This window comes from Triturus cristatus, chromosome 5_2, assembly GCF_964204655.1.
Source record: "Triturus cristatus chromosome 5_2, aTriCri1.1, whole genome shotgun sequence".
Taxonomy (NCBI): Eukaryota; Metazoa; Chordata; class Amphibia; order Caudata; family Salamandridae; genus Triturus; species Triturus cristatus.
This window is the reverse complement of record NC_140588.1, coordinates 437,628,030-437,700,118: the sequence shown is the minus strand read 5'-3', so window position 1 is coordinate 437,700,118 and position 72,089 is coordinate 437,628,030. Positions and strand designations below refer to the sequence as shown.

Genomic DNA, 72,089 nt, shown 5'->3' with positions numbered 1-72,089 from the left:
ATTTAAAACATTATGTTGTGGCAGAAATTATGTTATATCACCTAACTATAATGTTAATTTCATCTAAGATTTTTTCAATAAGTATATATATAATCGCAACTGTGATATTGTCTCAATGTACCCTATACCAAACTCGTTTACTTGCTAGCCAATAAGATGATATTTCAAGAAACAATGCCACATTTTGTTGCGGCAGGTTGGGGTAGGGCCACAACCCCCCAGCCTTCCCGTTCTGTCAGCCCTAGGCCTGTCACCTGCTATGGAGACAGCCTTTCAGCAGAATTCTTTTTAAAACAAAGCCCCCGGGCGATGCTGACTGCGAATAATTGTAATTGCTAGGTTGGAATGAGCTGTGTAAAGAACTCAAAGTCAACTGAATGCCACAGAAATGAGCCAGACTGCACTCCCTGACAACATGAGGCGCTCGAGAGATACTTTCTGCCAAGCAGGCGATTTACAAAGTGAGCATCTTCTGTCCTACGGGAGGTGGCAGTGACGGCCGTGTGTGATACCCTTTTTACTTTAAGTTGCTTACAACTTGCTGAAACGTTTTATACAATTAATTTGATCAGCAAGACCAGTACCATTGTAATGAAGAGCATTGAAACTCAGGGGTTTACGGTGTCACCCAGCTGTTCTGCTGGCTCTGCGATAGACAGGGAGGGCCTGTAATTCTTAAGACTGTTAGCGATATGTGTGTCTTGGTGCAAACTGACCCTGATGCTTTTCAGATCCCTCGCTGGACTTTTTTTTTCACGAATTACAGAAGGCTTTCCTGCAATAGTCTCTCGCAACAAAAACGTGTTCATTTCAGCGCAAGTGGATCAATGCCCTCATTGAAGGACCAGGCTAGAGTTTACTGGTGCAGAAGAGTCAAAGCTGGAACACTAGTGCCCTCTAGAGGCACCTTGTAAATATAGCCACATTATCCAAGAAAAAGAACTCAACTAAAAGTTTGTCTTTCACGCTGGACAAATTAATTTATTTGAATACATGGTTAAAATGATATAAAATCCCGTGTAATTGTTGCATTTGCTTTATCGAACAAATGCACATGCACACCTAGTGGTTCAACCAAACAATGTTAATTAAGATATCATTGAGCACCTGTCATAATTTAGGAAAAGGAAGGGGAAATTGCAAAAAACATTCATATTGCTTCTTTTTAGCCATCACTGGGAGAGAGGTACATACTGAGGAAACAATGCGTGGAAAGAATAAGCATTTAGAGCAGATATATACAACATACGAAAGGAATAGTATATGAGCTGAATTTTACTCGAGGCCACAATTCAAGGGTTGTATCCGCAGAAGTTCGTGTTCGCGACAGGGACAGTGATTGCACCAATGAGAAATGATTTAGATTGTTGCATGTATGCAAGCGTATTCACCCACCATCATATCTAAAAGTATTTACCCAGCATTACGGCTGCTATTATGTGGACAAAAGCATGAATGTAAACCTATTCACCGAGCATCATATTTATAGGTATTCACCCAGAATCACTGCTGTTTTTGTGTGGACATCTCTATGCATGATAGCGCATTAACTCACCACCCTCATTTCTAAAAGTATTCACCCAGCATCACAGCTGATATTGTGTGGACATCTGCATACATATAAAGGATATTAATAGCCCCACATATCTATAAGTATTTTCCCAGCATTGCATGCTGATATTGTGTAGACAACACTATGAACGTAAACCTGTTCGCCTTCCATCATACCTAAAAGCATTCACCCAGCATCGCTGCTGATATTGTGTACAAAAGCATGCATGTAAGCGTATTTACCCAGCATTACATCTAAAGGTATTCACCCAGCATCAGGCTGATATTGTGAGGACAACAGCGTGAATATAAACCTATTCGCCTTCCATCCTACCTAAAAGCAGTCACCCAGCATCAGGCAGATATCGTGTGAACAACAGCATGTATGTAAGCGTATTCACCCAGCATTATACCTGAAAGCATTCACCCAGCATCGCTGCTGATAATTTGTGGACAAAAGCATGCATGTAAGCGTTTACACCCATCTTTATATCTAAAGGTATTCACCCTGCATCAGGCTGATATTGTGTGGACAACAGCATGCATGTAAGCGTATTCACCCAGCATTATATCTAGAGGTATTCACCCTGCATCAGGCTGACATTGAGTGGACAACAGCATGCATGTAAGTGTATTCACCCAGCATTATATCTAAAGGGATTCACCCTGCATCAGGCTGATTCTGTGTGGACAACAGCATGCATGTAGGCGTATTCACCCAGCATTATATCTAAAGGGATTCACCCTGCATCAGGCTGATTCTGTGTGGACAACAGCATGCATGTAAGGGTTATCATCCAGCATTATATCTGAAGGTATTCACCCTGCATCAGGCTGATACTTTGTGGACAACAGCATGCATGTAAGCGTAATCACCCTGCATTATATCTAAAGGCATTCACCCTGCGTCAGGCGGATATTGTGTGTACAACAGCATGCATGTAAGTGTATTCACCCAGCATTATATCTAAGGGTATTCACCCAGCATCAGGCTGATATTGTGTGGACAACAGCGTGAATATAAACCTATTCGCCTTCCATCCTACCTAAAAGCAGTCACCCAGCATCAGGCAGATATTGTGTGGACAACAGCATGTATGTAAGCGTATTCACCCAGCATTATACCTAAAAGAATTCACCCAGCATGGCTGCTGATAATTTGTGGACAAAAGCATGCATGTAAGCGTTTTCACCCAGCTTTATATCTAAAGGTATTCACCCTGCATCAGGCTGATATTGTGTGGACAACAGCATGCATGTAAGCGTATTCACCCAGCATTATATCTAAAGGTATTCACTCTGCATTAGGCTGATATTGTGTGGACAACAGGATGCATGTAAGCGTATTCACCAAGCATTTTATCTAAAGGGATTCACCCTGCATCAGGCTGATTCTGTGTGGACAACAGCATGCATGTAAGCGTTATCATCCAGCATTATATCTGAAGGTATTCACCCTGCATCAGGCTGATACTGTGTGGACAACAGCATGCATGCAAGCGTTATCATCCAGCATTATATCTGAAGGTATTCACCCTGCATCAGGCTGATACTGTGTGGACAACAGCATGCATGTAAGCGTTATCATCCAGCATTATATCTGAAGGTATTCACCCTGCATCAGGCTGACATTGTGTGGACAACAGCATGCATGTAAGCGTAATCACCCAGCATTATATCTAAAGGCATTCACCCTGCGTCAGGCTAATATTGTGTGGACAACAGCATGCATGTAAGCGTATTCACCCAGCATCATATCTAAAGGGATTCACCCTGCATCAGGCTGATGCTGTATGGTCAACAGCATACATGTAAGCGTATTCACCCAGCATTATATCTAAAGGTATTCACCCAGCGTCATGCTGATATTGTGTGGACAACAGCATGCGTGTAAGCGTATTTACCCAGCATTATATCTAAAGGTATTCACCCTGCATCAGGCTGAAACTGTGTGGACAACAGCATGCATGTAAGCGTATTCACCCAGCATTATATCTAAAGGTATTCACCCTGCATCAGGCTGATACTGTGTGGACAACAGCATGCATGTAAGCGTTATCACCCAGCATTATATCTAAAGGGATTCACCCTGCATCAGGCTGATACTGTGTGGACAACGGCATGCTTGTAAACAGCAGGGAGACTGTCTCGAAGAACCATGGACATTAATGAACATTAGAGTAACAAGAACGCCTACCACCACCTTCTGTGGAGGTGGTGGCCCATTTCCTGCTGCACTCTGTCTGCCCCACCTTTTATTTCTCCGCCATTGGTGGAAAAGATGCTACCAGAGTCTGTCCTGGGTAATGAGTACAAAAGGGAGCTAGGAAGAATCAGTAAGTACTATCAGATCAAAAGGCGTCTCTCCATTGAGGACACAGTAGGCCATTTTCGGTTTTGGGACAAGGGATCTTAATTGTGCTTGCCTGTTTCGCAAACAGAGACAACTTTAACAGTCTCCCACTTTGGTATGAGGATGGTTGGGGTCACTTCTGGAGGAGCGCTCTTCAGATCCGCTTCCTTGGGGTTCTTTTGTTCATTTTCTCAAATGCGATCAGGCTATATGGCTGACCCAAAAAAGTGGGGGGGTCTCTAAGGGGCAAGGCCTATGTAATTATGGGTGTGGCTTAAACACAAACAATTTCTGTCATTCCCATTGCCTACCACTTGACTGGAATTTTGGTCTTGGACTTTGTTGAAAATTATATTTAAAATGTTTTAATTCTGAAACTGAGACTGTGAATTAAACATTACTGAGGCCTGTGGAAGTGGAAATGCTCCTCAGTGTCTAAATCGGTCCAGTTACGTTCACTCTATGTTAGCAATTCTGGCCCGTTATAAACACGTAGATACGACCTAGTTCAAAGTATTAACCGTGCAAGTCTAATATGTGGCACTAAAAAAAATACAGAAACACAGCATCCTGGAAATAGCTTACTTCATCTTACATTCCCTAACAGAGTTAAACATGTGATATATAATCAGAAATTAAATCACGGACATTGATTACCTTAAAGTTTTTTACATCAATTGTTCAGACATCCGTCAGCAGTAGATTACGACATGAATATAGGGCCTTACAAGAACCTGTTTCAATGTCCATTTTTAATTCCTACAGGGTCTGAGACCTGGAGGGGCCAGGCCCATGTAAAGCCCTGACTACCATCAATTTTCCAAGTTCTGCAGCACCACAGAAGTAGACATGCGAGCTTACTGAAACTGATTTTCCAGTTAGGAGTCATACATTTTGGTTCTCAGATGTATTATCTCGAAGCAGGGTGCTGGACTTGCCACAAGAAACGTATATTTATTAGTGTGATGGAAGCAATACTCAATATCCCTACTTATAGCATTTGATAACGACGTCCTTGTTTCTTCTAGGGTGCCTGTGTTTGTGCAATCCATCAGGATATTCATATGGTCAGCCACAGGCTGCTATGCCATAGATCCCGCCAAAAAGGCCAGGGTTTGGGTTTTTTGGGTGGTCACTGGAAACTAAAAGAACTTGCAAAATCACAATTCTCCTCCTACTGAAATGTATTGCCCTATAGCTCTTGTGATCATCATCTCAGTGTAAAGATTAGGAAGCTCCAAGCTCTATCTCTCCTTCTGAGTCATAAAAAATTGCCTTTAAAACTTTTACCCCTTTTTGTGAGCTCCTGTCATCTTCAGACTTAAATTAAGCAGTACAAATGCCAGCCTTTTCCCTACGCCTCTCCTTTCCCTACGCCTCTCCTTAAGCTCCGCCTCACTAGTGTCAAGAAAACTCAACATTATTTCAATATAAGATTTCCTTGGATTGTTGAAATGGAAAGAATTCAATAGTTGAACATGTATCTGTGTCTCTGGAGACGTATCTACAGGTGTGTGGATATAAGTAGGACACCCCAGGCTGATGCGGCTCAAGGCATCCAGGGCAGATGTGGAGAGTTTAGTATGCCATGCATTCATGAGTCACAGAGGCCTACATTTTTATAAAGAATGCATGCATGTTTCATCCGTTCTCAAGTCAACGAGGAATCTATGCGGGCAGGCAAAGAGTCAGCTGTTTATAATTTCTGTACATATTCCTATGCAGAAGTCCGTGATTTAGTTTAGGCTATCACCTGTCTTTTTCTAGGTGCCTAGCATGTAAATATATATATATATATATATATATATATTTTCCATCAAAGTGCTCTTGCGCTCGAGAGGGCACACACGGCATCCCAGCAGTTCAGCTTTTCTCGCCTCTCTCAGCTCTCATGCCCTTCCTCCAAACGTATAACCAAATCCCGACGCGTTTCGAGGCTGTTCCGCCTCTTCATCTGGGGACAAACACAGAAGCAGACAGGAAAACTCTCCTCTTGTTTCCATTACTTTTTATTGGAAATCACCGCCCTAAGTGGGCGTGGCTCGCCGTGTTCACCATCAAGCATGATGGTCTACGTAGTCCCTGAGGTGAGTTGTAAGTCTCCCTATAGTAGGTTGTGTGCTTCTATGTTCAATTTCAGTCCATTTTCAAGCCTTTAGTAGGAAGTGAAGAACGGGGCACTTGAGCTGTTAGTTAAAACGGAACGTCGTATCCGAGGGTGATGAGCAGTTCTCCACCACGGTCTCTCTGCTAGCAGTATCGTCTTCTGCAAACAGAGCAGTGCACCTCTCCACGACCAAGGGCAGCCGTGTATATATTTTCCATCAAAGTGCTCTTGCGCTCGAGAGGGCACACACGGCATCCCAGCAGTTCAGCTTTTCTCGCCTCTCTCAGCTCTCATGCCCTTCCTCCAAACGTATAACCAAATCCCGACGCGTTTCGAGGCTGTTCCGCCTCTTCATCTGGGGACAAACACAGAAGCAGACAGGAAAACTCTCCTCTTGTTTCCATTACTTTTTATTGGAAATCACCGCCCTAAGTGGGCGTGGCTCGCCGTGTTCACCATCAAGCATGATGGTCTACGTAGTCCCTGAGGTGAGTTGTAAGTCTCCCTATAGTAGGTTGTGTGCTTCTATGTTCAATTTCAGTCCATTTTCAAGCCTTTAGTAGGAAGTGAAGAACGGGGCACTTGAGCTGTTAGTTAAAACGGAACGTCGTATCCGAGGGTGATGAGCAGTTCTCCACCACGGTCTCTCTGCTAGCAGTATCGTCTTCTGCAAACAGAGCGGTGCACCTCTCCACGACCAAGGGCAGCCGTGTATATATTTTCCATCAAAGTGCTCTTGCGCTCGAGAGGGCACACACGGCATCCCAGCAGTTCAGCTTTTCTCGCCTCTCTCAGCTCTCATGCCCTTCCTCCAAACGTATAACCAAATCCCGACGCGTTTCGAGGCTGTTCCGCCTCTTCATCTGGGGACAAACACAGAAGCAGACAGGAAAACTCTCCTTTTGTTTCCATTACTTTTTATTGGAAATCACCGCCCTAAGTGGGCGTGGCTCGCCGTGTTCACCATCAAGCATGATGGTCTACGTAGTCCCTGAGGTGAGTTGTAAGTCTCCCTATAGTAGGTTGTGTGCTTCTATGTTCAATTTCAGTCCATTTTCAAGCCTTTAGTAGGAAGTGAAGAACGGGGCACTTGACCTGTTAGTTAAAACGGAACGTCGTATCCGAGGGTGATGAGCAGTTCTCCACCACGGTCTCTCTGCTAGCAGTATCGTCTTCTGCAAACAGAGCGGTGCACCTCTCCACGACCAAGGGCAGCCGTGTATATATTTTCCATCAAAGTGCTCTTGCGCTCGAGAGGGCACACACGGCATCCCAGCAGTTCAGCTTTTCTCGCCTCTCTCAGCTCTCATGCCCTTCCTCCAAACGTATAACCAAATCCCGACGCGTTTCGAGGCTGTTCCGCCTCTTCATCTGGGGACAAACACAGAAGCAGACAGGAAAACTCTCCTCTTGTTTCCATTACTTTTTATTGGAAATCACCGCCCTAAGTGGGCGTGGCTCGCCGTGTTCACCATCAAGCATGATGGTCTACGTAGTCCCTGAGGTGAGTTGTAAGTCTCCCTATAGTAGGTTGTGTGCTTCTATGTTCAATTTCAGTCCATTTTCAAGCCTTTAGTAGGAAGTGAAGAACGGGGCACTTGAGCTGTTAGTTAAAACGGAACGTCGTATCCGAGGGTGATGAGCAGTTCTCCACCACGGTCTCTCTGCTAGCAGTATCGTCTTCTGCAAACAGAGCGGTGCACCTCTCCACGACCAAGGGCAGCCGTGTATATATTTTCCATCAAAGTGCTCTTGCGCTCGAGAGGGCACACACGGCATCCCAGCAGTTCAGCTTTTCTCGCCTCTCTCAGCTCTCATGCCCTTCCTCCAAACGTATAACCAAATCCCGACGCGTTTCGAGGCTGTTCCGCCTCTTCATCTGGGGACAAACACAGAAGCAGACAGGAAAACTCTCCTCTTGTTTCCATTACTTTTTATTGGAAATCACCGCCCTAAGTGGGCGTGGCTCGCCGTGTTCACCATCAAGCATGATGGTCTACGTAGTCCCTGAGGTGAGTTGTAAGTCTCCCTATAGTAGGTTGTGTGCTTCTATGTTCAATTTCAGTCCATTTTCAAGCCTTTAGTAGGAAGTGAAGAACGGGGCACTTGAGCTGTTAGTTCGGATACGACGTTCCGTTTTAACTAACAGCTCAAGTGCCCCGTTCTTCACTTCCTACTAAAGGCTTGAAAATGGACTGAAATTGAACATAGAAGCACACAACCTACTATAGGGAGACTTACAACTCACCTCAGGGACTACGTAGACCATCATGCTTGATGGTGAACACGGCGAGCCACGCCCACTTAGGGCGGTGATTTCCAATAAAAAGTAATGGAAACAAGAGGAGAGTTTTCCTGTCTGCTTCTGTGTTTGTCCCCAGATGAAGAGGCGGAACAGCCTCGAAACGCGTCGGGATTTGGTTATACGTTTGGAGGAAGGGCATGAGAGCTGAGAGAGGCGAGAAAAGCTGAACTGCTGGGATGCCGTGTGTGCCCTCTCGAGCGCAAGAGCACTTTGATGGAAAATATATATATATATATATATATTATCTACTGGCGGTCGCCAGTAGATAGTTATAGTTAGGACCGTGTTTCCATAGGAAATCTCAAAATTCTATTTTGAATAACTTTGGCGCCGGTTGACGAATCCTCACAAAATTTTCAAAACTAATGGGGCGCTCCGCTCAGCTCCTACCCTGAAAGTCTCGGGGGGATTCGTCAAGCGGGGGCCGAGAAAAAAGGGGGGTCCCAAAACGCATTTTCCCCATGCATTTTCCCATAGGACCTTTAGTCGAAGGTACAGCCCGAACGGCTGAACAGAATTACTTAAAATTTGGCAAAGAGGTAGTCCTCAGGTCAGGGATGTGCCTTTTGCATATATGGAGTCAATCTGTTTAGTAGTTCCAGAGAAAATTGCAAAACCAATGAAATTCCCCCGTTATAGTTAGTTCAGATAACTATAACTCGCGCGACCGCCACACTATCAAAAGGATGATGTCATCAGTGATGCCACTGACCATGTCATGAAAGATGTAATATGTGACGTCATCAGCAGTGGATTGCGGTTGCGCGAGTTATAGTTATCTGAACTAACTATAACGGGGGAATTTCATTGGTTTTTTACGAGTGAAATGTCCACCTAACTATAACATGTGTGAAACCTATGGTTTTTTAAGTGAATTTGCAAGGTTTTTTAAATGCTAATTCCTAACTATAACGTGTGTGAAACCTATGGTTTTTTCAGTGAATATATATATATATATATATATATATATATATTACCTACTGGCGGTCGCCAGTAGGTAGTTATAGTTAGGACCCTGTTTCCATAGGAAAAACATTCTATTTTGAATAACTTTGGCGCCGGTCGACGAATCCTCGCGAAATTTTCAAAACTAATGGGGCGCTACGCTCCGCTCCTACCCTGAAAGTCTCGGGGGGATTCGTCAAGCGGGGGCTGAGAAAAAAGGGGGGTCCCAAAACACGTTTTCCCCATGCATTTTTCCATAGGACCTTTAGACACAGCTACAGCCCGAACGGCTGAACAGAGTTACTTGAAATTTGGCAGAGAGGTAGTCTACAGGTCAAGGAAGTGCCTTTTGTAGGTCTGGTTTAAATCTGTTCAGTAGTTCCTGAGAAAATAGCATTTAAATCAAATTATATATATCTGTGGCAGCTTACCGTGCGCTTACGGTAAGCTTACCGTACGCGTACGGTGCCGTGCGCGAGCGCGATTGTGATTGGCTGTTAGATCTTAGTAAACATTCGAATCGGTCGAAACCAGGAAGTGTCGGCCGCCATTTTGTCTCTCGCACTCTGAGGGGGGGGGAGGAAAAACAAAGTTGGATAACATGAAAAGGGGCAGGCAAGACAGCTCCTAACCACCTAACCATGGTTACGGTGTCCCAAAAGAACACCCAAGGCCAAAAATTCATTTTTTTTTTTTTTTTAAACGCCGATTGCGCTTACCGTACGCGTACGGTAATAAAAAATAAAGTTATCCACCTTTTGTGCATTGCATATATGTAATTTGATCATTTAATAGATAACCTTTTACAACGAAGCGCATAATATGTCCCCCGTGTGCGGACGATGCGCGAAGCGCATCGTGCGTACATGGCCCACGGCACTAACTGCGTAAAGTGGGCGCGCGGTGCGCGAAGCGCACCGCGTGCTCACTGTGCGCGCAGCGCACCGTGCGCACACGGAACGAACTGCGTGAAGTGGGCGCGCACGCCACGAACGGCGTAAAGTAACTTAGCATTTAAAAAACCATACAAATTCACTGAAAAAAACATAGGTTTCACACACGTTATAGTTAGGAAATAGCATTTAAAAAACCTTGCAAATTCACTGAAAAAACCATAGGTTTCACACATGTTATAGTTAGCTGGACATTTCACTCGTAAAAAACCATTGAAATTCCCCCGTTATAGTTAGTGCAGGCAACTATAACTCACGCGACCGCAATCCTCTGCTGATGACATATGTGTCTTTATGAAAAAAAAATATTTGCAATATATGTATAGCTAAAATTTAATGGAAGAAGACATGGGCAAATAAGTGTCTAAATACAGTATTAGCATCAGCAGAGGATTGCGGTCGCGTGAGTTATAGTTGCCTGCACTAACTATAACGGGGGAATTTCAATGGTTTTTTACGAGTGAAATGTCCAGCTAACTATAACATGTGTGAAACCTATGGTTTTTTCAGTGAATATATATATAGTCTAATCTCATTGATTTTATGACTATCAGTTTCTCCCTGCTGACTGAGAACAATATAGTGAGGGATATAAAAGAATGTGGGGTGACTCTGGTTTATTATTGTATTACTGTTTTTGTACTTTTTTTTTGGGGGGGGGCACCAGAATCTAAAGAACTAAAATACTTCAAAATGACAAGAGAGAGATCTTGCTAATCCTGTCAGATCACCAACAAACGAAAACGTAGTGCAGTGAAAACAAACATGAATGTGCCTTCACATAAATCGATTTCAAAACGACCAACACAAATATATACAACTAATATGTCAACTATTTTATAAAATAATTGCTTTGTAAATAATTATGAGACACTATTACAGGGAGGAAGTCACTCAAACATAATAACTTAGTGGAAAATGCAAAAGCAGAATAGGAACACCTGACATTAGTATATTTTTCAAATGAATTTCCAGTAATCAGATGACTATAAACCTCTATTTGTAAATGTTGCCTCCGCTGCCTGGACATGTTAAGTATCACTTTTTCATCACCATCCGACATATCTTGTACTTTCTCCACAATTGTATCTCCTAATTTGGCTGATGGCCATGGCCACTGGAATTATGCAATCCTGCAGTCGCAGCTATTTTTGCATAGTTATGGATTTGCCACATAATCCATCATCTGTTGCATAATCTGCAGATTTTAACAAAAAAATGTTTCTAGTTCGAACAAATTCAAAGTAACTAACAAGGTGGCAACGTGTTCGTGTGCAGTGGAATGCAATTTGCAGGGGTAAGTAGGTCAACATTTAGTTGCTTATTTCTGTATTTGATTATTAAACTGCTACTAATGTGAGGAAATCTTTGTCCAGACCATATGCGTACGAGTATAAATTTCAAAATAATGAAGTAATACTATTAAAAAATGTGCTGCATTATGCTGTATAAATTGCCTTTTCTTGCTGCATAATTTATTCAATCATGCTGCATATTTTGGTACTGCGTACTGCATAATCCAAGTGGCTGTGCTTAAGGGCAATTTATTCTAAAACTACAGAGCCTTTGTTGACCATATTCTTCCACACAGCTGTTAAGTGTTACTTTGAGGACTCTTGTTTAGATCTGCTGTTCTTAGTATAGCTACATCATATCACGACTCAACATTGGCAAAAGGTAAAGTTACCAACACATTTCGTATCTGGAAAGTAATCACGTTGTACAGAAACTGTACACAAATGCAATAAGACTAGCACTGTGGATGGGCTTGTACCGTGGTACCATTTGCCTGCTGCTTAAAAATTGAAATAGTTTACTGAAGATGTTTATGGCTCTTTGCATGTAGGCCTGGGTGTTAAATTCCGCTTGCGGAGTTTGTTGAGTTATTCTCACGCCACGCTCTGTTTAGTGTGCGGAGTTCTGAAAAACTCTGTTCCTTGGATCAGAGTTTTTTCCTTGCTCGCGCTCACCAACATTAAGTTGGCGAGCAAGGAAAATCTTATTCCAGACCACCTCCGGGCAAGATTTCTAAACGCGGGCGGTCATAGATGGCTGCTTCTGCTCACTTTGAGAAACATTCCGTTCGCGTTGAGGAAGCTGCCGCTCGAGCAGAACTTCTACTCGAGCAACAGAAAGAAGCAGCACACTCTTCCAGCGTGGGGCAAACATCTGGTTTTAAAAATCAGCATGAACGGCATGACCTAATGCACTCCGCTGCTTGCAGAACTTCACGTAGCGCTGCAGATTGGTCACTTCGCGGAGTTCAACACAGAGGAACTTCTTGATCTTTGCCCAGGCATACTTGCATGTCGACATCACTGTCTCAAAGATCTGCAGCAGAGTGTCCAGTATACACCAACGGTCCATGGGTCCATGCTTGATTTCACGATATCCACTGACTGAGTAAAGGAATCCCATATAGAATCACTGTGAGTGAGTGCATTTTATAGGGCTATCTTAAACTCTGTCACAGTTTGATACCCCAAAACTGTGTTGGATAACCCTAATCTGAAGGCTACATATATTAGAGTCACCATAATGGTGAGTTTGTTATGGTCTGACTTAACAGCACTGCTGTCGCCAAATAATTATGTTAGAACCACGAGGAGAGGATGTTTGACTCTGCCAACATGTTGGGAGCCAGAGTCAAGTGTTTTTATTGGGCAGAGGCTGTGAGCTTTCACAAAAAACACTGCTTTCCCTCCAAAAATGTGATCATTTTGTTTATCCAGCCGCCTAAACTTGAACTTTAAGGGGCACACACATGCCACTGCTATGCTATTAAAGTGTCTTAGATAACTAGATAAATGATGGTGTTTTTATCTGCCATCACAACAGATTGGAAGAGGCAGTCACTACCGTGCATGGAATTTTTGGTCTGGCTTAACAGTGCATTCATAAGCCAGATCTTTTTTGCATTGCCAACCCTTGTCTAATTTGGAAGCTATCCTAATTGCATCCATATATATATACTGCGACCCATAGAACGGTAATGTACATTTATACACGGTGCTATTAAAACGATGCTGGGTGTACCATCGCAAATGATGACCAGTATTAACCAGTGTCCAGAACGGGCCTACACCTTTTATTGAATCCTTTCTTCATTCCATCCACCCTTTATTTCATGACAACAGCATAAAGCATAGCACCTGCCGCTGCGTGAGGCTTTCTTGCCGGCGCTTTTCCTTTCCTGTCCTGCCTGCAGTGGGGAACCTGTGCTGCCCGTGGACTGAGGGCGTACTTCTGGGGGTCGAAAACGGGAAGAAAAGCCAACCTGTTCCCCGCCTCCCTCCGTGTACCTGGAAGAACACGGACTACCACTCCCAGCAGCCCAGCGCTAATCGGTGAGCCAGGAGCACCTGTGGCCAGTTAGCCTCGCAGTACATCACAACTTGCCGCACCCGCTGGCGCGGGTGCCGCTGCGTGAGGCTTTCTTGCCGGCGCTTTTCCTTTCCTGTCCTGCCTGCAGTGGGGAACCTGTGCTGCCCGTGGACTGAGGGCGTACTTCTGGGGGTCGAAAACGGGAAGAAAAGCCAACCTGTTCCCCGCCACCCTCCGTGTACCTGGAAGAACACGGACTACCACTCCCAGCAGCCCAGCGCTAATCGGTGAGCCAGGAGCACCTGTGGCCAGTTAGCCTCGCAGTACATCACAACTTGCCGCACCCGCTGGCGCGGGTGCCGCTGCGTGAGGCTTTCTTGCCGGCGCTTTTCCTTTCCTGTCCTGCCTGCAGTGGGGAACCTGTGCTGCCCGTGGACTGAGGGCGTACTTCTGGGGGTCGAAAACGGGAAGAAAAGCCAACCTGTTCCCCGCCACCCTCCGTGTACCTGGAAGAACACGGACTACCACTCCCAGCAGCCCAGCGCTAATCGGTGAGCCAGGAGCACCTGTGGCCAGTTAGCCCCTCCTCCTCCTAATAATAAACTCCCAACACTGTGCGCGACGCGGGACGCGCGCGGGCAGCGCCGGGAGAAGCCCGGGACAAGGGCGGGCCCTCTGAGGCCCTCAGAGGCACGAGGAGGACGGGACGGGGCCACCTCCTTTTATTCACCTATTCGTTACAACTTGAAGGTACTGTTCATTGGTTCACTGGCCATTCCTCATTTGGGAACTGTGGGTACTGCTATCATTTCCGGGACTATCTGCCTTATAACTATAATGTTGCTATGTGTCATTGATACTTGTATCTGTAGTCCTGCGTAACAACCCAAATCGCAGAACAGGGGTTATTATTTGTCAGCATGGCCCCAAGAGGCACCCGCAGCAAAACTGCTGCCGCTGTGACTGGCCCCATTGACCTTTTTATTTCTAAGGCCAATGATGCCATCAACCAGGGCATAAACCTACTAGAACGCAGGGTATCACAAGACTTGGCGCATGCCAAACGTTCTTCGCTTGGCCTCATTGCTACCGCCACTACACCTGCACAAATTATGCCTAATAACATCAGACCCCTACTTGATGTTTGTGCTGACATACACACCATTCCTAGCGAGGTTAACCTCTCAGCCTCAATTCCCCTGTTAGACACAGATACCGACACTAGCACAGACCTGGAAAAAACGCCTGACTTACTAATTAACCCCTCTCCCAAAGTACAATCTGCTGATAACACCAGGCATGCTAGAGGTAGGCGTGAGGGGGCAGTTCAAAAACTGAAGTTACACGTACCCAAGCCCCGGGTAACTACGATCAGGAAATATGGCCGGGCACAAAGGAAACCTGGGAAAAATACCAACTTTGTCCCTGACAATAATCATAACGCGACTAAGGTTACGGTAATACCCCAGAGGGATGATAGTGAAACTGTTCAGCAGGGCAGAACAACGAACACTAACGGAAATATAGACAAGGCATATGACCCCCTGTTGGAAAGACTGGGGGATTTCTTAAGCATTTATCTATCCCCAATCGAAAATAGGCTTGCTCGATTAGAAAAACAGCTAGATGAATTGAGCAACCCTCTTAAGATTTTCCTAAAGGGAGGTCCTGCAACCAGTACAAAAAATAGTAACCCCACCAATATAGTAGGCCCCAAAACAACTATCCTACAAGTACCCCCAGCCGCCCCAAATAATGCAGATAAAGTTGTACCTGTTGCGCTGGCCAATGGCCCAATTACTAAACAAAAAACAGCAACACCACACACTAATAGCAAATCCACAGATAAAAGAAAGGATCCTGGCATCAATACCACCGCGAATACCACACTCTCAACTGCGAGCACCACAGGTCACCCTTCAATTTCTACAAGCAATCCTATCTTGACCCAACCCATCCCAAAACCGCCCAGACAAGTTCCGGCCCGTATCAATCTTCCTCCGGAATGCGGTGCATATGTATTAGTGTTAGTAAATGTTACTAAACTAAGAGAGGATCAGGATGAAAATCCCATATCACTCAAAAATAAAACCCTGCACTGGCTAATTACTAACTGCAATTACCCGATTGATGGTGCAAGGGAGATTATTAACACACAGCGGGTGGGTTGGATTGGACCCCTTAGGAAAAAATTTGAGGGCGACTGTGTCATTATTAGTTTTAGAAAACCACATTGGGCAGAGAAAACACTAGCCAACGCCCCTTTACCATCGCCATGGGAATTTAACACCACGCTCCTTCCCTTAGGATATTTTTATCGACACCTGATACCTCCAGAACAAGCCACGGTTAACCCTCCCAACAATTTCCCCATTAACTCATACCAAGAGATGAATTTTGGTGCAAGGGTCAAATCACCCTTTTTTGCCCAAAACCAGAACCTAAATGCCGCCTTTTCCAACAACCCCAATTGGCATCCACAACCTCTAATGCCAATTCTTACCCCCAACCATCCACAACATTTTCAAGCCCCAACTATGCGTCAGAGCAATCACAGGGATAGGTCTTACCCAATCCCTAACCCATTCCAGTTTGCACAGACGACACAAGTCAGGCCAATGTACAATATCCCAACTTTCAATCGGTTCGACTATCTATCATCATTAGACGAACAGGATTGACTGAGCATACCCCTTAATAATGAATCATGCAAGAATGCAAAAACTTGTAACCAAGAGGATGCCACAATCATAAATTCACTTGCATCACTCCATGCTAAAACAGTAGTTCCAGAAATCATATTGTCGGATAGCACTCCGGCCATTTCACACGAATCAACTATCTATGATAATGGGAATACTAGGTGCACATTTATCAACCAGGGGTTCAAACACGGCCTATCAATCCTAAGCTGGAATGTCGCAGGTTTAGAATCCAAGCTCTCTGACCCTGCCTGGACCGAACTAATTAAGGACATAGACATACTCATGTTCCAAGAGACTTGGGCTGTTGATAACCTGTATATCGAAGGCTACCACTGTTTCAGCCTGACATCTCTAAAACCTAGTTTTGGCCGAGCGGTGGGTGGACTCTTTACGGGGATTAGAATTTTGGCAGGCGGTACAATTAATGTTTTGAAGTCAGATAACCTTGCTAATTCCAACATTCAAATTCTGGAATATAAATTGAAATCTAAGACCACAATTTATTTAATTAATTTTTACAATAATGATTTTAATGGCGTACCGAACAAAAATTTTGTTGCTTTATCTAAGGTTTTAAATATAATTGATTGTTCCATGTCAGTAGATATTAAGACTAGTATTCTGATCGGGGGAGATTTTAATGTGAAACTTATAGATAACTATGGATCCACTAACTTTGATCACTGTAATGACCGCAGGGGTTTGGAACTGATTAGCATACTCTCGGATTTTAATCTTGTTGATGTAATGAGTGTAGGGTATGATATGAATTTTCCCTATGCCCCTACGTTTAAGGGCAGGGATAACGGTTCAATTATCGATTACATTTTTACATCACCTGTGTTAACGGACTGTTTAATCAAATCTTCTGTGGTGCAAACGTCCTTCAGCGATCATAATCCTTTGTTTGCTATTTTTAACCTCGCACCCAGTCCGATTTTTATGAATTTAAATGGAGCTAGGGATATCACACCCTCAATTGATGGCCTTCGCCTTAAATGGAGAGGAATTGATTGTGGGGCCATTATAGATATGATTCAGGAGGAATATCCGGATCTATTGAAATGTCTCTCCTCCCCCAGTACAAATAATGAAGAACTGATTACTGATTTTGAAGCTTTATGCACCAATATAAAAACTCTCCTGTCAGTCCCACTCTCTACTGACCATAAAGAGCCACGGTGGTTTGATACATCTTGCTCCGTGGCCAATAGAGAGTTAAGAAAGGCCCTCTCTGCCAATCCCAGGTGTAAGGACGCTGTTCGAGCCGCCAGGAAAAACTACAAAGATAAAACATCGAAAAGGAAGGCAAATTTGCTCTCCGATCACTGGGATAAGCTGGTTATCAGCGCCAATCTGGGTGGCAGCGGCCCATTTTGGACGGCAGTTAGGAGAACAAGGGAAATGGGCAAAGAGCTTACTAAAATTAGTTGCAACATAACCAGTACAGCCTGGGAGACCCATTTTTCTAATATTTATGCTGCCCCCTCTGATGAGCAACCTCTCCCTAACCTGAACCAAACAGCAGGCTTAGAGATTTCGGACTTAGAAGTCAGGAAAGCTATCAAAGAGAGCCTAGGCAACAAGGCGCCCGGGCCAGACGGCCTCCCTATAGATATCCTTAAATTTAACGTTGATCTTTGGACACCAATACTTTTAAATATTTTTAATAGTCTTCCACATGTAGCCATGCCTGCCACCTGGGCTACTAGTATTATTGTCCCCATTTACAAAAAGGGAGACAGATCTGACCCAGTAAATTATCGTCCCATCTCCCTCCTGGACAATACTTTAAAAATACTAGGACGAATAATTTATAATAGGGTACTGGTATGGGCGTCTGATTCTGACTTTTTAGACCCCTGCCAGATGGGGTTTAGGAGTGGGGTAGGAACAGTCGAGCAATGCCTAAACTTAAAATTGATAATAGATAAATACTGCATTGCTCGCTCATCCCCCGTTTACCTAGCTTTTATGGATCTTTCATCCGCATTCGATCTTGTGAATAGATCCAAGCTATGGTTAACTCTCCTGTCAAATGGTCTCGATGCCACTCTTGTTAGATTCTTAGCCTATCTCCATACTGACTTGAAAGCTCGGGTACGTATTGGTATGGGCGGAGAGGTATCGGGAGCCATTAAGATAGGGAGGGGGGTGAGACAGGGGTGCGTTTTAGCACCCCTGCTGTTTATCATTTATATTAATGGCCTGTCCAACTGTTTAAAGAAAGCTACCCCCGATGTCCCAACCATTTTAGGAAATCCCTTGCCCGTACTTTTATATGCAGACGACGCTGTCCTTTTGGCACGTACACCAAACGCCTTACGTCTGCTTGTACATAGTTTTGTAAATTTTATGGAGGGACTGGATTTAAAAGTTAATTTTAAAAAGTCTTTTATTATGCCTTGTGGGCCGGGCAAAAGGAAACTCGGCACTATTCAAATTGGAACAGATAAACTCGAATCTGTCCATAAGTTCCCTTATCTGGGGTTGGTTTTCGCTGCGAACGGCTCCTGGAGTGGGCATGTGGCCCACGCCACGAGCAAGTTCTCGAAAGCCAACAACTCCGTCCTGAGTCTCCCACGCCCTAAGAAAATCGGCGCCACTAAAGCTATTGTTCAAATTTTTAAATTACAGTGTTCCCCTGTTGCTACGTATGGAGCCGAAGTTTGGGGATCGGCCAGCAGCATTGGTATTCAAAGAGAGGAAAACCGTTTTTGCAGGAAACTGCTGGGAGCACCAATTTCCTCTTCCAATTTCATCTGTCATAACGAACTTAACCTCCCATTCATAAACGACTTTATTAAAGCAAGACCAGCACTCTTCTGGATCAGAATCTGGAGGAATGAGGCTGCTGCCCTTACGCAAAACATCATTAGGGACTGCCTCAATAGTGATAATGGCATACAGATTCCCTGGTTTAAAGAAGTTTTTAAAATATTTAATGAAATAGGAAGAGGTATTTTGTTTACTGAGCCAACGGCTATTGAACCAAAGGACAAACATGAGGTTCAAAAGGCACTTTATGCACTTTATCGTAATGAACGGCTTGGAATTGAACTACAGAAATCAGGGGTCAAAAAATACATTGGTAATGGTCTCTGTATGCAAATCATGCCACCCTACCTATCACTGCCTATGTCAAATTGGGAACGATCTCTACTGTTTCGTCTAAGGGCAGGAACTGTTAAATTTCTGCTCTCTTTTCCTCTGGGGTATCAACACCATACTGTCCTTACCCCCTGCCCCTGTGACGGTACAAGTACTCAAGATGATTTGCACTTTCTGTTTTTCTGTAAATATTATGTGAGATATACCAAATGGCTTTTAACCCCATATTTTAGAAAGCTCAGACCTCTTACACTTCAGGAATCCTACATGCTGCTGCTCACCCTGGACAATGATGAACTGACATTTCGCACTAGCACTTTTCTAAGACTAGCCATACGTGCACGCAAGACTATGGAAAGTCCTTGTAATCAGATTCAGTCAAAAAATACTACTGCTAAAACCTTATAAGTTAATGGAATTTACTGTCTATCCTCTGTATGAATTGCTTTGTTACTATGAAATGTAAATTATTTAACTGTTTTGTATTATGTGTATGTATATGTTCTTTGATGTGTCGGTACTTTTATGAATTTTAACAAATTCGAATAAAGGTCTTTTGAAACTGAAACTGAGCATAGCACCTGCCAAATAGAGCTGAAAGGGGGCAAGCGTGTGCCAAAGAGGGGTTTCTAAGACATGGCGAAGCATGACCATGCATAAACTGAGGTGGCTGTCCAAGAAAGGTTGTGGTACTATATGACATGAAGACACTGGCCAGCAATTAAATATACACCCTCTTTTGTAAAAGGCAGAGTGTGGTAACTTAAGTGGGCCCGCTTTGAAGGATTACAGAGAATGCCAGTGTCTGATGAAATGCTTTGAAACATGCACCACGCATCAGGAAAGGCTGCTGGTCCAGAAATAGTGAGCCAATAGTGAGCTACACCCGTTTAGTGTAGTTTCCCCTCCACGTGAATTTGCTGCCAATACACTGCGCCACATGTCAACATTTGAAAATGCTGGCTGTGGCGCTTTAAAAAGGGAAGGGGATAGGGGGGAGTCTGTAAATATAAACGTGAGGAGATAGTGAAGAAGAGCGCGGCAGAGTGGAGAGAATGATCGAGAAAAGGGGAATTAGGGAGAGAAGGAGAGCTGAGCTTCAGAAAGAGGAGAATTCGACAGAGGGAGGAGCGAGCAGCAGGGAGAGGAAAAGAGAAAGAAAGAATGAGAGAGTGGGTGAGGGAAGGGAGTGACATGGTCGGGTGGAGTGCGTGAAGCAGAGAGGGTGAGAGACATGCTGGGGAGAGACGGAGATTATGATCACAAGAGAGGCTGAGAGAAAAGTGTGCGAAATTCAGGGGTGAACAAGTGGAGAGCTGGGGAGAAAAAGTTAAATAGAAAATAGAACGACAGATAAGAGGACGACAGGGGAAGTGAGAGGGCAGAGAAAGAGACGTAGAGGCGGTGGGGGAAGCAGAGTAAGGAAGTGAAAGAGAAGAGAAAGAGAGAGGAAGAAGAGAGGGATCGTGGCAAAAAGCAAATTCGAAAGCATAGCGACAGAGTGTGCGCGGTGTTTCTTTACACGTAGACGCCCATATGGACACATATTATACCTATGGAGAGACAGCTCCTAGGATAACAGTTAGTGGCATTTACGATCTGAACTAGGTCCAAGGGCTGGCCCCTTAAACCTGACCGTAACAGACACGCCCCGCAGGTTGGATCTGCTTTCACTCAACTGCAGCGGGCACCCGGGATTTCAACCCGAGTCCAGCGAGGCACTCCCGGCAGCTTCCGCGTGAGCCGACTGACTCCTTGTGCCAGCGCCAAAGGCTTCTCCCTCCCTGGAACAAAAGCGGGCGGAATGTCGTCTCTTTTTATGACTCCACCGCCTCTTCTTAAATTGGTGTTCTTGGAGGTGCGCGCGAGAGCAAATCAGGAACAAGGCAGCCCCCAGCCCTCCTCTCCCATTAAACCGAAACTTGGCTTTGACACACTCCCCCCGCGGTGGCTGCCCGTGTTCTGCATTATTCATGTTCCGGGGCGTGCCTTCCGCAGAGCTCTATATTAAACAGCACTTGTACTGAGCGAGCGAACAGATGGAGAAAGGGGTTACAGAGAGTAGAGGCAACAGAGAGAACCAAAGGGGAACTCTAAGAGCGAGATTTTTTCCTTGTTAGCTATTTATTTATTTTTTAAATTGCACATCTCCTTTCTTGAGAACATTTTAAGCTATTTCCTCACTTCTGCAAAGGCGTCTGCTTGCAACTCGGGGTTTCTAATTCTGTCCCTTTCTTGTTTGACGCCTGTTGAGAGTGACTTGCACTTTGGAGTGTGTGTAAGCTGCACGACTCCCTTTTTTTCCTGGACTGTATGTTAGTTGTGTTTTTGTTTGTGTTACTTCGCTATTTGTACTTTGCACGTTTTTGACGGCGACCAGAAGCTTGTGTGGAGCTTTTTGAGCGTATGCACCCCTTCTCTCTGGCCCCCGGTTTCTCCCTCTGTTCTGTGTTTGTGGTACGCTCCCACTCTCGAGTTTATCAGGTCAGTGTCTTGAGACTGAAGCGCTTGCAGGCTGTGTGGAGCTTTATTTAAGTTTGACCTGTCAGTTATTTATTTTACCTATTTTGCTACTTACTCTTGCCTGCCGAGTTTTTCCTGGCAGCCTCCGTGTGGATGGATCTGTGACTGTGAGTGTCTTGTGAGAGCTGACAAACTGTAGCGTGCCAGTTTCTGCTGTGTGGCCCTCCATGGACACGTCTGCTACTGTGTCCGCTTTTCATCCTCGTTCATCCCTTCAAGTCTGTCGCGCTTTCTTCTGACTCTTCTATTTCTGTGGGAGGACTCCCTCTTTTCCCCTCTACCACTTTCTTTGCACGTTCCTTACGCTGTTGTTCACACATGCCCCATTCCTCTCAGTGGCGTTTGTGAAATCTCACCGCCCCCTTCTTTGGCTTCCTCCACAGAGTTCTTCCTGCATGTCTATTCTATGCTTTGCATACTAGCTTAGCTTTGGTTCAAGTGAGCTTGAACCTGCCCCGCTTTGGTGGGCACTGCTTGTCTGTCATCCCAGTGAGGTGTTTGCCTCTTCCTGCTGGTTGAAAGGTTTGTTTCTTCTGCACCTTTGATTCAACCTTTTGACGCAATCCCATACCTATCTTGGCCTCTCTGTCCATTTACTCTTTCCTGTTCTATTAATTGTCTATGCCCGTCTTCTCTCTACCTCTGCCTCTCCACTCTGTCCTTCACTGCGCGTCACTCTGCTCCTGTCGCTTGTCTGGGGCCCTTGGTGTAATCTCTCTCCCCACTCAGGTGAGGTCCCCTTTCTCCACGCTCCTGTGCCCTCACTGTTCCCCGGTTTGCCATGGAGCAGCGGCAGTGTGTGTGGCTGGGCGCTGCGCTGCCCCTGTGGGTGCCACTGCTGCTCGCTCTGCCAGCTCTAGCGGTGGGGCCAGTGGTACGCTGCGATCCCTGTGACTCCCGGGCGCTGGAGCAGTGCCGGCCTCTGGCGGCGGAGTGTGCTGAGCTGGTGCGGGAGCCAGGCTGTGGCTGTTGCCTGACGTGCGCCCTGACAGAGGGGCGGCCCTGCGGCATTTACAGCGAGCGCTGTGGCGCCGGTCTCAGCTGCGAGCCTGCCCCCGGTGAGCTCCGGCCCCTGCATGCCATGCTGGAGGGTCGTGGCGTCTGTGCTAACATCTCACATCCCGGGAGAAAGCTGCTGCCATCTACAGGAGCGCCCTCTGCAGGTGAGAGCAACAAGACTGCACTGTGCTGAAATGTATTGGGAGTCCACGAGCGATACAGAGAAGAGGAGGAGAACAATATAAAGGGGGAGGGGGGGAGGACTGTTTGTGTGACTGACATCCTCCTCAAGGGTGGGTTTGCACGTGAGGTGTCCACGAGTTTTGTACCATGGGCACGGTAACACGTCTTTAGTGCATGGTGTAAAGTTGTCACTGTCAGTGAACTATCATGGCAACAGGAGGTCAGAAATGTTAAATTGGGGACAAAGGGGTGGCCATCGAGAAAACGACACAAGGTTGGATGTCTAAGGGTTAATTGTAAAATAAATGTTCTGCCCAGGGCACAACTTTCATGAGTTAGGTCTCCGTGGACAGGAAATGTCACAATGATTGCATGCTCAGGGAGTGCAAAACACTGGGCTGAGCCAGAGCTTGTATGAAGGACTGAGGTGTGCAAGAGAGAACTGCTAGAACAGATACATGTGTGGGAAAGAAATGTCACAATTAGTCGGGTGCTCAGAGGGGAAATGACGTAGCCACTTAAAACTGATCTAAAATCCCTGTAACCTCAGGAACACAAATGACCTTCAGCATCTCTAGGAACCCCCATAACAGTGACCATCGTCTCAGAAGACTAAAGTGGTAGTTTTGAATCTTAACATGGAAAACCAGCCCAAAGGGAGCCACCAAATCTTTCTCGCCATTATACCCTCTTAATACACCCTCCCCCCCCGCAAAGTATTCTGGGGTAGTTTAAATGTGCAGAATTAGTAAGCCAATGAAGAAGCAGTTGGGTAGAAATGTCTTATGTGAGCCCAAATGCCGTAGTCGGTTTAGCAAATGAAACCTCATCGAACCTCATCGAATGAAACCTCATGATGTTGTGCTGTCCTCGAAAGGCGTGGGCTCTTGCAGGGAGTAATGAGGAGGCAAACTCAGAGAGCAGAGTGTTCAAGAGACAGTGGCACTTGATTTGGGCTCCCAGATAAATACTCACAAGGATCTTATGCTGCCATCGTTGAGCGTGAGAACTTGGGGATAGATGCTGGCCGCAGTCGGATTCTTGGAAGATGTGCCTTCAGGATTGAGACACTAGAGGTAGACATGCATGCGTAATCGGCTGCAGGAGACCATATGACTACGAACATGGGGTGCTAGAGGAGATTCAGCTTCTGATCTTAGGAGCTCAGGGATATGTGTGGAATTTGGTGAGATAATCCAGCTGAAACCAGATGTTTGTCAATTTATGCCGCTTTGAATCAAATGCTTGGGAACTTAGAAGGTCTGGTTACAATCTTAGCCGAGATTAGTGAATTCGTTAGATGGCTTTGAGAGGACTAGGACTCAGAAGGTCATTTGCTTGTGAAAAAGTGATTGTGATATGTTTCTGCACTGCTTGCTTCAGAAATCCTGGGACTCAGAAGCTCTAAAGCCCCGAAGGTTGGCTAAGTCGCTTGTTTGGGTGAATACTGTGTAAGTTTTAATAGGACTGCTTAAGGTGACCCCAATCCTTCTAGGTTATTATGGACAACATTTTCTGTCCTGAAATGTTTGTGCGGTATCCTAATGCATTCTGGGTGCTGTAGAAATCTTGTATTGCTCACATCGAATTAATTAAATTAACTCATCTAAAATCGCTGATTTGTAGGTGAAAAGTTCAGGACTGGAGGTAGTGACTGGGATAGAGTTGATCAATCGCCCTACTCTTGCTGAATTGCATGTTGCTAATAACATAACAATATGAGCTCAAGAACAAAATTTAAAGCACATTTTAGGCTTTAGCATCACATCAATCGATAGTACAAATGTGGCCACATGGCATTAAGAAAAAGCATCATGGTATGAGCATTTCGAGGGCATGTATGTAACTTAGCCACTTTGAAGCTGCTGACTTCTACACAGAACTTGAAGGGTTAAAACATGCTTACTCCCATCTATCCCTCAAGGACACCAAGCAAAGACATTTCAGTGTTCACAGTGACAAGCTTGAGAGAGGTGAGAAGGCAGAAATGGTAGTGTGTGTTTTGGGAGGATAGTGGTAATGGCACAGCAGTTTACATTGTATGTTTTTAATGTGCCGCTGGGCCACTGTCATAGCACCACACACGTGAACAAGGAGCCAAAAGCTCTGAAATGCATTAAGTAGCGTTGTTGCAGAGATCTAATAAACACGCTGGGATTAGCAGCAGAGCCGCAGTGTGCTTTCTCTTTGGAGGACTGAGCACATTGGGTGGATTTCTAGGGGTTAGCTACCCCGCCGCGGGCTCACCGTGACAAAGAGGCTCAGGAGACAGTGATCAGCATATTTGGAATATATATGTATAGTGGTTCCTCCTGGTGTTTCTCTTGTTTCTAAGCACACTCTATATTTATGTGTGCCATTAGTATAGGTTAATGGGTTAACATCCCCTTTCTAGTTGTATATGTGCTACCCGCAAGCCACAGATTTATATTCTGTCAGATTGTCTAAGCTTTTCATTCTTCTAAAGTTGATAAGAATTTTTGTATTAGGCCCCCACCGACACACTTTGCCCCAGGACACCCCAAAGCTTATGATGGCAGCAGATGAAGTAATGCCCCTAGAGCCTCCCTAAATTTAAAGTGATCTAAACTTTTGTGAAAATTGATAGCAAGTGAATTCCAGAGCTTACATGCCAGCACTGAGAATGCTTGCCCTCTCAGGCACTCCTTTGTTGAGGTTTGTACTTTCAGGGTAGCAGAGGAGGGATGGTGGCAGGCAGGACGACTGAATTGAAATCACTGCACTAACCAAGAAATGCCACATACATTGGGTGACCTAGCAGACAAAAACTGCCTGGCTTCCTTAAGCTAGTAGCGTGCAATGCATCAACTACATTCCCTGCCAAAGTGACAACCTTTGCTCCAGTTTCTGTGCTAAGCATTTCTGTAAAACGGGTGTTAAAAGCACAGACTGATCATGCCTGGTAGGCAATTGCCAGGACATGGGAAAGCCTGTGTACAAATAATAGGATTATGTTTGCAAAGCAGTGATGGAAGGCTGTTGGGAAGCACTGGTGCGTGCTCTCTGAAATGCAGCAAGTATTTCCTGAGCTAAAGTTGCTGAGCTTAGAACAAGGATCGGGGAGTCACTCTCAAAGTGCCTTTGCAGTCTGCGTCTGGCTGTGCTGAACAAACATCCCTTTCTCTGGCAGCAGCAGCAGCAGACGCCGCGGCACACACAGGCGTTCAGTTTCTCTCAGGATGACTTCAGTGCGCAGTACCTCTCTCCTACTGGTTCCCCATTGAAGCAGAGTTCCCCGAAACGGGCCACACAGGCCATTAGAGTCCCTGTGGTTCAGGGGAGAGGGGTCATACTTAAGGGGCCCCATACAGCATCAGGCTTAATAAACTGCAACATGCGAGGGTCTCAGGGGTCCCTTCTTCACATTCTGCAGAGGGCCCCATCACATTTTGTTACGCCCACTCTGTTCAGTAAGGGCCTTACAGGCAAATTGTGCTTGTACTCTCACAGGGCTCGTAAACTGGTAACCACAGCATTTGTGGGAATAAAGGTACTAATAACTCTATATATTGAGAGCAATTAGAATTAAGTGGTCCTTGGTTTCGCCTGATCAACAAGTGTGTATTCAAGAGCCAGCCTACTTGGTAAAGAGAAATGTAGCGGCCACCTACGGTTCCCCCAGGGAATGGGTAGCTGGTCCCATCAAGATACCATGTTCTCAATGCTGATTGGTGTTTTCTGTGGGAGGAGGACCAATAGAGAAGCATCTTGTGAATCAAGCACTTCTTCAAACTTATGGGTCTTTTTAGTATGCATGGCGGGATTTTTAAGTAGATTGTAAAATGGAAGGAACAGATTAAAATAAAACATTTGAGCATATCTATATAGAATTAGGAAGCTGGAAAACCTCCTAAGTTCTGTGTGCTGGCTAAAGTTCCCAAGCGGCTAACGCTTTCCCTACTGCGACAAAGAGCGACTAGAGAAACACAACACCAGCAATATTAGCGAAGGCGTGTAAAAGGCCCATTGCTGCCAAGAGTAACCACAAGGGAGATGTGGTTTTCGAAGCAAGAGACGGAATTATAAGAAATGTCACTGCGAATGAGCGAGCCTTGCGTTGATGTGTAATGAGTGCAGCGGTGTGGGATAGGAGGAGGGGCGGATTAAAAAGTGCCCTAGTCAAGATCGAGTTGGAGTTTTGTCAATGTAGGATTTGCATTTTTTTCAAGTAGGAAATGAACAAATGTAGCCTCTCTGCTGTGTGTACATGTACTTTAATATTTTTAGTGTGTTGACTCACTGTGTTTATAATGTAATTGGAATTAATAGAAGTACATGACTAGTACAAGAACACAGATCTCAAGTGGGATCTCTCTTTGCAGATACAGCCTTGCAGTCTACATAATTCAGTGCACTCCTATGCATGGTTATCTGTGCTTGTAAGTGGAGCTTGAGCAAACGCACTGATCAGTTGGCAAAAATTCTTACGTTCATATTTCACATTTTTATGATCAGCAGATATTTCTATCCACAGGTCAAATTTGTTGTTGCAGAGAATAGACCAGCTTTATTAATTTTGAATTCAAGAATAAATATCTTGATATAGGCAAGAAAGGGATAACACAGGTTTGGACTAACGTGCACGAGATCCGGTCAAGTCGGCACTAGGATGAGCTAAGCCGATGAAGCACTTGTGTGGAGATCTACCTTCAGTTCTTAGTTGCCCTGTGATGCTGCTTTCTGAAGCTTCAACTTGCTTCTTGATCCACAAAATTGGGGATCCTATTTCTGACAGTGCAATATCACAATGCCCTTTGTTGGTCAAATGTCCCGCAGCAATATGGAACACTATTGGATTTTCCCAAAGTCTTCAATGGAGACTCTCATGCCTTGTATCTCCATTTTGTAACTGTTGCAATGGATTCTTTACTGCCCCCTTCGCCTTAAGATCACCCGGTAACTCTTCCTTCCAGAGGTGGTCCTGAACCATGAGAATTAAGAGTAAGTTGCTCCCCACTCCCTAACGTTCCCTACTTGCTCTTCATGTCTTTACTAAAACACTTACATTTCAAGATATATTTACGAAGTAATAACTACGTTGCGATTGAGGAGCGAATGCATTACTCCTAAGAGCACTTTCCGACCATCCAGCTCTTTGCAAATGGAGTTTGCACTGCTGGGAGAAAGAAACGAGAATGGTATCCATATAGAGTAAACTACAAATGTAACCACATCAAGGCATTTCTATGGATGGCTGTGGATTAGCAAAACGAATCTGAAAATGTCATTTGGCTGTGATGAACCTAACACTCTTGGCAAGATATTCACAACTCTGAGTCCACTGTATTATGGTATCCGCTACCTCCAATGTACCCTTGTTTCTCTCAATAAATTGGGCCCAGTTGCCGAATTTCATGCGGGTATGTATTTCCGAATCACAGAAATATTTTGCAATGGTAAAGTTTAAGGGCCTTATTATGAGTTTGGCCGTAACAATAGTTATGATCATAATCTATTTTGGTGTTCATTATCTTGTTTGGTAGAACTTACTTACTTATGCCTGCTACACCTCCCTGGGTATGGGCAATTACACAGGACTTTCCAGCAATCTCTTTCCTTGGCTTTTCTTTCAATCTAACCCATCTCCTTCCAGTCAGCCTCGAGGCAATGGCACCAGGTGTTTCTTGGACACTCTATTTTCCTTTTCTGTTGAGGGCTCCAGGTCAGGGCTTGTCCTGCTTTTTTAGAAGTGTGAGTAAATTCCTGTACTTAGTGAATGATGGTCCTTCATCCTCCTGTCTCGAAGGGGACTTCTGGTGATGTTGCCTTGAAGCCCCAGCATATGACATGCAGGCAAGTGTAGTTTTGTCTATCTTCAGTCAGCGACAATAGAAATTAAGTATTCCACTTGCCCCTGGTTGAATGTCCATTTTGTTTCCGTTTGCCAGCTCCCATCCCGGAGGGGCCCTGTTCCACATACAGCATTGATATGGTACGGTAGGTTTTTCATAGACTATCTAGCTGTGATGGAAGATAGCAGCACAAGAATACCAGAAATATTTTTTTCTTAAATTAATTACATTTCCAAGGAACCCTACAATATGTTCAAATGTCATCTTGTAGCTACTGAAAAGCTGATACATTTAGAGTGCTTTAAACCTTCTTTTCCTCTGTCATTGGTACCTTGCGCTTTCAATGAAATTGCAAATCTATTGACAAATGTGTTATAGAATCTTAAAGCATACCTAGTTTATCAACCCTGCCTATCTATGTATCATCCCTACATTGGGAGGCCATCTTCTTTTCCCATAACTTATTTCCAAGATTTATGAATTTCTGGAGACCCCACACCGTGATGGTTTGAGTTCTATATACAAGATCTCATCCTCTGACATCATTCTGAATATGCTCGCATTACAGTCCTAAAGAAAGAATTGTGTGCAGATTTAGAGCCATTGGTTTCTAGTGAGAGGCTCTTGATCTTTAAAGGAAGGGAAGATCCACTCAGGTAGGTTTGCATCCCTACAGTGATTGTTTCTCTGTAGGTATGCATTACTACTCCAGGAGTCATATGTTATATATTGATGTATTGGTTCATTGTCAATGTGTGGTGCAAATGTGATCATTCTGCAACTTAGAATATTATCAATATTAGGGAACTGCAGTTTGCTTGAGCTGTGACCTGTCCTGGCAAGAGCCAGCATCTAGACTTCTATGTCTGTGATGTGCAAAAGCCGGATCTACATATTGAACAAGTAGATAATATTTAAAAATATTTGTCAGTTTTTGAGTCAAAATAGGTACTAACTCAAGGGTGCTTGCTGCGGTCACTATGGGTCAGGGCAAAAGGAAAAGACTTCTGCCTTGGTATCACCTTACAGACCTGTCCATGCTATCCCTAGAGATTCCACATGGAATTTGGTACTTCCATTAGAAATTATATAGTGTCTTCTCTTTATGTCACCAGACAGAATGCAAAGTAAGTCAGCCTTGAGTGGCCATTGGTGCAAATTGATGCATGGATGGTTGCAGCCAGGAAAGAAATTGTCATTTATGTATTCTTTGATTTTGCTTACTATACAATTGTTTGCCCACAACTTATCCCATAATGTTAAATTGTTTCTGTATTTCTCTGTTAAAGGAAACTCGAGTGAGTCGGACGAAGATAGGAACGCGAGCAGTACAGAGAATAAAGCTAATTCCGGTGCACAGAGAGTGTCAAGTCACATTCCACACCACACCAAAATAGACATCATCAGGAAAGATCAAGCCAAAAATACTCACCGCTTTAAGCTGACATATGATCCACAGAGCACAGACACTCAGAACTTCTCTTCCGAGTCCAAACAAGAGACTGACTATGTAAGTATACACGATTGTACTTTACCTGCAGAGGCATTTCTGTCTTTAGTGTTTGGCAGGGGTGTAATACAGATTGATGCCCCCCCTGCAGAATGTGAAGTGGGGCTCCCGAGTCTCCAAACTCTCATAGATTTTCATTGGCCTTAGGCTGCATGAGCCACCTTAGAGGGTTGGGGGTGGGGGGCTGAAGGCTTTGACCCCCCCTCCCACACAAGGGCTGCAGACGCCTGTGTTACGCTCCTGGTGTTTGGTTCTATTAACCTCATGCTGAAGAATTTGCTGATCAGTTTGTAATTTACTGTGTATATAAGTTGCATAGGCAATGAGTTATGGGGGGCTTGGTTATTTTACATTTAGAGCAAAGGTATATGACTGTGTTCCAAGAGGCGCATTCTGTAAGGCACTCCTAGACTGTGGGACGCAGTATGAGCTTTTTTGGCTGACTATCAAATCCTTCGGCCTGCACATGTGAAAACTATGCGTGGGAGCGACGCTGAGTGCCCTGGCGCACCGTGAGGCTGGACCCACGCTTGGATGTGAGTTGCCACTGTTCTGCATTCCTTGGACAGCATCCGCACGCCTCTCAGCTCTGCGGAGAGGGAACTTGAATAGGCAATATTGTGGTCCATGGACTGCGCCTTGCAGGCAAACCTGGTTATTCTCAAGCCAGCACAGAAAAGGAGCACAGATTGGTGCCCAGTGTTGCTTCGCGGAAGTCTCTCAGGTGACACAGATGCAGCATTTATTTCAAGGTACTTTTTTCGGGAGAGGAATTTTAAAACATACAAAAGCCCGAGTGTTCTACCGGCAGAGTTGTAACAAGCCAGGGTGGCTACCATAATAAAGCAACTTGTGAGAGGCACTTTAACATAGACTTTAATCTGCTGCAGAAATTTTTAAATGTGATTTGCGCTGTACACTGAAAGGTATGGTATTTTATAAAAAAAATAGCCACACACTAGGCCTTCCCTTTCCCGTTTCGGTTTTCAACGTCCAATAGCCTGCCTCTGTCCGTCCGTCCATCTATCCATCCATCCGTCATCTTTCTACTTTCTGTCTGTCTATGTCTGTCTGTCATCGTTGTACCTAACTTTCTATCTGTCTATGTATCCATCTACATGGTGGTGTTTCCCAACTGAGGGTCCAAAGCACGCCATGGACAACCACAGCCTAGTGCAGTAGAGTGGGCTCAGCTATATCCGACATGCTGAGCATTTCATTGGAGAAACAAAACGTAGTATCCACTCGAAGTGAATATAGTACCAGGCCTCGCCTAATCCATTTCCAATTTTCACTAAAACCTCTTCCTCAAAACACCACATATATATTCCTCCCAACCCCCCTTTCATAAGGCTCTTGATATTTTCTCCAAAACTCTCTTGTCTTTAAGCTTCTGTAATACAACCTCAGAAACTTTCCACCTCATAGCATTTCAAGAGCACACCTTTAGCCTCCCACTAGCCAAGTATCCATTTTTGACTCCCTAATTGTCTGTAGTCAGGGCCACTGGAATTATGTGGCAAGGAGGGATCTAAATTATGTGGCAGGGTTGAGTAAATTATGCGACACCCAAATATATCAATAAGCAACCAAAAGGTGACCAGTCAACCTACGAAAATGGCCTTCTACTAAGCTGTAACTCGTTTTAGTAACTTCTGACCCGTTTGACCTAGAAACTACTTTTTGGGTAGAATCTGCAGACTAATCAGCAGATGATGGATTATTTGGCAGATGTGTCAAATCCACAGTTATGTAAAATGCAAGGTGCTGCGCAATCGCGTAATTCCACTGGCCCTGTATGTAGTGACTTTAGTTATTGCACGCCTTTGTCTCATTTGGCAAAACACTTATTTTGCACGTGTTCTATTACCGCACACCCTTAAACATAAAGCTGCAAGGTCCAATTTTTGCTAAAAATATCAAATTATTTTTACGGGGTCATAAGCATCCGTGAACCATGTTTTTTTCAGAGCAAGTAAACAAAACCTTAATGATCTAATCACGTTGAACAAGACTAAGCCTGAGGGATGTGACAGGACTCTGTTCAGCTGACAGGGCGGGCCTGTGCCAGAGCGATGCAAGGACCTAGGGAGTCCTTGACAGCCGGTCCCGTGCAGCGACCACAAGACCACACCTTCAGTCACACACATAGAAAGCGCGGGGATCAGCTCGGCCGCAGTAAGAATACAACGCTGTGGATCCCGGCAGGCCTTGTGTACTCAACCATTCCAGAAACATTCCAGGCCGCTCTGGTTCTATTCTGGACCCCGTGGTTTTAGGTACTCCTGACAACCGTGACCGCTGCCTTCAGAATAGACCTACAGTGTCGGCGCTGAACTTGCTGTTGGGAAATGACATTTGCAGTCATGTGGTATTCACACCTCATTAAGAGTTAAACCGCCAGCTCCAGGCTCTGAGTGACCACTGTAAAAGGCTGTTATGGCATCTGCAGGCTTCTGCCCGAGCACGGCAAACCATCTTGGAAGCCCTTTCGCTCCAAACACGAATAAGGAACAGTTAAAGCAGAAATGACGTGACTTTGGTGAGAAAAGTCCAAAATAAATCAGTATTTTTGATTGCCCTGTGTATCCCAGTTGTATGTTAGACTAAAACTATAGTCTGACATACATATTGAGGCTACAGAACGATATTTTTTTAAACGATATTTAGGACACAATAGTTGTGTCAGGCGATATTTAGAATGTTCTGGTACAATAGAGTGAGTGTCATGTCCTCATTCTTAGGGAATATTGTCAATAGAACATAGTTTTATTAAAAGGTTTCCAGTTACAGCTGCATTACCATAGCGATTGTCACACAAATCATGAATACAAATAAAATGTATTTAAGTTTATGTGTTTATGTCTTTTGTAATGTGCAAACTAATATCCTATAGGGGTATCTTAGTGCTCCGGTCTTGAAGACATAAACGGAAGCATATGAGGTCAGAAATAGAAAACCACACTACCCTAATTTAGGGTTGATAGCCATATCTACATTAAACTTCCCATAGTCTCCACTGAAATTGTATGGAATTGATAGCCATGCCTTATAATGAACTTCCCATAGTCTCTAGTGAAAATGACAAAGACCATAATGCTGCAGAAATCGGCTTTAATCTACATGGAAAGGACAAAATGGTGGAAAACTGATTGAAAAACGAATGTCGAAACATATCGACAAAAATAAAAAATAAAATTAATGTAATTGCGAACTGGAATGGAATAGACATGAAAAATCCCATTCATCATATGAATGAACTACCTGAAGAACTCTACTGTGCAGCCTTGTATGTTCTTTGAAGTTCACCTAGAATATTGTTCACACGCTTACATTGATTCCAACTTGCATTACATTTTTTGTTTTTTTCTGGTTGTTATTACAAATGGTTTTGCCAGTGACTTGGCGGTCTGACAGAACGGTTTATCGTACATTTCTGGCATCAGACACTGTGCGTTAACATTCCATTTCCCGGTGAACCTGTCACATACAGAAAACTTTCAACAGAGTTGTCACTTTTATGTGTAGCCACAGCAGAGAGTACAGGGTTTGGAATGGCCTGGTTTCAAAATTAGCATTGTTCCCTCAAAGTTTTTCTCTCAGAACAAAGTGTAAGACAATAGGCCAGGTCCAGTGGCTTAGTGGAATAATGCATCCACTTTCTGGGGCCTGTGTTTGACCTCATGGTTACAGGCTCTAATCTCAAAGTGTCCACTCAGCCTTCCGAGGTCTATAAAATGAGTACCATTGAATTGGAAAACAATAAACCGGATATTTAGTGCCAAGATACCCATGCGTGAACATGCATGTAACAAACATGTTTTGTTATATTACAAAGAAAAAAAGCCTACACCATGACTTGGTTCATAGTGCGAGGAGGTTACCCTATGATGAAGCATGCCACCTTTGGGTGGGTGAGGGACACTGTCCTGTAAAGGGAATGCTCCATTAGCATTCATCTGATTCCTAGACCCATGTTTTCTTTTGTGATTTTGGTTCTGAATTGGGAGATATCACCTGCTGGTATTTAAACCTCCTCTGGCCCTCCTTGTGTTTTGTGTGTTGTGTTATGGTATTTGACATACATTTCCTTGTACTCGTTGCAGAATAGGCCATCATTCCATATTCTATAGACCTCATGTTGGGCAGCAGACAGATGCTCACTGTTTTGCACGTGTGACTCTGTCCCCTGAGCCTTTGCACCCGGAAAGAGAGCAGCCATCTCACTTGTCACTTATTCAGGTTGTCTGTACTTGAGGGAGACCTCAGATTATCACAAAGGTTGCAGTGACAGACTTCCCCAACCAAAAAAATCGAAAAATTGTGTGCCACTTTTTTACTAATGGTCACTATCTAGTCATCAATACTAAGGAGAATATGAAGGAGGATTTTTTACCCCTTGAATCATTGATTCTTTTGTTAAATCTTACAGAATGATACCCCTGAAGAAGGGCTTTGACCTAAAATGCATCGGGATTATGGGAATATTTCAAACAAAATGAATTGAGAATGTTTCACAACAAAAATTGCAGTGTTTGAAGCTAATTTCATGATTATATCAGTCCACATGTGTGGCGCAACATTGTGGTAAATAAAAAGAAGACTTTTTTCAATAAAATCTCTCCCAAAAATTTCTTTTGAAGGATTGATTTAAATCTGGAACTTTAAATTAAGGGTCGCCAACCCCCAGGAGTGCAAAGTGGGGACGCTGTTTATTGTTTACACAGTGCTTTCTACAATTAGACTTCCCCAACCCTCATGAATCTCCCCAAATAAATGATCCGGGCCAGGGTTCTCTGTCAGGCTTGGGTGTGCTGTCTGGCTCTGCTCCAAGATACCCTACTGTTTCTTTAGGATGGGATGAGGCCTCACCGCAGGCCTCTCCCAGACAGACAGATTTATACCTGGATCCTTCTGAAGTGGCCCAGGAGGGTGCCTGGATCTTTCATTGTCTTCTCTCATTGCCCCTGTATTGGATGGATAAACAGGCTGCCACTCATGCAGCAGAAGAACTTACTTGTGCACTCCTTGCGGGATGTGATTTGAATGCAAAATTTAGGAATAGGAAAAACGTGATTGAAGATACCATCTTCTCCCCTTTACATGGATAAATTGGCCATGCAGATGATTGAATGTCCACTTTTGAATTTGCGGACACTTTAGCAGGACCTCTTCTTGCAGTACTAGGGTAACGACAGGGTGAGGATACCGTAGGGTAAAGTACTGCTGTTGCCTGCATGACCCACAGTGTGGTGGTGCCACTTTACTGAAAGATGGGCATGAGGCAGCCCTTTTCGGTCTTTGGGGAGTGCTCCTCGTGGCAAAATTTTATTTTGCCAATTGTATTGAAAATCTTTGCATTGTTCTTGACTATTAATGAGGTCTCATGATACCTTCTGTAACAAAGTAGCTGTGACAACGCATAGTCCGACTGCTCAGTTTACGGAACCATTGAGGTTGCTGTCGGTTTAGCTGAAAAAGTTACACTGCCGCACTCCGTTATGTGAAACTAATTTTTCCTGGTATATCAGTCTGTCACTTGCCACAAATAGTACATGTTTCACCAAACTGTAGAATGAATCTAAATCTATTTGATCTGTTTTAATTGCTGTAAATTATCGTGAATCCCTCTCTGTCAGTTTCTCAGCAATGAACAGAGGAATTGTGGCTAAACGTCTGGGGCTGGACCTTAGAACTGGGGAACCGGGTTCGAGTCGCAGCATTGGCTCAACATTGTGTGATTTTAGGCCAATCACTCAATCTCCTTGTGGCTAAACAAAAAAACAAATAAACCATGTGACCTTGTGTACTGTATTCTGCAGCTCACGTAGAACGTTCTTATATGACAAGTACCAACTATATAAAAACTGTAAATAAAAGCCTTCGCACTTAGAGGATGATGTTTATGTGTATCAACTATCAAATTAAACAAAGCTGGAGTGTGTACCACAAATTCTTTCAAGTGCAGACTAGTAAATGAACGTCCAGGGTTGGAGGAGGGCAGACCAAGGCGTGATTTGCTTCGATAGTTTGTAAACACCTGCAGGCTCACGAGTTTGTGGATATTCACAAACTCCTCTCAGACCCTTTCCCACCCTGGAAATGTTCAGAGAGTTGCCCGAACAAAGGGCTCATTAAATATTTTCAGGGGAGCAGAAAACCCTCAGACGCGTGGGAGTGCAGGGGATTAGGTTTCTCTATGGGGTAAATACAACATGAAAAAATGGCACATGACATGGAAACTTGTGATAGGCCCAGGTTTGCACTGTGCAGACGTAGTACAGGCACCTCTGTGAGTTGCAAAAATTCAGTAAACTAATGTTAGTTTCTTTGTGGTTCCGGTCCAGCCCACACAATTGATGTGCACAGTCACAACAGCAACGTGGCAGGTGTTCATTCAGCACATTTTGCTAGTGCACTTTATAACTTCTCGTAGGTATTAGGGGTGCGTGAAATGCGACACTAGGCCGGCAAAGTCATAGAAGTGTGAAGTTCTCCGACTTTGTCCAGTGTGTAGTTTCCTATTAGCATTCTCTTCAACCGGATGTCCCGCCCAACATGTACAGGGAGTGCCGCGTGGTGCACGTAAAGCTCTGCAGCATAGACGCCACTCGTCTTCCATTTTTTTAGACTTCACCAGTTTAAGTTAAAGAAAACATTTGAGAAGTAGGAAGAGTTGCACACCCTTGTTACCTAGTTTGTGCATCCTCTCCTTTCCAAGCACATTACTTTGCACACAGTGGCTGCACTGTGCACATGTTGCATTGCCTTGAAACTGAATAGTTAATGAAGTACTTTACACATATTAAGTGAACAGTAATTATTTTTTTGCCCAGGAGCCAAAAACATTTAGATTACACCTGTGCTGGTGCAAATTGTCACAAAAAAATCCGAAATTATATAAACAGCTGTGATGCAGGTGCAATAATTCATCAACTTTTATATTAACAACTTGACCAAATGTCTATTGTAGAATGTTGATTTTGCCTTGGTCATTCAATGCACATGGCTGTTTTTTTTAACCTTTCATGCATTGCAAATGTTGTTATTGAAGGAGCGGGGCAATGCAAATCTGCCTGACCCAGGAATGATGTTTTTTCTTACACATTTTATGACACAGCTGGGCAGAAAAATCAGTTTGAGGCTTTGGCACAGAGAATTGATGTCATTCACTCATGGCTGGGCAGGAGTCTCCCGCCAGACTTTGTAGGCCGCAGGACGTTTCAGGTTCTGGCCTGTAGTCGAATGCATGGGGATGGAGGTATACAAAGCATGGGGCTTACCAACCATTGTGCCCTTGTAAAGACATTTCATGGGAAAAGCAGTTCGTGGGATCTAACACTATCGCTTTCAGCGAAGGAGGAGCCATAGCCAGAAAGGACGCTTCCTGGTAGCTCAAATGACCAAATGAGCTGAGATTTATTATAACAATAACGTAATGACTTGGAGGCTATCCTGACTTATAGTCTGTTGTTGTAAAAAAAAAAAAAGTCTTTTAATTTCCATCGTCTTCAGTTCCTGCTTTTGCAAAAACATGCCACTTTGCTAATCACTCTTGAAGTGTACTGCTCAGGTAAGAGCTTTAAGACTCATTTTACCCATTGTCTTCTCTTTCCAATTGCTTTGACAGGGCCCTTGTAGAAGGGAAATGGAAAGCATATTAAACCAGATAAAGATCATGAATAGTTTAAGCCCGAGGGGGTTTCATCTTCCAAACTGTGACAAGAAGGGATTCTACAAGAAAAAGCAGGTGAGCAGAATGTACTGACAGATCATCAAATGATTATTTTGAGTTATTTTTTGGCGATAGATGTAAAAACAAACTGCATAGTCTCAAATGTTAAATTATCGATTAGATCAAAATAGCAACTTTTCATTTAATGTGAATGTGTGCCGTGTATCAGCTGCTGCAAGTAAACCTAATGCTGCTTTGCAATTAAGGGACAAAACTTTAGTTTGCAAGCTAGGCAAGGGGGCATGATCACCCTAAAAAACACACTTCGGGCCCAATAACCAAAGCTTTCCCCCGATTTACTGTCATTATAATACTTCTAATTTACTACTGTATTTTGGGAGTAGGCAAGGAGTACTGCAAGCATAAGTCACACCTACCCATATCTAAATATTTGTTGATTGGGCCCTTTGATAAAGGCCACTTCCATGTTAGTTCAGAGGTATTTCAGTCTCAGAATCGTGACAAATTCCATTCATCAGGGTTACTTTATCATATTAAAATGTCTGCCGTCATATCATGTATTATTGGTTTCAAGTATGACAAGCTTTAGGAAAGCAAATAGTTCTGGCATTGGCAAGCTGGTGTTATGTAAAAAAGAATAAAGAATGCATTGTTAATGTATTAGCTCTTCAGCCCTGGCACATAAGTGCATATTTTTTATACAAGGATGTGTTCATTTGTTCAGGCAAACATCCTAAGAGCGCCAGAGAGCCAATAGCTGAACTTGGCTGGTGCATTGCCAGATCCTGGATTCCCTGGTGGGCAAAAGCAAAACACTAATGACAGTTCAACAGATCAGTTGCGGAAGAAGGCAGACTAACCTGGGATGTAGAGCTTATATGGCAGCACCTGACATCTATGGGGTGCATTGAACGCTACCTGCTGGCAAAAGTCTGGTTATGTGATGTTATGAATATTTGTTTAGTGCACTAATCACCCGTGAGGATATCCAGGTGCATTGGAGGTGGGTTAGGCAGCTTTCTCCTTGTAGAAGTTACTCGAAGAGCCAGGGCTTCAGCTTCTTGCAGAACATGAGAAGTGATAAGGAGGCTCTGATGTGTTGAGGGAGGTTGTTCCAAGATTTGTATAGATATAGGAGAAGGCACGGCCTCCAACTGTGGCTTTGCAGATATGGTGTGTGCGTGCCAGCGAAAGTATGACTGAACTGAGGAGCTTGGGAGATGGGAAGTGGATGTGGCTGTTACGGGATGCAGGGCCAGCATTGTTTAGTGTTTTGTATGTGTGGGTGAGTAGTTTGAACTGGGTGCTTTTGTGGATTGGGAGCCAGTGCAGTTCTCTGAGATGTGGAGTGATGAGAGTGCGATGAGATAGGTTGAGGACGAGTCTTGCTGTGGCATTTGGAATGGTCTGGAGCCTGCGCATCTTAGTGATTCCTGCATGGAGTGTGTTGCTTTAGTCAAGTCTGCTGGTGATCCGGGTCTATGTAACCATTTACCTGGTGTTCTCTGGCAGCCATTTAAATATATTTTGCTGCATCCAAAGAATGTGGAAGCAAATGGGGGTCACTGCATTTACTTGGGCTGTCATGTTGAGCTTGTCAATCAGAATGATTCCAAGATTTCTTGCTTGGGCAGTATGGGTGGGTAAAGGGCTGAGGTCCGTTGGCCACTAGGTGGAGTCCCAAGGGGAGGCTTTCCTTCTGAAGATCACCATTTCAGTTTTGTCAGCGTTTAGTTTGAGATAGTTGGGGATTTCATCCATGTGGTTACTGCAGTGATGCATGTGGCAAAGTTGTTTTTTCTAGTGGGGGTCTTCTATGTCAGGGAGAGTAACAATTGAGTGTCACCCTCGTAGGAGCATATGTTGATGTTATATGATCTGATCAGGTCCACCAGTGAAGTCATGTATACGTTTAATAATGTTAGACTGAGAAATGATCCTTGGGGGACTCTGCGTATGAGGTTCTTGGCTTCTGCAGTAAAGTGTGGCAGGTTGACTCTTTGTTTTCTTCCTGTGAGGGAGGAGCAGATTCAGTTGAGGACGGGCACTTGTATGCCTGCTTTGTATAGTCTTCTGATCAGGGTGGAGTGAGAGACTGTGCCACAAGCTACAGAGAGATCAAGTGCTATAAGGGCTGCTGTGTCTCCATGGTCAAGGATCCGCCAGATGTAGTAAGTTGCTTCAATGAGGGCAGTCGCTGTGTTCCGGTTGGCCAAAAACCTAATTCCTAGGTGTCTAAGATATGGTGTGCATTGAGGCAGTGAGAGAGTTTATGGCTTTTTCAATTACCTTGCCCTGGTAGGGTAGAAGGAAGATCTGGTGGTAGTTTGCTACTTCTGTGGGGTCTGCTGAGGGTTTCTTTAGCAATGTGTTGACCATCATGTGTTTCCAGGCATCCAGGAGGTGATGGAGCTGTTCAGAATGCTGTCTGAGGTCTTAGCTGATAGGAGCAGCGCCCATATTGTAGATGCAGTGGGGGTAGGGGTGCGTTGGTGCCCTCCTGATGTTGGCTGTTACTTTCGCAGTGAGTGTTCCCAGACAGTCAGGATTTTTCTGTGGGTGTTTGTGGTAAGGGTGCAGAGGTTTGCTTGGGTGTTGACATTGTTGTAGGTGGCTTTGATTTTGTTGAAGAATTCTTAGAGCTTGTCACATAGTTCTTGTGAGGGGGTGATGTAGTTGCTGCTGTTGAAGCTGTTGTCTATGTGCTCTGCTAGGGCCTTCTCGATTTTGTTCATTTGTTGGTGGTATCATCTCAGTGGTGTCCTGTATGTTTTTATTTTTTTATAGTTTTCTATGGTTCATTCTCCATCTTCTATCTATTTGTTTTCATTGTTGTTTTGTTGCACAGAGTTTATCAGTGTACCAGCTGGCCTGCTTCCATATTCCTTTATGTGCAATGTGTTTACAAGGTGTCAGAGAGCTGGCACATTTTGTGATCCACTCATCCAGACATTTGATGTCACTGTTGAGGTAGCCGGTAGAAGGTTGTTGATTACATAGCTTCATACTGTCACTGGCTAGCTCATAATTGCAGCGTAGTTGCTGACAGATCAAGAGGTGGGTTGTGCGGTAGGGACTGAGCCATCCAGTTGCATCACTAGTGCCATCAGTGCTTTGGTGACAACTCCCAACTGCCTCTTCCTTGCAAGACCTGAGATGCTGGTCTGCCCCTTCATGCAAAACTTTACACATTTATAGTGCCTCCTGGTGATAATGAGAAATATAGATACCTTTCTCCAGATGTCTGCAAGCGGTGGTCCCACCATTGTGAGGTGAGATGTATGTCACAATATTATAGTCAAAAAAATATTATACAAAAAATATTGTCATGAACATTTTTCACAAAAATATCATCTATTTGGGTTCAGATATTCTAATATTAACTGAAATAGGGAAATATTTTTACAAACAATAGTTAGGACTCTATATTTATTATAGACATTAGTCTGCCTGGATATTCTGGGAAAATACCAGTGGGGCGCATAGGCTTGTGGTTGCATTTTACTACTGTGAGCCTCGAAACTGGACCTGCTGATACCATACTTTAGTAGCCAGGACAGTTCAAGTGATTAGGGTCATTTTTCTCATGACCATTGCAGTTCCATTTTTCTCTGAGTCCTGTTTGGGGAGGCAGGATTTAGTCTGAATGCAGACATTTATGAGCATGTGGCATGATAACATCATTAACAGTAGCTACGATCAGTAATTTATTGGCTTTGCTACATTCAGTACTTTCACTTCTCACTGACTCTTCTATTGTACAAGGAGTATCAGGCAAGTATACTTGTTTAACACGTAGGTCCTATAAATGTTTACGGGATTTCTAACCATCAATTCCATGGAAGTAAATTATTCTTCAGCATGTTCAAGGATTCCTAATATTTTTACATTGTTAAGCCCCTAAGCTTGAAAAATATGCTATTGTATCTTTTTGTGACTGGTGTATGTACTGCAAACATGCATAGCATGTTCAGTACTTAGAAAGACCTATGAGGCCTGATTGGCAAAATACCCTCTTGAAATGTTTGCCTTCTTTTTTGCATCCTTCAGTTCGCGTCCTTATTGCAAAAGGAGTAGAAAATGCATATAGGTCCCCTTCTTTTACAGTCAAATTTTAGCTGTACATTTTATGCCTGCTCAATATTAAAAGGACTTTCACTTGAATGTGTCATGGCCTATGCAAACGAGGGAACAATTTTAGCTATTCATATGAACACTTTTACTAGGCCTGAGCGTAATGTAAATTATGCCAGCATTGCTTTCGTAATTTTTTTAACCTTTGCGTTACTTTTGTTATGCAAAATTCTCAAAATTAGGCCATTATACCACTTTGCATAATTACACACAATTCACTCTAAATATTTACAGTGAAACATGTTGTTTTTTACTGTAAACTTAACCCCTTGTGTGCCACGCCCTTTCCCCGCCCTGTGCCGGCCGTTACATTAGCGGGCGGGGTTTATGACGAGCTGGACTCGTCATGGGCACAGCGCAACCGCGGCCCATGACGAGTCCAGCTCGTCATGGGCACACAAGGGGTTAAAGGAGCAGCAGAATGCGAGGGGCTGTTATGATGCTTATTAAAAATGGATCTTTGCGCCAGAAATCGACACATGGATGCATTTCCCGCTAAAATATAGAGGAAAAATACTAATTTTCATTTTTAATAACTGCAAGTAATTTCCTTTAATTTTTCAAAACTTTTGCATAATTATGTGAAAGCAAACTATGTAAATTTCGCACACTCCTAAACATTACCGATGCAGTGACAAAGAGGGTCGGTCAAGGCTCCCTAACTATGTACCATCTAGAAAGTGTGCATAGTTAGGGCATCACTATGGAGTCAATGGCTTCATGTGGATGGGAACTTAGAGGGTGACAGAAATGCCCTGGCAGCTGCCAACATAGAGAAGTATCTTAGACCTGTCATCCTTAGGGTGGTCTTGCCCCAATCTTTTTGCCTGCTTACCCCCTCTTTTTGATGATTCTTTTTCTTGGCCTTAAAAGTAAGCACTTTACTACTGTACTACTGTTGACCAGTGCTAAAGTGCATGGGCTTCTCCCATAAACATGGTAACATTAGTGTATACACAATAGACCTATCTAGTTTACTTGTACGTTCCTTGTAAAGTTGTATACCACGTACTCGGGGTCTGTCACCTAAATGCTACTAGTGGGCCTGCAGCACTGGTTGAGCCACCCACACAAGTAGCCTTTCAAACCTGTCTCAGGCCTGCCATTGCAGGGCTTCTGCGTGCAGTTTATTGCCACTTTGACTTGGCATTTAAAACGTCTTGACAAGCCTTACACTCCACCTTCATTACACATGTCACCCCTAAGGTGACATGTAGCCCATAAGGCAGAGTGCTGTGTAAATAAAAGGTAGAACATGTACTTTTACATTTTATCCTGATAGTCACAAACACCCAAATTCGTTTTTTTTACTACTGAGTGGCCTACTCATCTCATAGGTTAACATTGGGAATTCCTTCATACACTTTTAAGCTGTATTTCCTGATTAGAAAAGAGTAGCTGCATCATCTTTTATATCTTTGGAATGGTATTGATAAATCCTCTTTACTGGTAAAGTTGGATTTAACATTACTTTGCTGGAAATGCCACTTTTAGAAAAGTGGGAATTTCTCTGCTCCTACTGGTCTGTCTGACTGCAGCCTGTCTCCAATACACGTCTGGGGTGAGTGACAGCTACACATTGTGCATTCCCTCCAGACAGCTGCAAACACAGGAAGGTTAGGTGTGTCTGCATACTCATCTGCATTCTGATGGCTGTTTCGGAGCAGGAAGGGAGGGGGAGCTGACACTTACACCTGAATAGGCCTGTTTCCCACACAATGGGCTGATCACCCCCTACAGATAGTCTGGAGTCAAGACTGGGAAGAAAGGACCCATGTGCATTGCAAAGACTCTTCTTTGAAGTCACCAGCCCTTCAAGGTCACAACTGGGTAAGAGTACTGGGTGTCTGACCCTACTAAGGCAGACACTTCTGGACCTACAACTGAAATCTGTCAGAAGAACTGCTGTGCTTCATCAAGGACTGACACTCTGCTGGACTGTTGATCTGGAAGGGCTGCTTTTCTCTTGTGCTACATTGCTGCCTGCTGCTCTCTGACTCTGCTGAGGAGAGCTGGACTCTACTTTTGCACCAAAGTAATCTCCAAAGACTTGTTGGCTTGCCTCCTGTTGCTTGAGACTCAGGAATATCAAAGTCTCTATCCCTGCTCCTGTGCCTGGTTCACTGAAAGTGGGCCCAGATACTTGCATCATGGAGATCGATGCATCTTCAGTCTGCATGTAGCAGAACCCGTGCATCAACCCGATTGCGGGAGTAGAATTGGCGCATCACTCTTGGAACCAATGCATCGCCTTGAGAACCTGATGCATTGGAACCATATATCGCTGATGCACAAGTGTGGAGAGATCGACACAACTTTCAGCTGAGTGAGAAACATGGTGTATTGCACTTCAGAATCAAAACATCTTGGCTCAGCACTTCATCTCTAGAACCGATGCATCGCCACAACAACGGGATCAACATCGACGTATCGACTACGCCCCACATCTCACTGCTGTGACCAGGATATGGTACTTTGTTAACTGGGAGCTGCATAGGTCCTGTAGCAAGCCTGCGCTCAATCACAGTTAGCCTGAGCTATTGACTTTGCCTTGTTCCAGCATGAACAGAAAACCCCCATTGGCACGTATTGCCTCTAAGTGCTAGAACTCTTTTTAATCTTTACAAATTCATAACTCAACTTCTATTTATTAGATTTTTGTTGTTTTGGTCTGGATTTATTTCAAAAATTGTCTATTTTCTAAACCTGTGTGGTGTCCTTTTGTGATGTCTTCATTGTGTTGCTCAAATACTTTACATATTGCCTCCTTAGATAAATCTGACTGCTCTGTTCCAATCTACCAGAGGGTGAGCACAGGTTATCTTTTAGTGTGTATCTAGCTTACCCTGACTAGAGTGGTGGTTCCTACTTGCAGACGGTGTATACCTCTGCCAACTAGAGACCCCATTTCTAACAAAGTGCCATTTCAAACAGGGCCTTTATGAAGGTTGAGAGGGCGTGGCGACACACCAGAGGCTGGCAGGTCCTCTAGCAGTGAAAGATGGAACAACTGTTTAAAGCTGATACCTCTCTTTCACTGCAGTACTCTCTCCAGCTCCGGCATAAATTAAATGAGTTTACAGCTAAAATGAAAAGAGCAAATTTTGTGTGGTTAGGTTCACGGCCATAGTCGGGCACTGTGCATTTGTTTCAGTAATACAACCCCAGATGCTCGTTGTCTCACAGTGCCACCGACACAAAGTAGAGTCTGCGGTTCACTACAGAGAAGTGTCAGTGTAAATGTATTTTCTGGGAAGTACTAGCAAAGCGTTTACAAGTGATTGGCAAACTTCCCAAGATGTGCTCTTTTGTCCCATACTCTGAAGTAAAAAATGAGGAGCGTTGATACTAAGAGCTTGACAGCACCTGCCCATTTAAAGCTCTGGACGCAAGGAAACAAGTTTACTGTGTGAGCTAGTAACTCTTTTAGCACCATGCACGCCCCTTAAACAGAGCCAAGTATTTTTATTAGATCCGGTGGCCCTGGCAACAGAGTCCTAAGTCTCTTGATCATGTAATATTAAACATGACCGGCAAGAACACCGGATGACTCCGAGCAGTTTAAAAAAAGCAGTGCGCCTGTGTAATAAAACTCAGAGATACATGTTTCAGCTCCCACGTGACTGTGATAGGTAAGGGTTTTGAGTTGTAAATAGCCCTTTAAGAGTTCCTAGAAGAACTAGATGGCTTCCTATTCCAGGCAGCAATTTGAGAACGCAATATATTTCTCCCAGGGTCGGGGTTGGCTTTCCATGACAGCGACACCCGCTGTGTATTCACGGGGATATTTAAAGTGTGAACCTATTTAGAATTGTTTTTTTTTTTTAATCTTCTCCAGCAATGTCTATAGACCCACTTTGGCATTTCTTATGCCACATTATGGGCAGAAATTCAGCGTCAATCTTCTCACCTAGGGATGTGGTGGTGGCTGTCACAGAGAGGTGTGCTTTAATGTGTATCATAGCTAAAGCAGTGACAACAAAATGGAAGGCAAGGAACGGAAGCAGAGTTATAATGGGGCAACAACAAACTACGTACATCCATCAAAACTGGCAGTAGTGATGCTAAATTCGCACCATTGGTTGCGGGTGATGGCCAGCGACATGCATTTCTGAGGACCAGGACTTATTTTGGATCTCATACTTTGATTCAGAGCAAGTGAGAGACTGAAAGGGAAGAAAGTAGGAGGACTAGAAATATAGGAAAAAATTGACACAGGGAGGAAGAAAAGATTAAAAGGATCCTGCAAACGGCAGATAAAGAGGCAGAATGTGCAGGATGGTGTAAAAAATCATGTGCTGTTTGCAATTCACAGACGTGGCAGCATGTGTTAAGCAGCGATGGTACTCAGCAACTTTAGTATTTAGCTACGTGAAGAGTGGGCTCCTAAGAAAAACTTAGCTCTCTCTCTATATATATATATATATATATATATATATATATATATATTTACAAATGAAGCACAGCTTGCTGTACTTTTAGGGCAGCCTAAACCAGACCATCTCCTACTCACTTTTGCACACTCTTTTAGTTTCACATCTTCCCCGGTGTCCCTCACCTTTCAGATGTTTTTCGTGCCATATAAACAAGCCTGCAACCCATACTCTTCTCAGAACCCACATGGCTTCATTTGGCAGGATTCTGCATACAACAAATATCACTCTTTTTGAGTTCTTTTGCAAGGTATATGTTTTATGCGGTAATGCAATACACAGTTATCTCAATAGTTTTTGCTTAAATTTAACAAGAGATATCTCATAGTGTTAAAATCAGAGTTCACTGCAACAATAGTAATTTTCATAACTCTCCTAACTACTTCTTTTAAGCATGACCTCCAAACCCGTATGGTACTGTCAGTGACACATGATAAAATGTAGGAGAGCACATGGGGTTTTCGATTGTCCCACCATCGGCATTGTACCGCCATACTAAGAGCAAGCCTATTCCTTCCCCCATCTAAAGAACGCCCCTTGGTAAAGGGCTATGGGGTTCCTGTTTCATTCTAGCTTCAGGGGTCCTTGGGAAGAAGCTGTCTAACCATTGTCATCCTTTGCAACAAAAAGAATGCTGGAAAAGATGAAGGCAATGCCATTGAGGAACTGTTATGCCGAAACACATGCACCTCTCATTAGGAGATGGGCCAGTTCGCAGGTCAAGCAAGTGCATTGCATCATCCACTGTGTGCAGAGATCTTCGGTTTGGAGTGCACTTCTCTGTGCCGCGGAATTCGGAGCATTCCACCACCTAGACTTTAGGGACCCTGGGGCTTATTCACAAGCCCCTTGCGCCACTTTTGCGTCATTTTTAACATGGGAAAAGTGACGTACGGGTGGCGCAAGGGGCTTGTAAATAAGGCCCCCTGTGTGTCCCGTTTACAGATACCACAGACAATACTCATGGCCATCTCGCCTTTGAATGTAAAACGAGGGATCTTCCACAAGGGCAAAGCTGAACCTTGACTTCGCATGATTTTCTCTTCAACTGACAGATAAAGCATTGGCATCAATTTCCCACAGTAAAGAGGTTGATGCTAAAAAGAATGATGTTACTGAAAGTATGCTCTTGAAGTGCGGCTGTCAGGATTGTAGGTGTCCTTATTTATGAGAACTTTTCTTAGGTGGGATAATTGTCTGCTGTCATTAGAGGGACGGGTGGCCTATCAGTGCTTTGTGTCACTGCCTCAGCACAGGTAAATGGACTGATATACAAATAGGTGTGGTGAGAGCCACTTCCGGCCGTATGACTCAACATTAGGGCCGGCCATGTCATTCTGCCACATTTGCACTTTCCAGGTAGGGTCTTCTTTCAGAGGAAGATCGGCTGCTCCATCGAAGGGAGGGATGGGCCACAGGTGCTTTGTGTCACTGTCAAGACCAATTAAAGGGGCGGACATACAATTAGGTGTGGTGGGAGCCGGTTCTAGCCTTACGACCCCATATCAGGGCTGGCCAGGTCCTTCTCCCACTCTTGCATTTCCTGGTAGGGGCTGCTTTCAGAGCAAGATTGGTCGCTATTTCCCAAACGTGCAGCAGGAACCCATGCGTATCTGTATTGTGCTGGTTTGAACATTTTAACAGGAGCAGTTTAGGTTTCAGTCTGCCACTCATGTGGAATGCATGTGGCGTGTACCTCTGCTTAGTCAAGAAGGAGTATATTGCTGCTGCGAGGGCAATCCATGTGAATTCATGACCCCAGGAGTTTGAATCAAACTCCATTCCAAAGCATGGGTTGTATTCTGGGATTGCCGTCTGTGCATTAGACCGGCTTCTTTGTTCCAAGCTTGACGCTTTAATAGAGAGAAACGTAAACGAGAGCATCGTGTTTTCCGGCCATTTTCAGTCCCCAGCGTCTAGTAAGAGAATTATGTCACTGAAACATTTTGAAAGCATTACAACTAAGATGAGCCTCCCAGGAATGCAAGGCTCTCATGAGCATTCCTCGACAGCTGCCTGAGAATTCCTTCCGCCTCAGCTTCCTGTGCAGAGCATTCCGTCCTCCACGGTGTCACTGCTCAGAATTCCTTAGTTCTTAACCCTTGCTTACTCCCATCCAGGGCGCGACCACTTTACAGATATCCCTCCCAACTTGTTTGAAATGCCAGTAGGTTTTCGGAAAGCAGTTTTTATACTGAGCACACTTTGTTCCAAATAGACTGTCCACTCCCAGTTCAACAACTTGGCTTTCTTTAATGTCCTGCCGGGACGGTGGTTTGGATGTGATGCAGGCCTACAGCAACATGCCTCTGGACAACAGCATAATTTAGCTTAAAATTCCGCAGCAAGAACATTGGTGGTGGTGCCAGCAGTCCGTCTATTTACAATTGATACAAAATGTTTTGGCTACATATAGCAGAAGTGATATCGAAAGACTTTATTTTTTAGCAGCTCAAAGGTTTCAATTGGGGGAAGGGGGATTTGCAATGTTTTCAATTTGACTTATTTTTTATAAAATCTGTGAAAGAACATGTGAAATTATAAATTGAGTTGAGCATTTGCATGAAAATTGGGAGAATCCTGAATATTTTGTACACAAGCATAACTTGTGTTTACTCGCACGTGTATAAGCTGATCAATGTGTGCACTTGTCTACAAAATCCTCGTGAGCTATAGGTGCCACACGTGTTCAGAGTAGCTGTGAAAATGATCTAAGCAGCTATGCAATCACACAAAAATACACCAACTAACATTCACTAGAGTAAACCACACAAGAGGGTAGGCATAGGAAAAGTGGCAAAGTCAGTTAACTATGAGAAGGCTAATCAGAATCTCTACAAGACTATGCTGGTGCAATATACACTTTACACACCTTTCATTGCCCCTGCATCACGCAAGGTGAAGCAAGGAAACACATGGGTTTAAGAAAGATTTACTAAGCCAGGCAAACCCACCTTGCGTGGCTCTGCATGGCTTAGGAAAGCAAGGCAGTGCATATCTTTGACTTGTGTTACTTTGCGTTGAGAAGGCGTTCCATGGTTGCAGCATAGGCATTCTCATGCACCCACTCATGGATTTAGGCACATTCCCAGATATGCCAAGACATATCACCCTAGGAATGCATCAAAATGGTACGCTTTCCCAACCAGGAGAAAAATTGTGTCCTGTATTCTGAAGCACACTTGGAACGAGGAAAATGCCTCAAAGAACTGTTTTTGTGTAGGAAGGTTCCCTTCCTGTACAAAGACAATCCTGCCTGTAACACAGGCACCCTTGCGCAGCACCTAAGCAACTCTCAGTGCAGGGAGAGACAGGAATGCGTCACATCTTAGTGGATATGACACATTCCAGCTCTTTCCTTGTGAAGCAGCTCGGCAAGTTGTCTTGCTGCGTTGTGTGACATTTTGATACATCTGGCCCTTCTTCTTTCAATGTGGCATGAGATGCCTATCAACAAGTAGGTGAACGCTTAAGTATATCTCAACTTTTCCCTAAACAATCCATATTATGTTTCTCTCTGAGGCCACTTGTTTGACAATTAAAGTGTGCACAATAATAGCCAGCACTAGCTCGCACTCTTTACTAAGCAACAAGTAGTGAGTGCCAATAGGTCAGATATCCAACTGATCCAATAACTTCCATCAAAATAAATACTTTTACAAGCGGAAGCTTTTCGGGTCTTCTTTCTTGCTGCACGTCAATACATAAGCAAGAGGTAGCAAAACTCAAGACTTTGAATTCATACAAGGTATGATAAAGGACACGTTTGCTTCAATCGAGATTTTCAGTACCAAACAGTAATACATTCGCTCAACTTTGCGTTGAATTAAAATATGTATAACGTGTTTCCTGAACTAGAGACAGTGTCTCTTCAACAATTCTTATGTTTTCATGCACAACTTTATGCACACTAGATACCTTTCCATTAACTCAGTCAGTGCTCAATTTGTTAAAAAATAAGTGCCAGGGCTCTTGTCAGTGAGGCCACTGCAGCTTGCACCTGCCATGCTAACAATCATTGTAACACAACTACTAACCATCACACGCCTAAAAGTGTGACAACTAAGACTTTTTCATGCCTCCAAAGCTATAATAATGGCTTAGGTGGCAGGTAATAGTAATTTTTAATGTATATTGAATGAATAACTACCTGTTGTTGTCGTCATCTATATATAAGCCAGACAGTGCCACCTTGTGGCAAACTGTCACAAGCTCCGGCGTTGACAATTAATGTGTCAGTGCCAAGCACGAGAAACCACCAGCTCAAATTAAGCACCGACTCAGATCCACATATGTCAATATTGTAGGGAATTGTGTTTAAAAAAATCTTGTGCGTTAATTTTGTCACCGAAAAACATCAACCGGTGATCAAATCATACATTAATAACAGTATTTGCAGAACATCTTTTTACATGAGTCTGAGATAGTTAAGCGATCATGTTTGGCCCCATATCACAATATGCATAGGTAAACCTGGAAGGCACCTTGCTCAGAAATCTCTAGACAATCTCTATATTTTCAACCTCTCCAGGGACCCCCTGGCAATTTGGAATGGTATCTGCTTACTGTTGTCAAAATAACATCCGACATAAACATCATATCCTAATTATTGTTTACACAAATTTCATCACCTTGGAGTTAATAACAGAAGATCTACACACAATGGGCAGACATTATTTTTGTAAACTGTATTCAGGATACAATGTGTATGTCAGATGACATTTCTATAACTGATAATCTGATATACAACTCGCCCCTCAATCATCAATTTTTTCCATGGCAATGCACCAATCGATACCTGCCTTTGAGGTGTTCTAGGTCAGGTTTAAGCGACTGCCCAATTCCCATGTGCTATCCACATGCATCTACAGTTCTCTTATAAACATTGCCCCTTAACCAAGTAGTCCTTTGTTTCACAAAGGCCACATTCGGATAGTAAGCTGTGACTTCCAAGTTATCGGTGTAGTCCACATAATGTTATGAAATTGAATAACTTTATAGCTTATTATATTCGAACTCTTAAAATATGGTTATATATGTATGTTTTTTTAATATTTTGTATTCTATGTGGCACCAAGCAGATTGTATGGCCCATTGAGCACATTGTATGAGCCACATTTTGGGTGAACACCTGTACAATTTGCTATTGAATTTTAAAGATTTCCTTTCCTGATCAAGGAGGCTTCCCCAGGTATCAGTTATCAATGTTGTCATGCAGTAAAGCTATTGTATTGGAACTTTTTTGCCTGAGCCATACAGGCTAAAACACTTTTACAATGATATAGAGGAGAGGAAAAGTGAAATGCATACAGGCTTCACATAGACAAAATCCAAACCATTGCTAAATGATGGATGCTAAATGTATGCAGTGGTATGCAAGAAACAGAGACAATTGTAGTTATCAAATTTCTCCACTGGGAAGCCCTATGAAATTGCCTGAACATGCTGAAAAAAAGTACCTACACAATTGCTGTTCATGCTCTATCAAATGCATTCCAGGTGAGTCAAACAATTGTGAACATGAAGCATAAAATTATCTCATACTAAAAACTGCTAACTATGTCAAGTCTGTTCTGACAAAAAACTTGATAATGCACACAATTAAACAAAATGAAGTAGATACGCATTAATTATGAATCAAGCTTCACATAACTATGCAAATGCTGCATATTAGCATGAAATGTAATTGTGATTCGTGGCTATATCCATCATCAACTTTCCATTTACAATCCATGAAATGAACATATATGTTCGATCCACTTGCTTCATTTTTATCCAGGTAATTGCCCTGCATGAGCCTAGGAATAGCTGAAATATGAATCGTAAAATCAGTTTTAATATGCCCCAAGATTAGAGAAACTGATTAACTGGAAGAACTTTTCCAGGTACAACATTTTCTATCCCAACTATTAAATGACAAATGCATTTAAATCTTTGGATAAGATACGATGGATATGATAGATAGATAGATTGGATAAGATAAAACTGGAAAAGACCATTGCCACTTGAAAGTAAACCCAACAATGTGGAACTGGCTCTCAGCACATTTGGCTGGGGCAGAACCGCATCACCTGGCTGTTTGTGCCACTATGAAGAAATTGAGGACGTATCTCACCTCCACCTTGGCTGTTACCTGTATACAAATTATGGAAGCTTAAATTGGACCCTGTCTTGAAGCTGTCAGGCCTCCTCTAAAGCCAAAGGAGTAGACTGACCTTCCTAATTAGTGATATCCAGGGCCAGAAAGGCCTTATGTTCCACCAGGCATTTCCCCGGTGGGCTGGAGCCCTTGAGGTGGGTTTTGAAAGTCCATGGCCAATTTTGGTGCATCTGTTATTTTCCCCATGACCCCGATGTTAATTGTTGCAGGCCTGGGGGAAGCTTGAAAAAAGAGCGAAGCAGAAGGAGGGTTAAGGGAGAGAGAAAACAATCAGAGAGGGGAATGAGAGAGGTGGGAAGGGGTGAGAGAAAATGGATGGATGAAAAGAGAGAGATTATGTGAATAGGTAAAGGGAGAGGGGCTGGTTTGAGCAGATTTGCCAGGGCTGCTTTTGGTTCCTCAGTGATGGTAACCTCTTTCATCATAGTAGGTATCAAGATAATGGCCAGTTTAGCCAGCAACTCTGCAAGGAGCAGTGAACAGATTGCCCCTCACCAATTGATAAGCTGAAATAGAATACTGAATTTGGTTCTTTAACCATCTACTCCAATGCAGAATGTACAACGCCCTAGTTCTAGCAGCAGCTATCCAGAAAGCAACACCTTTTCCTGAAACCATATTTTGATGCTTGAAGGCCTTTGGAGGAAGGTGCATCGTTGAAGCCAAAACAGCAGGAAATGGCCTTTGGAACATTGGGACAATGGCTATAGGCTGGCAAAGTAAAGTCCAAGAAAGGGAGCAGAATAAGAAAAGGCAGGAGAGCCAGGAAATGGGACAGAAGCAAAAAGAAAAAAACTAAAGTCTACGAAAAAAAAACCACACTTAATGCCTAATTAAGCACATTCTTCTGTCCCTAATTAAATGCCTCGCACATGAACAATGTTGAAAGAGCAAACGCAGTGTGCTTCAGCGAGGGAGACAGTAAATGTGTTTTTTTTCCCAAGGGATTCGATATGATAAATTTCCTGACCAGTTCATCACAAAGCGGGAACACGAGCGATTACTCCTCACTAGCCAGAATAGTGCACTTAGAAACGTTTCGACCAGAGAATGACTAAAATAGGTAGATGGTTCAAGTCATTTTTAGAACTACTTCGTGGCAGGGAAGGACCCCACACCATGCCCTAAAGTTTTCCTCACATGAATAGTTCTTAAAATGTGAAAAACCTTCGCTTGCCACCACAAGAGCTAGTTTCTGTCTTCAATAGCAGTGCAAAGACAATCATTTGCATTGTGGCTTTTCCACTTTACATCACACAAAGCTGTAATCAAAAAGAGGAGAGGAAAACCATATCCAGCAAAATGTGCACGTAAACATTTTTCACTCTTAGTTTGGTCTGGCATGGGGATCTCTTTCTGCATGATTTTTTTTCACGCCCCTCTCCAATTAAGAACACATTTACAATAGTGCACTTTTAAATATGCTTTTTTTTTAAATTCAGACTTGCATTGTCCTCCGCCTTTTGGGTTTCAAACTTAAAGTCTATCAATGATGTTGCAGTGTACTCTGGTACAGCTCACTTTCAAGGGCCTCTCAGGCACCAGTTTTCTTTCAGTGTTGCAGGTAATTTCAATAACATAAAGTGCAAAAAAAACTCGCGCCTTTTCATCCCCATCCTTTTGAGGCTGACATACGAGGGGCCACCAACAACCCATCTGCTTGCCACCAGCTCCCTAGATTGCTGTCTAATTTGTTGTGCTGCGCTATTTGCCCCACGCGTTTCCTTCGGCTCTGCTTGCAGCATAAACTCTGCGTTCTATTATTAGCCAGATCTTTGGTGGTCTGAAGCGACTGAGGAAACAAGCTCTCAGAACTGACCATGTGTTAGCAAAGGCGGTGTTTATGGTTTACAATAACTAGGGCGATCGCTCGCAAGGGGAACTACAGGAAATAGACTTTTTTTCCTACCCAAAGTATAGCCTAGAACGTTTTCCATATATATGACTTAGTCATTTGCTCGCCCTGTCTTGATTGGTGCCTGCAGATGGTATACTGGTTTTCAAAGTGAAGGCTTTTCATTTATGTCCCACAATGATTTCTGTGTGTAGGTCAGATATGTTATATGTTGGTTCGGCACGCATTCAATGACGCTGTGTACAGCCTAAATATACAGGAATGCATAAACTGCATTCGTTCCAGCATAGGGGTCGCTGGCTTGCACAGTAGGCACCCTTGTTCAGCTGGCGTCCTCTGAGAAGGCCGGACAGTGCTGCAGTTGTGACATCACGATGTTGCCACTCAGCTGGCTGAAACTGTAGTCGGCACTAACATATTTGTAAGGAGAAGGAAACATAGTGTAGATGTATACAGGTTGGAGAACTGTTTACAAATGGCCGCGTTCAATGCTTGTGAGTCAGGCCTGTCTGAAGGGCACTCAGACAGGGGAGGGTTGGCCCACAGGGCAATCTGGCTGTGCCCGAAGGGCTGGTCTGACAGATCGGTGTATGGACAGTTTTTTTAACTGTTTGTGGGCCTGTTTGTGGTTTAGTGGACCGTGTTTTACTGCTGATTTCTATTGATATCGCCACAAACATTGACTGCTCCAAGTAAAAATGTATGCAGCATCCCATCCATAGCTTGTAAAACAGCTGTATAGCTTGTCTTTACCAGTTTAAACATCCCCTGAGTTGCAAAATTTGGGCCACTTTTTTAGTTATCTGATTGGCTAATGAGGGCCACTTTTAATTGGGCGCCGGAGCCTATTTTCCGCCAAGTCCAGCTTTGGGGCACTGAGTGAAAAGGCATTTTTCGTTGATAATTCACTCTTCTTTGGGAATCAAATACATTGAACATTCTGTATCTAGTGCTCTGACTCTCCACATCGAAACTGCTCGTAACAGTCTCTCAAGTAGTGTCTTTCAGAAGTACGTGCTAATTTCTTTTTGATTCCTTACCAATTTAGAAGTATATATGTGTAATTATGTGGTTGCAGCAGTTTGAAATAGCAATTTAAGTGGCAAACACAAAGCATGTAGTTTCAGAGTGTTGTGTAGTTCCTACTAATCCATAGGATCTGTGCATTTGTTTGGACAACATAAACTAGGGGCTTGGTGCCAAGACTGATTCCGGACCTCCCGCAAGATATATTGGCCTATAGATCGGCTAGTGCACAGTGCCACTTTAAGCCCCCCCTAAAATTACCAGGGAGCGAATGGTTTCTGGCAACCACTGAATATGACAGCCCTGACACCTCAGGGATTGTGGAAACAGCACAGAGCCTTTTGCTCAGTCACTCATGCTCACTTATTCTCAGAGAAGATAAGTATACAGAGAATACACAGTGGGGCATTTTCAATAAGTTTATTGAACCAACATTATTCTTGTATAAAATTTGTGTGCTGCAATGATTAATAGACAGAAACAGATAAACGTGATTACAAGCACCAAAAGCGTAAATAGTACATATAGTTCTACCATGGTGCTAAAACAGTGTATATATGCAGGCATATAAAACAAAGAAGTAATCAAGCGTACTCCTAGGATGCAAACCCTACTCTAAGTGTACCAAGAGTATGTGTAGGTGTAGAGCCAAGAATACCCACAAGGGACAATCCAACCCCATTACCTGATGGGTTAGAATGAAGGACCCCATCTTGGTCACAAACTGGACATACCCCACGAGATGTGAGGCCGCTGTGTGGTGAGTTCCCAGCATGCAAGGACCCAAGGTGTCAGCGGAAGTGCCTTCTCTCCTAATCTATCGGGATGATAATCTTTTTATAATAGAAAGCAGCCTTGCGATGTGTGTATAGATAAGTGAAGTTATGGATATGGAGATAGCCCTGTCGCCCCGTGGATAAAGATAGAGATGACATTTGTACATAGTGCGAAAAGAGACCTTGTTCATGATGTTCAGGGCATTGTGATAATGTTGTGCGAAGCTAGATGTGTGCGCAAGTTTATTTTCAGGTTACCTAATCCAACATTGTTGTACAAGCAAAAATGTGCACAAGGTCACAGCTGAAATGTTATGGTGAGGACAATGTAGGAAATAAGCTGCTTCGCTACATGGGCCTAACCCGGGAATATAACAAGAGATTACTCAACTAAACAAACGGGTAAAGATTACTGGTTCTTGCAGGTGGGATAGGGACTGGATTTTCCTGGTGCACGAATATGGGGACTGATTTTACCAGCTGGAGAATCTGGCTGCAAAAATCATGCACACATTGGGAAAAAGCTAATGGAATAAGCGCAGCCTGACCCCAGTCCGATTTCCTCCTAGGGCACATGGAAGCATGTAATGCTGCTGCTCCACATATCCTGGACAGAAACTCGGAAATACTGAAGTTATGTGAGAGGATATGTGCTGAAAACATTTCTGGCCTCTCATTATACCTACACTTTAATCCGGGTCCTGCATAATTGGGACCAGAATTTCCACCTGACGAGTTGGGCCTTTAGTGGTCCAGTCTCTTTTTTTGTGTCTATGTGTGTGCCAGTTAGTTGGGTTTCTTACACTATAACCTACAAGATATGTACCCATAGAGGATTCTATTGCTTCAAATTGCAGACATTTGCGTTCGACCTTTAACATGATTTAAATTTAAAATATAGACTGCATGTTGAGGCAGGAAGTTGAGTACTCACCGCTGACATCTAGTGTATCTAGTGTGCTTTGCAGGTTATGAATTCAAATGATGCCAGTGCCAAATTTGTATTTCATGCTTCTAAGGCCAGTAGCTTGACTATCAGAAGATTGTCCAATAATAACACGTTATACGCAACACTTGGCTATGACAAACTTAAACTACCGATAATTATAACACTTTAATAATATTGCAGAAATGGGTAATACAGTGTTTGAGCGAAACATGCCAGTGTGACAGTAGCCTCTGCACAATTAAATTTTGTGAAGGGTTACTGCCTATAAAGGATGCAGGTTTAATACTTTATTTACAGATTAGCCTATTTTGCTGACAGTATAAGTATCTAGATTAACATTAGTATGAAATTATCAAGTATAATTTATTAATTGAAATTACCATATGTCTATTTTGACAGTGGTGAATCACATTCATTGAAAATATCTTGCCCAGAATTACCTTGATCTTACCATGACTTGGTATTGACATCAAGACCGAATGCAATGGAGCTCATTTCAATATCCCCATATTTATTCCTGGTGTTGTCCACATCGGATTTACCAATACAGAGTTTGACAGTTTCTCCTGGTGACACAATTAATGGGGATTACAGTTGGAATGTTTCCCTAATACATGTGGTATTGCCAAGTAAACCAATAATTCCCGGTCGAATTCCCCTGGCAAGTCCTGATTCTCCCTTGGATTTTCACCCCAAGAGTCCACGGGTGAAGCTTACTGGGTTTGCTGATTTATTTCAGACTTTGCAATTTCGACGAGGTAAGTTGCTACCATTACAGGATTCATAAGAATTGAAATGCATCTTATAATTGAAGACAAGTTGGTGAACACTGTGAAAAGAGTGATGCTTATTGCACTTTGAAAGAGGACTGAGCTCCATTTTCAGTATTTGGTGAAGGATGTGGATCAAAGCTGTGTCCTTTTATATCAAAGATGCACTTTGAAGACTAGTATAGGCAAAGAAAATACATCTCAGTGAAAACTGGTGAGTGGCGTCATGCTAACGCCTATGTGTTTGATTTTACTATTTGTAAACAGCTGTCAGCCATGGAAGAACTGTAAAATTAAGAAAAGAAATGGTTGCTGGTGCATTGCGATTGAAGCATCGTGTGCACTCATGCGAGCACACAGCAGCCATTTCCAATAGTTTTAATTCAAGTATGGCTGTGGTGACTCCATATGTGTGCATATGTTGCGCTGCATAAGTCTGCATGCATAGTGAAATACCGGCAGCCATGTTTTGCTTTTTAAAAATTCTTTTTACTGTTTTGATATGTCTGACAACAATTTTAGAATGGTGAATGGTAAAATAAAAATACTAAATGAATGTGCTCGGGAGCAAAAAAAGAAAGTAAGAGGCCTGATATCACTTAGCAGCTGCCATGGCCTCAAAACGAAAAAGGAAATAGAAAAACAATGGGGGTGTGGGATGGCAATCAGTGGGAGAACCCCAGGGACTAACAAATGAGTGGGCTTGGTTTGAGAGGGGGGGGTTGAGCATCTTGAGAGTGCACAGGGTTGAGGGCCCTCAACATTAAAACCAGCATTTGCAATACAATAGGTCTCGCATTACTAAAAGTTTAAGCTATTGGTGTTGCATTATTATTTGTAAAGGCAGTAGCTCAAACCTTTAGTAACGGGTTCTTGACAGGTACGAAGTGAAACTGCAGTGAGCACAGTGCATTGGAACTGCAGCGCTCTTGGTTCCTGTGAATGAAACAAAGTCAAGGAAAAGGGCATTAAAATAAGTATCCAGATGTTCAAGTTTAAACATGGTCTGAGTGACCCTGGGTGCAAAATTGAGACTGCAGCAAGCCGGTTGGAGTGAGAAAGTGCCTTATCTTACTGCAGCTGGAAGACTCCAGCTCGTGACAAGAGTGCACGGGTGGCATAACCATACTAATCCCCCTCTCCTTGACCCTGACTGAACTCTGCCTCAATAGCCAGCAACAGAATTGTGACTGAAAATTAATTCAGCTGTGGCAATGGTTCAAAGCAACACAAGCTTCTTCAAGTCAGAGAGGAGATCTTAATTGTGTGATATGTCTCTGTGCAGTAGTGCGGGCACAAATATGAAAATGCATTACTAGCCGAATTCAAAAACCCCATGTGAATGGAAAAACTAGATTGTATGACAGTCAGAGAATGATTCGGCATGACGGCCATTTTAGTAGAAGTATGATTTGCCATGACACTAGTTAACAGTACAGTTGCGCCTTTTCAAAAAAACATATAATCAGAAAATCATTAAGTCCCAAATGTATTTAAAAATATATAATTTGAAAAATGTAGCACTATTATTTGCTGGTGAATGTTAATGGCTCGAGCACCTGAATAACTTTGAATGTCTCTCTTTATGGAGAGGAGACTATTCCGGTGGCCATGTTTGTAGAATGTGGACGTGCAATTATTTGTGTTGTGGGTTGGAAACTGCGTCTTGTGAGCTATGCCGCATATTAACTATTTACTCCTCTCCTGCCTTGTGGTAAAGAAGTGCTCTTGTACGCACAATTAATGCTCGTTGTATGATGCAGATGAGGTGGAGGTGCCGACTAAACATACTCCTGTCAGGCGAACGCGACATTTAGAATAAATGGGTAAAAAGCAAGGGGTGAAAAGCAACAATTAAAAATAGGCCAGGGTGCAGGTGCCGATAGAAGTCCGTGACAGGTGGAAAGTAACAATAAAAAAAGAAAGAGTTCCCCTAAAGGAGAGAAAAGGAATACACGCACAATTAAACTCTACTTGGCCGGTGGTCCTCAGCCATAAACAGAAGTGAGGTATCGACTGAGCAGATGAGTTATGAGGCAGCCACGAAGAGGGACACTGCAGTGGACCTATGGCAAGCAGGAGCCAGGAAAAAGTAGGTTGTATTGAATACAGCTGGTCTTGCAGACAGCGCATGCATGTTGCCTAGGCTCGACCTAAAAAAGAAAGGAAGGAATTAAGCCAATATGTTGTGGATAACTTTTTAGATCCCTCAACTGCCATGGGCTGGTACCATCAATGAGGGACAGTCCCTTTACCCAATGCTTTATCCAGCAGAATAACCATAGCCAAAGCCAGAAAGCCCTTTCAGTGTTTGTATATAAGCGTATGTTTGTGTTGTGTGGTGTGTGTGGTAGGTAAAGGTGTGAGTTCTTGCTAATGCTGTCTGTAGGCAAGACATAAAAAAGGCACCTAAACATCCTTGTCTGCTGTCTGACACTGATGGTGTCTTGATGCATGGCACATAGATATGTTAAGCCCAGTTGACCTCATTGGGACATTATTAAGTGAATATTATTTTGACTTAAACCGTTAAAAATGATGATGACAAACACTGCTGTATTGGCCTAGTGTCTTTGGGCTAAATTTAGGAAGTATCTAAGTATCCCTATCTAATTGCACCTACAGTACACAAGAAGCAAGATTGTCTATCGTACTGATCTACAAAGGAGCTTTGTAGATAAGGCTCCTAATAAATATCTAGGTTATTCAAAATAGTATGTCACGCAAACAGCATGGAGATACGTAGCTTCACAATATCTAAGTTTTCTGGACATAAATGAATATATATTCTTTATGTTAAGGACACATCTGTGGTCCTCTTAACAATTGTCATTTGTTTAAATACATTGTAAGAAAAATGTATTGATTATTCCTCACCTGGATTTATTCAGTAACAGGGAACTTTGATATTTCACTTCCAAATAAGTGATGTACTAAAATTAACATGGTTAAGAAGATGATGAGAAAAAGTTTGTGAATTATTGTATTTTGGCCATCATCATAAGTAATAACTAATTTTAGAATAAGAAATACTGCAACAAAATACTGTTACTCCGGGAAAGGGGTAGGTAGTAAACAGGAAAAGGTGTTGATGTTTTAAGTGGAAGTCGATAGATTGAGCATTTACAATGGAGTTAGAGAAGGGGGGTAGAAGTATGTGGTTCAAAATGAGAATGATGCCTAAGCAGTCAAGTTTGGAGCAGCTATATTCAAGGTATGGTAAAGGAAATAAAAGACTAGGAGCAAGCTTTTCTACACTCAGAGCTGCAGATGACTGCAACAATCTTTCATAATAAAACTAAAAGTTTGTCTCAGTAGTCCCGATAAACATGTACAAAGGGCTAGAATATCTTAATATAATAATCAAAGACAGTGTCATGGACATTAGCCAATCAAAGGCTTAGAAATGCTTTGCCAGTGAAACATTTCAGAAAAGCCCCCACTATTGATGTGGCTTTCAATGAAGACCAAAAATCCAGGTTTTGTGAGACTTTGCACGTTCGTTACAATACTAACTAAGCTCGAGCACAGTTCATGTGATTGTAAGGTATCAAAATAACATTTCAGAATAGAAAAAGCTGCCTATGTAAACCTACATTTTGATGAGAAAGGCCTGTGTTCAGTGAAGCAAGGTTGTGGGATATGCCGAATCAGTGTGTTGAGGAACTCACTTTTAACAGGTATATGAAGTAATTAATTATAGCATGGTGATCCTCTCTCAGGCAGTCGAAGTGTATTGCCTGAGTTCCTGTAGATGGAGGTTGGAGACCCAGAATTGACGGAGGATAGAAACAGGGCTACCTTAGGAAAGTCAATGCGGGACTTGTTAGGAAAGGAATGTTGATTAGTTCTTCCTGATCACTGTCATTTGGAAGATGGTAGGGGTGAAGGGTGGGAATATTGTTTCTGCTGTTCAGGGTGAGGAAGTGTCTAGGTAGGTTCTGCCCTTATGTATCTCCCTGATTACTGCTTCAGGAAGTCACATGAGAGCCAGGTGCAGAGATCTCATACTTCATTGTGCTCATGTTTTCGGTACCTCTGCTCCGAGCAAGTCCCATTTCTACCTTCTGTAAAATCCACCACTTCACACAAAGGCTGCATCTGGAGATCATCCTGAGGAGGACATTTAAAAGATAACTAACCAAAATTGGTTTAAAAATATATAGACAGTGGATTCATATCCCCTGTCTGCAAAATGTGTACAAAAGTGGCATCTAAACCAGCCCACTTTGTTCCAGTCTCAAGTTCTTCATGACCAAGGAAGAGAGTGCTCTGGAAAGTATTTGAAGAGCTGTGTCTCCCGGAGGTTAGGGAACATCGTCTGAAATCTGCACTTTCTAGTGGAGAAGCTTAGGGTCTGCCTGAAGTTTCTGTTAACCTGGCTGGCTGCTGAGAGAGTAAATGGGAGTCCCTTGTCCTGCAGGAGGAGACTCTGTCCAGGATTAAAAGGCTAAATTGCTCCCAGTGTGGGGAGCACCCAGAGAAAGCTCATTTGTCCTCACAGAGAAGCCTGGAGTAACCTATGTTGTTGAGAGGCTCCCCTTTGGTCACTCTGCACTGTTTCAGTGTGAGCCACATAAGACAGTACAGGGACATGTTTCCCATGTCACTAAGCAATTTGTTGAGTACTTAAGAGACTGGTGTTTTTGATGTTTTGAGTGAAAACAGTGTCTCCACTGAAGCAGGAAGCATTGATTGGCTGGAGACCACACCACTGCAAGGCCACAACTGACACACTAGAACCCATGTCTGCCGCCTGCCTGGAGGGCTGCTACTTTAGGGGACACATGTTGCCACACAAGTCTGTCTCACAAATTACCCTACCAACGTAATTCCAAGTAAGGCTGCCAGCTTGTCCCTTGCCAGAGAAGACCAACTGCCTTTGGCACAGGACTAGACCACATCTATTGCACAGCCTAAACTACTACAGTAACCAGCAGCTAAATTGCAAGACTTAGCCTTTCACCAAGAACATGAGACTAAAATACCTAGAGATATGTTAGCAGCCCTCCGTAAAACATTTTTCATGAGGGGTAAAGAGACATTGAACTGAGTTGAATATTTGACCTGTGAGAGTATATGAGCCATTTGCACCTGTGCTTAATCCTGCCTAAGCCCATAGTGTGTTGGGGACTGCAGTTACTAAATCTCAACCATAGCTGGAGGAAAGAGAATGGCAGAAGGATACCAGGAAGAAGGGGGTGTAGCACTTCACAGTGTAATGTGCGTTATCTTTCAATGCTGTAAGTCCTTTGAATTCGATTATATAGAATTTAGTTCTGCTGGTTGATTAATAAACTTACATTTATATAAAAGATAAGCATTGGGCTGGTCATTATGTTATACTGTCTGTGGGTTGGCAGTTGAGTTCTGAGATTGTGTCACCCTCATGACTTCCCTTAGAAGCCTATGACCCTCACAAGCCAAAGTTAAGTGTTAACATTTTTCTGCTTGACTCAGTTTGCAGAGCTCTTTTAGGACAGACCACTGTACATCAGTGGCAAATGACCAAAAGGTCCACATTTTGATGCCACAGCCCCTGTCTTTTCTGTGGCCCCTGCAAATGTGTTCTGAAAATGACCGTAAGTGCCCTAGAAAACCCCAAATGATGGATTACTGTGGGGTCTAACCCTTTTAGAGCTCAAGGTGATGATATTTCTCAGTCAGGCTAGATAAAACAGTTAAGCTCTTTCCACACTCTCAGCTATATGTACCAAATACAGAGTTTCATCCAGTTTAATCTTCAGGTTTCGTACATTTGATCTAGAACCACACTTTGGTCAAACAGCACTTCTATATTGCCTTTAGTGTATTGACCTTGGCTGTAATATTGTTCAAAATAACGTCTGTTTTTTTCTTCATTGAGCTTAAACTAGCATCCATCTTTGCATGTTTACACTCAATGTAGAAAGACCTGGAGTGTATCTTGATTCTGTGGCTCTTCCATCACTCCCAAGATTTAGTAAGTATCACCAGCATAAGAGTGAACAGAAAAACGTTGCCTCTGGCCGATATTCGTTAAAGATCTCAGATCTATCTAGATTAGATCAGGTTGCAATGGGGATCCTTGAGGGATGCTGCAATGATATATGACAGAGTTGATCCAGATGAGCATCACCTAATGCTTTGGGTTCAGTTACTCCACAATTACATAAAGTACTCCATTCAGATGGATTCTCTTCAGTCACGGCTTTCATAAGGAGGATCAGTAACTCTTGAGCCACCATACCAGATGCGGCCAAGGAGTAGAAGAACAAATCCATAATTCCCCTGCCAGTCTTATCTGACACTTGCAGCTGCTCACCCATCACATCTAGCAATGCTGTTCTCTTGAACAAAGCTCTTATAATGAGGGCAAAACAGTAGTTAGGGTGGGAAAGTAAAGGAATGGGTTTCACCTTAGAGAAAATAACATTATTCCCAGAGGAGAAAAAACAGCTTCATAGAGCAAGTGCACTTATGCCACCCAGGTAGTAGTTACCCATGCACAAATACTTAAACTATGCATACAAAAAAGGTGACACACGAGAATAACTGCTTCTCTTGGCAATCTATGACTCTCTCAGATTACCTATAGGAGGGCTGAAATCCTTTGTAATTTCCTTGATAGGCTCCAAATATCAGCATATACCTGCATTTAGTGAATTTCTATCTATATTTTGTAAATCACTGTTTTTCCCTGTCGCCGACATGTCATAATGCTTTGAGGCCCTTTCAAATCAATAACCTCAAGTCATGCCTTGTGGCAATACCAAGATGTAAACATTGAAATGTCAGATCAAGAGTTTATGTCTGCTATGCCTGACATGGAGTGGTCTAACCTTTTGTTTTCTCTGTCTACAGTGTCGTTCATCCAAAGGCCGGAAAAGAGGCAACTGCTGGTGTGTTGATAAATATGGACAACCATTACGAGGCTATGACAGCAAGATTAAAGGAGATGTTCATTGCTACAACTTGGAAAGCAAATGATGTGGGAAGGCACTCTCCTTTGGACTTTGTTAGGCAGATTGGCCCATCAAGATCTGTTCTCTGACTGGAAGCAAGCAAGGACTGTGCTGAAGCGGAGCAGCACGTCCTTCCTCTTGCTCAGGGTGGGACAATTATGGACCTTATAGACTTTGCACATGGCCCTCCTGCCACAGACACACTTCCAGCTTTCTATTGAACACAAAGGGAGGAGCTCTGAATTTCCAAGTAAATATGCACTATTGACCCCTACGGAGAGAGAGCGCGAAAGAGAGGGATAAAAAAGGCACTTCAGAATGGATTCAGGGAGTCTCCACTGACTTTAAAAAACTACAACGGCCTGTGACCAATTTGATCCCGAAAAGATGCTGTCTTTATGTTAAAGAATTTCTAGATTTTATGCTCATAAAGTATAAAAAAAAAAATAAGGATTAAAGTTTAAGCTTTTTTTTACAGGTCTTACGGGAAACTTATCTTCACGGGTAAAAATGTTTTATAAGAATTTCAAAGACTTTTTTTTAAAAACGTGTTTCTAAAATAAAGACATGGTTATTTTTTCTGTAAAATATATTATGATTATTCTGTTAGTCTGTATTTAATATAAGTATGTTTTTTAATAAACTTTATTTAAATGTATTCAGTTTATTTATTGTTCTACTGACTGAAGGTAATGCACTTAAATAACAACCGGTTAGGATTGTGACATTTCAATTTCGTACTCTTAAAAGCACCCTTATCTGTGAAGAGTTTGCGGACATCTTTGCATACCTGGAGGGAAAAGGACCTCTTCCTCCGGAGATTGGTTTGCACGTCCGAAAGGGGCATCCTGCTGGATATGGTGATCATTTGGTGATCATTGACAAAATTTAAACTATCTGAATTCTTCTCCACAAGATGTACTTGCTCCTCCATGCGCATTTGTGCACACACACTTGTGCTCACACACTCACACATACAAACATACACACGTAGATAATGAGGGGCATATTTATCAAGGGTTTTGTGTCGCTCTTGTGCCACATGAGGGGGCGCAGGGTAATGCAAAACCTATAATGAGATTTACCAAGCCATGCAAGGCCACCTTGTGTGGCCCTCTGTAGTTGGGTGAATCTGGATCAATGCACGGCAGCACAAGTAGCTGCCTTGTGTCACTCTGCTCCAGGGAGGCATTCCATGGGTGGATCGTGGGTGTTCTAACACATGCACCCATGGATTCTGAAGCATTCCCAGATTTACCAATACTCGTAGACCTGGGAATGCATCACAATGCTACTCCTTCCAAGGGGAGGTGTAACAAGGAGAAATATCTTTCTTTTTCATAATTTCCCACTTTCTACATGTGCTGCATTCTATAGCAGTTGTAGAAGGAAGAAACAGCCCCAGATTGTTTTTGTGCAGGAAGGTGGCCCTGTCTGCACAAAAACAGTCCTGCCTGTAACATAGACACCCTTGCACTATGGTGCAAGAGGGCCTGCGTTGGTGCTAGGCAGCAGTTTGTGCGGCAGCGCAGGCTGAGAGCAGAGATGCACCATATCTTGATGGATATGGCACGTTCCTGCCCTCTCCCTTTCACACAGCGCAGCAAGGTGTCTTGCATTGCGTTGCGTGAAATAATGATAAATATGGCCCTTAATATTTGTGCCTCAAATGCAATCCACTCTGAGCACTGGGTATTGTTTATTTGTTCCTCTCACGGTCACAACATTCTGCTATTTAAAGCATAGTGTAGATGTTTTCTCTGTTGATCATGTTTTGTTAAACATTTTAAACACTGGCTCTAAAAGCAGATGTAATGGATTTTCAACAGTTTTGGGTTTCTCGGTGGTCAGCCATCGTGTGCTGTTCCTAATGAAACAACCCACCCTGTAAAAATTCTACAACCGATATTTTGCCAAATCAGGCCTTTAGGAGTGAACATATGAACCAATTCTAAATGACTGTAAAAATGTTCTTTAAAAGTAACTAAATGCCATCTACTAGTTTGGAGGTAAATGTATTATTTTTTAGCGGACTGCAGTGCAGAAACCAAAGTACCTGCATTACTCCGGATTTATCAAGTCACTCTGGGCCTCTCAAAGTACCTGCATTGTGCAAGGATTGAAAGAAGAGCAGAGGAACATTTATTAATAAAAGTGGCCTGCGGCTGCTCACTGCCTTTGAGCTGATGCACAAACAGCCTGCATAGTGCCACAAACAAAAGAGGGCATTTACTAAAAAGCAATGCTGGTGAGCGCAGCAACCAAAGTTGCTGTGCTGTATAGCTTCAAAAGGAGCGAGTATAGAAGCACAATATTTAGTGATGCCGCTGCTTCTCCCTCCCTCTGTACTGGTGCACTATAGACTTGTGTTTTGCCGCATACACACCAATGCAAACTAGCGCAAGTGTGTGTGTGTGATGTCTATTATAGTTTTTGTACTGGAAGGGCACCATAACAGTACAAAATACTATACGTAGACTTAGTTCAAAAGTTTTCTAAAGTATATTACAGCACGTATGCAAATTTAGAAATGATTTGAGAAAAGAAAATGTTGCCATTTTTCGCTTTCCTTGTGGAGGCCTAAGGACATATTAGTGAAAAAGTAACACAACGCAGCAACTCACCTTGCTACGCTGCATTAAATGGAAAGGACAGAAATTAGCTGTATTTATTACGTTACAGTGCATTCCTGCTTTCACCCAGCGCTGGTACACAATGTGCTGCCTAGCACACTCTTACACTGTTTCACCATGGTGTAAGGGTGCCTGTGCTGCAAGCAGGATTGCTTTTGTGCAGGAAGGGGTACCATACTGCACAAAAACAATCCCCTGAGGCATTTTCATCTTTATGTGTGTTGCTCCTCCCTGGGGCAGACTAACGCAATGCAGTGATTTTAGCTGCGAGGCATTACTCTAGATTTATCAAGATATTCAGGGCCACACAAGGTGGCCTTGCTTGGCTTGATAAATTTAATTTCAAGGGTTGCGTTGCTATTGCACCATGCAACAGTGCGCATTAGTGACATACCCCTTGATAAGTATGACCCTTTGTTTTGTACACTCTAGTCCTTGTCTACATCTTTGATTAGATACATTTGCTTATAAGTCCATTGGTGATTGTATTGGAAATTCCATATACCACCATCCTCATCATAATAAGCTTTATTTCAACAATTGCCATAAAAGCAAACACAATAACATAAACCTTTAAAATCATGCATAAAGGGGGCGTGGCTTGGATGCCGCGCAAGATGGCCGGCTAGGTACGGAGCTCCGCCGCATCGAACACCTCACGGCGTTTTTTCCCGATGTAAACGGGACCGCTACTGAGCACCGTTGCCGGACTTGGTTGGCGGAGCACTAGCGGAATCGGCGGAGCAGCTTTTCATCGCTGGTGGAGCCGTTTTCGCCCCTTTCCGTGATGAATTCCCTGCCCCTCACGGAGCCGCCATTTTGAAGTTCTTTCAAGCATCTGAGCCTCTGCTGATACGAGCTGTCACCACACGATGTGCCACTGGACACCAATGAACTTTCAGACACCGACTTCACCTCAGGGGTGAGATTTATATATATTGTACAAGACACCTTTACTCCGTTTTTTCTCTCCTCCTCCACATTAGAGGAAACGTCCAAATACGCAGTTTTACGGCGCTTCACCCCTGACAACTGGATGTTTCCCGCTCTAACATGCTCGCTGCTCTGAAATACTTTTTATCCTAAATTTCCTCCTCATGGCGCTATGATAACAACGTTCTCTGAGACTTTTTGCCTGTTTCTCCTGCGCCTCAGCTACTTCAGGATGCTCCTTCCTGTGCTTCCATTTTAGCCATTCTCCCCTTTTTTGTACTCGTTATTTTAGCATACTCTAATTCTCTGTCGCCTTTCCCACTGAGTTACGTCTGGGTGCTTCTCCCTCTCTTTGGAGATATTTCTGGAACATTTCACATGCACCTATAGTCTTCTCACAGGGAATTGACCCTATATTGTCGCACGTTCATTCCTTTCTATGGTCAACTTACGCAAACCTAAATTTGTCTTCATACCATCGAGGAGTGCTTCAGGTGCATCTTCATCTGGTACAAATAGAGCCACTGTATCTGCGAAAATGACGACTCCAAAATCATCATTGGCTCATACTAACACCAGTAAGTCTTCCCCACCCGCTCCGGCGGGCAAGCGCCTCAAGCAAAATTCTCCTACACCAGAAGACAATCCTTCTCATTCTTCTATTGACCAAATTCTAGAGGAATTGCGTGCGCTGCGCCCATTTATTGAAAAGACGAGTACAGATATGCAGCTTTTAAAAGATAAATGGGATAATATGGATGCCCGTCTCTCTACTGTTGAACAGCACCTCCCTGAAGTTCAGTCCAACACACAACGTATAGACTCTTTAGAAAAAACGGTACTCTCACTCCAAAAGCATACAGAGGATTTGGAAAATCGAAATAGGAGGAATAACCTCCGTATTTACAATTTGCCGGAAAATCTTGAGGGGGATAATCCAGTAACTTTCTTCACCACTTTCTTGTCGAAACTTCTGGACCTACCACCTTCCACCTCCATTAGTATACAAAGAGCCCATAGACTAGGTGCCAGAACGGGCTCCTCTTCAAAACCTCGTGGAGTCATTATTTTATTTCTGAAATACACAGATCTTTTATTGATTCTCTCAGCCGCGAGGAGTAAAAAACAAGTGTCTTGGCAAGGTCAACGAGTATATTTTTCTCAAGATGTCTCTAATGTCACCGCCTCCAGACGTAAAGAATTTCTGGCTATGCGTCCCTCTCTGCGCGCCTTGGGAGCAAGATATGGCTTGTTTCATCCTTGTACTTTCAGAGTCACCTATCGAGAAAAGACTTGGTCATTTCAGGAACCTGGAGAATTAAGGAACTTTCTTCTTCTACACAGTGGAGAAGGGATGGACGCCTCCTCTTCTGCTTCGACCAGTGGCTGAAATTGGACTTTTATTGTTTAACTTGTTCGTCTTCCTAATGGCTTGTCTTTGACTTCGTATATTCTCCTTACTTTTCATCTCAGTTCTTACACTATCTTTTCGTATCTCTTCTCTTCTTTATCTGTTTCTGGCATCTCCTATATATCCCTCTATTTTCTTTTCTACTCTCTAGACTTCAATTTTTACGTCTACATGTTATGTTTGTTAACATTTTTCCCTTTTTTCCTCCCCAGACGGATATGTACCGGATACTCCTCTCAACACCTTGTCCCATTCCATGTTCCTTTTGTGCGGTCTCGATGTGGTTCTCCTCCTGATCCTGGTCCGTACGTCTTGTAAAGCATCACCACCTCCCCACCTTCCCTATGTGTATTTTTTCTCTTTCAGGTATGTTTAATACAGTCATCCTTCTGGATTTGTACTGTCTTCTATGCATTCTCTCTTTTCTTCCTTCTTCCTTCCCCACTGATCTCCTTTCCCTTTTCCCATCCCTCTCCTCCTCCCTTTTCCTTTTTCTTCTTCCTTTTCTACCTGTTCTTCCTTCTTCCTTTTTGAAGAGTTTTATGGTTAATACTTCTATACAGTTTGAATTATTATTACATGTACAGTATGCTTTTGCAATTCTTGATTTAGATCAGTTTAGTAAGCTTTCACCTTCAAAGTTGTTTCATGGAATGTGAAAGGATTTAATCACCCTATCAAAAGGCAAAGAGTACTCTCCCACCTTTCCTCTTACAATCCAGACATCGTCCTTATTCAAGAAACTCACCTATCTGACATCGAATCTTTAAAGCTAAAGCGACTATGGGTTGGAACTGTTTTATTTTCTCCTGCTTCTCAAAAAAAGAATGGAGTAGCCATTTTGATTCATAAGCGACTCCAGTGTAAAGTAGTTCTAGAAGAAAAGGATGACGAGGGACGCTGGGTCTTAGCTAAACTACTAATTAACAATATCCCACTTACGATATTCAATGTTTACGGTCCCACATGTTTTGACTCCTCTTTTTGGCCCTCCATCACAGCAAAATGTATTCAACATAAAGATGATGCTTTTCTATTGGGTGGAGATTGTAACCAGATCATTGACCCATTTTTAGACCGAAGATCCTCTGTTCGTTTCTCCCCTCATAAACCACATAAACAATTCCTTGACACTATTACCCAAACTCATCTTGTAGACTCATGGAGACTCATTCACCCAGACGTTATGGATTTCTCCTTCTTCTCTCCTCCTCATGCTTCCTTCTCCCGCTTAGACTATATCTTTCTCTCTTCATCTCTTTCTCAACACCTTATTTCTTCTTCTATTGAACCAATTGTTATCTCTGACCATGCTCCTATTACTACTGTTTTTGACCTTCTTCCTCCTACTCCTAAATCTTCTCGCTGGCGCTTCAACCCTTCTCTTCTTACTGATCCTCTTTTTTCCTCCTCTTTTCGTGCTTTTGCTTCTGAATTTTTTCATCTTAACTCTACGCCTGATACCCTACCTCATATTCTTTGGGATTCCTTCAAGGCCACAGCCCGAGGTTTTATTATTGATTTTGTCTCTAAAAAGAAGAAAAAATTCCTTCAAAAACGTAAAGTCACCCTTGCTCATATTAAATCTCTGGAACATCAATTCTATACTTCCTCTGATAAGATTATGTCTCCTGAATTGCTTAAGGCTAAGATTGCCTTTAACAAACTTACCACAGACTCTGCCTCCTCTTTTCTTCTCCGGAGCAGCGCGCGATTTTATGGAGGTAGAAATAAATCAGGTAAATTGTTAGCTAATTATTTAAAATCTCGTAAAGAACGTACTAATATTGATTCTATTTATTCCCCCTCTAATGTACTTCTTCATACCAGTGCAGAAATTTTGGAACAATTCCACTCTTTTTATAAAACTCTATATACTCCGGAAAACCCTCCCACCCCAGACCTTATTCAATCCTACTTTGACAACATACCTCAACCAGATACTTCCCACCTTAATATTTCGGCTGTTGACTCTGACCTCACGATT

General features: G+C 43.2%; 1 protein-coding gene across 1 annotated transcript; it reads left to right on the top strand.

Moving 5' to 3' along the window:
• The first annotated feature begins 21,060 nt into the window (after window positions 1–21,060).
• Window positions 21,061–65,783, top strand: IGFBP3 (insulin like growth factor binding protein 3). Its single transcript, XM_085607383.1, has 4 exons — window positions 21,061–23,040; window positions 30,162–30,382; window positions 38,013–38,132; window positions 65,025–65,783. The coding sequence occupies exons 1-4, from the start codon at window positions 22,659–22,661 to the stop codon at window positions 65,148–65,150; spliced, it is 849 nt and encodes a 282-aa protein (XP_085463509.1). The 5' UTR covers window positions 21,061–22,658; the 3' UTR covers window positions 65,151–65,783.
• Window positions 65,784–72,089: the final 6,306 nt, after the last annotated feature.

What these genes read in the sequence shown, in the direction of transcription:
- IGFBP3 (XM_085607383.1), top strand. Translation starts at nt 22,659, where the DNA reads ATGGAGCAGCGGCAGTGTGTGTGGCTGGGCGCTGCGCTGCCCCTGTGG. An exon ending in CCAAACAAGAGACTGACTAT is followed by an intron (nt 30,383 to 38,012) that starts GTAAGTATACAC and finishes TTGCTTTGACAG; the next exon opens with GGCCCTTGTAGAAGGGAAAT. An exon ending in GATTCTACAAGAAAAAGCAG is followed by an intron (nt 38,133 to 65,024) that starts GTGAGCAGAATG and finishes CTCTGTCTACAG; the next exon opens with TGTCGTTCATCCAAAGGCCG.